Consider the following 58,145-nt stretch of genomic DNA (forward strand, 5'->3'; position numbering starts at 1 on the left):
CACTAGGAAGAATGTATGCAATGTGTTAATTATTGAAACTGTCCTACCAATTTGGTTTGAAACTGTCTCATTGCTATTTGTTTCTCAATAAAATTATGGGGAAAAAAAGAATATTGTTCTCTTAAGAATATTGTTCTAGCTCTCTACGACAGTGTCAGGCATAGTCATGTGGGTTAAATGAATGACTCTGACCTGCAGTGAGCACTCATCTCAGGAAATGGGTCCGCATGTACCTCCTGCCATGTGGACTTAGCGGTGTCTGGTTGTGTGCGGGCATGTCCTGGATTGCATGTGTGTGTATGCTGGGAAGACAGGCATGCTGACGAGGCCAGCAGTATCAGAGAGTACCAGAATGCATGGTGGTTATTGATTTCCAGACTACTGCTTCTCCATCCTGCAAGACACAGTGGTGGACTAGACAGGAGCAGATGAAAATAGAAGCAGTAGAAGAGTACATCCCTGGACAAGAAGGCGGAGAGGAGGTTTAGTAACATAGAAGTGTGAAATAGCTGGGAGCACAAACTTTCAGAATGATCAAAGGGAGGATTGTAAGAACCACTTGGAGACAGGTGGGAGACTACAGGAATAAAGAGAGTGACACTATGGGTAGAAACTAACTGGGACTATTCAGAATGACAGGCCTGGCAAATCACCCCCCAACAGAAGTCTTAGAGTCCACTGGAAATAATTTGTATATACTTGTCATAAGATTATAAAAGGCAGTTCTTCAGTCTCCCTGATATGGATGAGTGACTGATTCACTGACTCTGTCCCTAAGATTGGCCTGAAGTTGAGGGTGGATAGCTGCTCTGGCTGGGCCTGGAAGCAATCAGCAATAGAGCACCTCAGGGCAGTCTGTAAGGCTCCATCGGACCAGGTTGTCCTAGTGATGCCGCTGGACTCTTCTGCCAGCAGAGACACTGTTCTCACCTCAGCACCAGCACCCCCAGTAAACACAGGATGTCATAAAAGAGATAAGGGGGAGCAAAGCATTTTCCGAAGCACTCAGACATTTGAAGACAGACACCCAAACATTCAAACAGGATGCCTCAAGGACTTGGCTCACTGAGGCACAGACATCCAGAGAATGTTCACCACTGAGATTTACTAAGATCTCCCCACCTAATATCCCTCACTTTCTTTCAAGCCCTATTTATTTCATTTTTTTTATTTTTTATTTTTTGTGATACAGGGTTTCGCTACACAGCTCAGACTCGTAGTGGTCCTCCTGACTCAGCCTCCCCAGTGCTGGCATTATAGGCATGTACCACAATGCCTGGTTTCGGTGACCAGCACGGCATGCAGTACCGGGAAAGTACCACAGCTACCACTCTCAAAGCAGAAGACAGATTTCCCCAGTACCCCTGGTGAATCCCCCCTGGCACCAGTGAGCAATGGAGTGCTAACCAAAAGGACAGCTGGATTCCTTTCTGAAGACAGAGCTCTGATTGCGAAGAACTAGTGAAAACTCAAATGCTGGGTCATGGACGGGGCAGCTCTCCAGTTCTAAGGGACTGCAAGATCCCTCAGCAGACACTAGCTCCTGCCAACCGCGAATCAGCAGACGATCTCAAGCCCTATTTTGAAGAGCCCACTCGTCTTTGTTCCTTGTAGATGGCCCTTGTGCCTTCTGTCTGCCTGTACCCACATGTTGCCTTTATACAAGCCTAGTGATCTCTGCTGGTCTCTGCCTCTTGCTGTCTCTCCCAAGACCTGGGAGGTAGATGAGCTCTCTCTGGGGCTTTTAATGCTCTTGAACCTCCAGGCCAGCTGAGACCACCTGGCTGGGCCCCTACAGCTCCTGCAGCTTCTGCCCTGCTAGGCCTTGCCTGGCATTTCAGATCTGGTAAGACCCAGTCTTGCTCTCTCCCTCTTTTTTCCTCCTTGCCTAGCTTTTATTCCCCCCATAAAGTCAGGGAGAGGTTCTCTGTGCTTTTCATGCTTTTTAAATTCCAGCACTGGGGACTGATGAGATGGCTCAGTGGTCTAAAGCACCTACTTAGAACAAGCTTAACAAAGCAGAGGGACCGCGGTTCAAACTCCCAGCACCACATGCCAGCCAGCCCTGCCCCCTGGTGGGCTGAGCTGGTCACACACACATACACACATAAATAGATAGATAGATAGATAAATAAATAAATAAATAAAAATAAATTCCAGCACTGGTCTTGAAAAACATTTCTGACAAGGCTGCTTCCCTTTAGTGTCTGACCAGCTGCACAGATGTTTGCTTTGCTCAGTTACTCACATTTACGGCCTTGGGTCACGATCAGAGATGTCCACCAGAGCTCTGGCCATTCGCCCACCCCTCTTTCTGTACTCCAAGGGGAACCCTCCATCCCACCCATCTTCCACCCCTCTGCCCTCATCTCTGCTAGCCCATAGCCTGCAGAATCTCAGACCTCACTATCTCTCTCCTCATCAAACCAAATAGTTGATCTTTTTCTGTAACACAACATGGCTACATCTCCCAATAGACAATGGATCTCAGTGACCAGAGGGCGATATTTTTGATTTTTTTCATTTTGCAAAATAACAAATAATTAAAAGGAGATAAGAATTTGCATTTCTTTCTTGATTGCTGAATTATATTTTTTTCAAAAAATTTTAAATGTATTTAGTACAGAGTCTACAGGGTCTCACTACACAGATTGGACTCACAGTGATCCTCCTGTTTACACCTCTCAAGAGCTGGGATTATAGCAGCACACTACCATGCCAAATCTCAAATCTCAATCGCTGTCTCAGTGCACCCTGCAGGCAGGGCCGGCACAGCACACCAGGAATCAAACCTGGTCACCGCTCCTGCCTAAGTAGGAGTTTTAGTCCACTGAGATTACTAAATTATATTAATCATAATTATCACTTTTATGTGCCACTGTTTGCTCCTTTTGTAAATTACTTTATAGGGGGCCAGGGAGATGGCTCAGTAGAATAAGCGCTTGCCTGGCAAGTGCAAGGTCCTGAGTTCAAACCCTGATACCGAAAAAAACCCAAAAAGCTTGGGCCAGCCAAACAGTTCAGCAGATTAAAGCGCCTGTTTAGGCAGAAGCAGGGGTCAGAGTTCGACGGCCCCCCCCCCCCAGGGTGTGTTGAGAGGGTAATTAAGACTGGGAGTGGTGGCAAGAGCCTGTAATCCCAGCACTTGGGAGGCTGTAAACAGGAGGATCACTACGAGTCCGATCTATGCAGTGAGACCCTGTACATCCTGTACATTCTGTCCTAAACACACAAAAAAATATAGTATGAAGAAAATTAATGTTAAAGCGCCATCTAGTGGACTTTGATACAATTCTGTAAAACGGGCCTTTTCATAAAACTTCCTCAATAATTCAGCTCGAGCTTTCATCTGTCCGTTATAGAATGCTCAAACCTAACAGTGGTCACTGTGCAGGCTAGTAATTACCTTTAGTGCAGCTGCCAGAGGACAGATTTCCCCAGCACCCCTGGTGAGTCTCCCCTGACATAGTGGACAATGGAACGCTGACCGGAAGGACAACTGGATTCCTTTCTCTGATTACGGGGAACTAGTGAAAAACGAAAGTACAAATGCTGGGTCATGGATGGGGCAGCTCTCCAGCCCCAAAGATCTCTCAGTAGACAACGCTCTCCTGCCAACCGCCAATCTCCACTTGTCTTCTGTGCTCCCCAAGAAAGGTGAAAGACTGTCTCAGAGTGACCTGGAATGATATGTCAGAGCCCTTTCTTAGGTCTTCTTCAAGGGACAAGCTACAGGTCTGGACTTTTCTCTACTAATAAGTTAGAAATCCTATTTTTCCCCCCTCATTTCTCTTCCTATTTTGCTATAAACAGAATACATTTAAAATCATTCTAAAATTCTCTCCACAGTCTCCACACAGATTGCAATTCCTTTTCCACAAAGCCTTCTGCTTGCTCAACCTAGTGTAAAAGCTTTCTGGTTTCGCAATGCCTCGAGTCTTCACTTCCTCTGGATTATATATGATAGCTGATTTTGGTTTTCGTGACAGAGTTCAGGAAATACCACCCCAAAATGTGTCATTTAGGCATGCTGACTACTTCATGCTGAACACTTTTTGGGAGCAGCAGACACGGGGGGCGGGGGGGGGAGGGACAAATCCCCCATGAGACGATGAAGAAGGAAAGGAGAGCCAGCCCAGGACAGATAGCACAGGCAGCTGGCTTGTGATGCCAAGGAGCCTTGTGCTGCTTGCCCTTTCCACCCCATCAGGGCAGAGGGGAAACCACAAACTAGAAGGATCTAAAAATACACGGTCAGGAGGCTTGTGAACCCCAGCAGGGTTGAGGACAAAACAGAAAGGTCTCTCCCCAGAGCGGTGAGCTGGCCCTCCCGGGCCTCCTGCTCTCCCACGGCCTGTGCTTGGCCACTGGGAGTTTCCTGGTTATTAATCTGTCCCTGTTGTTGCTGCTTTGAAAGAGGATGTTATTTCTGGGCTCTTCCTCACTTTACCCACAGAAGCATCCTCATTGGTCCTGATTCATTGGCCCCACCCACCTCATGAGTTTCGCTTTTGAATGTGCTGCAGGTTTACTTTTAGATTCCAGGAAGTGCAAACTGCCAGGACCCTCAACGAGCCACGGACCTCGCCCATCCAGGCCGGGGGCGGGGCGGGGGTCTGCGTCTGTGTGCGTGCGCGTGTGCGTGCGTGCGTGGAGAGCGCTGTTTCCTGGCAGCAGGACCCTCCCCCGCGGGAAAGGCGCGAGGATCTCTCCGGTCAAGGCGCTCGTCCTTTGTCTCCCTTCGTGTTCACCAGAACCCACACTGCATCCCAGAAGATCCAGAATATAAGGTGAGTGAGGTGCAGGGTGGAGGCCTGCGGCCTTCAAGGAGGACCCCAAGTGCCCAGTGGCCCCCAGAGAGGGGACCTAGTGTACCCCTGGGGAAAGTGGAGGGTTCAAGAAAGGGAGGCTGCAGGAGAAACCCCGTGTGGCCCCAAGACCCTGGTCCTGATTATAAGAGGAAAATGGCCAGTCTGGTAACTTTATTTACTGTTTTTTTTTTTTAAGTACAGTCATATCAAAAGAAAATTCACGGCACGGCCTACCGCGCCGGCCCGCCCCCCTGGTGCACCGAGCCTGAGACCGAGTCCCAGCGTGGTGGCTCACTGCTGTAATCCTAGTGCGGGGGAGGCTGAAAACAGGAGGATCACTACCAATCCGAGCTACGTAGTGAGACCGTGTAGCAAATACATTAAAAAAAAAAAAAAAAACACGAAAAAATTTCGCTGTATGAACTCTGCCCCTCCCCACCGCTCCCCTCCCCACCGCTCCCCTCCCATACAGCCTCCTATGGGTGGGTTTTAGTTGCTAGGAGGGCAAGGATGAGTTGGCAGAAGCCCCCGCTGTAGGTGACAAGGGGACAGAGGTGGGCATTTGTCTGCTGCCTCAGTTGTCAGGTTCTGAGCGCTAGACACAAGAGTTTCGAGCTACCGGTTGCACGGAGGCCTAATTCTCCACATCTTCTGCACTTTCCCTGTGTGCCCACAACCTGTATAGCTGCTGGATCCAGTTTCTGGCCAGGAAGGAAAGAGGAAGTTCACTGATTCGGAACTCAGCTACCTTCCCAGCCTCTCACTGGTTTCTTTTCCTCAGTTCAGAGAAGGGCCACAAAAGGAGGAAAACAGATATTAGCAGTGCCTTGGTTCCTTGTGTCCCCACCTGATTTGTGTTTCTGCTGTTGCTTTTGTAATGTCCTCTGGCCTGTGGTGGAGACCAGTTTGATCATCTGAATAGAGAATCCTCTTTTGACTTACTTTTCTCTCATTGCTGAGACAACAGAATGCCCAACATTTGCAAGGAAGAGGTTTACTTGGCTCACAGTATGTGGAAGTTTCAGAGGAAAAACAGTTCTTGGTAGGCAAAAGACAGCAAAAGCAACCAGGTAACAAGGGAGCCTCTTTTTGTTCTTTATTAATGTCTTACCTTTAATCCTAGCACCTTTAGCATTACACCATGAGTACTCAAGATCCAGCTTCCTGTGAAAAGCCTCACTTATAACTGACCCATGAGGCTTTGCAAAGGTCATCACAAGCCATACCATCCATTGACAAAGTGGCTGAGTGTTAGCACCAGGCAGAAAGAGTTAACTCTGGTACCAGTGGGTTCTGATGCTCATTAGAAGGGGAAGAAGTTTCACGCTGTCTCACTGACTGAAGAGTCTGGGAGGAGGCCTGGTCTCTGTCAGCACCGACCCTGGAGAACTTCACACCACAGTGGAATGCTGTGTGACTGGGCTGATCAGCCATGGGAGACAGTGGAACGTATGAAGTATCAGAAGCTAGCCAAGAAGGAAGCTAGACAGAGAAATGAAATTTTAAATTTTATTAAATACTCATTCACTTAAACTCAGATGTTCTCATTTGTCACGGCAGCCATATTAGAAAACACAGCTACTTGTTTGTTCATATTCTCAACACTGACTCATTTTTTCTTTCCAAAGAGAAGTCGGTAAGATCTGTGGAGGGCAGCAGCGACCACTTCCTGGTACACAGGCTTGTAAGAACTCTACTTCCATTCCTGTGGAATTGTTGGCTGCTTCATTGCCATCTGTAGATCTAACGTTGGAGCGTCTCAGCAAAAGTCATGGCCTCAGGCACTAAAACCAAGAGAATGAAAGAGATGGCAGCCTGCTCCATCTGTCTGAACCTGATGACAGAGCCAGTGAGCATCAGCTGTGGCCACAGCTACTGCCAGATATGCATGAAGATGTACCTTTCCCAGATACACAGAACTCAGGGGCAGATGACATCTTTCTGTCCTCTGTGTCGGGCCCCATTTCATATAGCCAGCTTGCGGTCCAACAAGCAGCTAGGAAATCTCATAGATCTCATCAAGGAGATGGAGGACTCGGAGAGTGGGCTGGTGTGTGAGGAACATGGAGAACAGTTCCAGCTCTTCTGTGAGGATGATGGCCAGCTCATCTGCTGGCGCTGTGAGCGGGCACCGCAGCACCAGGGGCACAGCACAGCACTGGTAGAGGATGTGTGCCAGGGCTACAAGGTATGTTCTCAGTGGGGCCTCAGCAGGGCGCACGCAGGGTCCAGCCATGCACTGTAGGAAAGAGCCAAGAGTACTGACCTTAAATCCTAAGAGGATGACCTATGCATGGTATTCTTTTGAAATGTACTATGGGATGGACCTTTGCTGAATTCACTCCATTCTGTCCATCAGATATTCAGCAGGATGGGCAGACTCCTGTTGCCATCCTGTCACCATGGCCTTCCTTCTGCTCTTGGACATGCTCAACCAAACACCTGCTTGTATTCCCAGTGCTTGGGAGACTGAAAAACAGGAGGATTAGTACAAGTTCAGTCTGTGTAGTGATACCTTGTAGACCCTGTACTAATACATTAAAAAAAAAAAAAAGAATCCCAGTCCCCCCTGCCTCCCATCTGTAAGCACTTGGGCAAATTACTCAAACCCTTCCAAGTCTCCTTTGCCACAGTGGAAAAAAGGAAACTGAAAATCCTACCATCTGCTGAGGGTTGCTGATTGGATCAGTGTTACTGATATACGGCCCCCAGCAGGCTCTCTAGCAAAGTGCAAAAATGCAATAAACATGCACCGTGATCTTTACACATCTTGAACTGCTGAGTCCTTTTAGAGTCTAATGAATAATCAAATTGAATAGACTTTCTTTGTCCAATTTCTCCCTCAGGAAAAGCTCCAGCATGCTTTGACAAAACTGAGTCAATTTGAAGCAGAATACATGAATCAGAAAACATTCATGGAAATAGAAATAACTAAATGGAAGGTGAGACTCTTGAGTTCATTGACCTCTAGTTATTTTTGATTTTAGGCAGAGGAGATGACAAAGCAGAATCCCAGTTTATTCTCAGTGTACCAGATTAGAAAGGTAAAGTGCAGTGTGCATGGTCTGGCTCTTGGCCTAATGGTGCAGAAGCCATCTTTGAGGACTTTCAGAAAACAGTCTCTCCAGGTTGGGTTCCTCAAGGCAGTAATGGAGAACTTGATTTCTAAAGCACATCAGAGTTGTTGCAAGAACTCAAACCCTTATCGCTGCCGGCTGAAGGCTTCCACACAATTTCCATGGTCCACCAGTCCCCACATTATTAGAGACATGTTCCTTTTGTGCAAGTACCCTTGGATTCCATGAGGTAGGAGTCCAAGTAAGCAGAGTAAGCCGCTCTACCTCTTCCAGGTTTTCTTGAACTTAGGCTTCTGGATAATGCTTTCATATCTCTTGTTTCTGGGATCTTGAGCAGGAAGGGGGAAAGCCTGAGTGTAGCTTATACATATGGAAAGCCCTTCAATGGTAGGAGTAAATCTATACCAGTTTTATTCACAGAACTTCTTTTTTTATTTGTTTTTATTTTATTTTTTTATTGAGAAACAGCAATGAGATAGTTTCAAAACCGATTAATAGGACAGTTTCATAAATTAATGCATTGCATATTATCTTAGTGGTTATCCATAGTACAAGATGCAGACATGATATCCTGTCCAAATACTATTAGTACAAATCTTATTGAATTAAGACAAAGTAGCTGTATATCTATCCTATTTTGTACATACAGATACAAAATGGTCTTTCCTTTGTATCCCCCTTTTTTGTTTAGTTTTGTTAGAGATGGGTATTCCATTGCCATTTAAATATTGTAGGTATATGAATTAAGCAAAATAATCCAATATAGTCCAGTAGTCCGTAATAGCAGTGGGTTATCCGTAGGACTGGGAATGTCAGAAGTTGTTGACTTGAGCCTTTCACAGCTCGGCATATTAATATAGCTTTACTTTTTATACCTCGTTTTTATACTTTTCTGCTGGATTGTTAAGACCAAGATAAAGCAGGACCTATATAACAAGAAATGTATCTTTTGTATCTGATAAGGTCAGTCAGGTCCCCTCAGGATTTATCCTGTTACCCTGTACCGCAGTTTACAGATCCTTTGTCAGTGTCAGCCATTGTGCACAGAACTTCTGCTTCATCCTAAATCCTCCTTCATCCTAAATCGGTGACCTTCTATCATGATGTCATGGTCACAGGCACATAGCAGAAATTTGGAAAGCACTCTTGGAAATTGTGAGTCTGTAGTTCCTCAAGTGAAATTGACATTCACTCCCATATGTCAGTAATTTCTAGTAACTTGCATATAGGGATGATTGAAATGACCCGGGTAGTAGGTAAGATTTTCTTAGTTAAACCTAACACAATTTGTCTCAGTGAGTCTTCCATCTGCCAAGAAGAATCAGGGACTCTCTTCCACCCTTTGTGCTTCTTCTTTTTGCCGAACCAGGGATTGAACTCAGACCCTTGGGCTTGCCAGGGAAGCGCTTATTCTCCTAAGCCTTCTTCCTGGCCTGCCTTCATGCTTCTAAGAATAAATTGGGTGACTGTAGGGCAGACATGGCCAACATTTCCAACATCTCATTACCAGCAGGAGCTGTTAGGACATTCTTTTAGTTTGAATGATATGTTAAAAATTACATCACAAGTAGTAGCTGATCATACTTTCTTTTTTTGTGAAAGTGTAGAATGTGCATTACACAAAGCTTGCCATTTTTACCATTTGAATTGTACAGCTCAGAGGCATTAAATGTAGCCATCACCCAGCCCATTTTGAGAAGTAATTTTATCTTCCAAAGTAACATTCTGACCCCATCAGGCAACAATTCCTCATTCTTTCTCCTACCGCCTAGCAGCCACTATTCTGTTTTCTGTCTTTATAAATTGAACTATCATAGTTTCATCCTTGTGGCATAGGTAAGACTTTTTTTTTTTTAATTTTTATTTATTTATTTATGTGTGTGTGTGTGTGTGTGTGTGTGTGTGTGTGTGGCCAGCTCAGCCCACCAGGGGGCGGGGCTGGCTGGCATGTGGTGCTGGGGGATTGAACCGCGGTCCCTGTGCTTTGCTAAGCTTGTTCTAAGTAGGTGCTTTAGACCACTGAGCCATCTCACCAGCCCCTAGGTAAGACTTTCATTCTTTTTAAAGATTAGGAAAAACGCCTCTGCATCTATGTCTCACATTTTGTTTATCTTTTGTCCATGCATAAACACCTGGTTTGTTCATATATTCGATCACTCTTGCTTGACTCTAGGTTGCGATAGAAACTCGGAGACAAAACATCAAGTCTGATTTTAAGAATCTCCACGAGTTTCTACATGCAGAGGAGAAATCATACCTCTGGAGGCTGGAAAAAGAAGAAGAGCAGAGGCTGAGGAGACTGCGGGAGAGTGAGGCCAATGTGCAGCAGAAGTGTGATGAGCTCAAGAGCCAGATCCTGGAACTGAAGGAAAAGTGTCAGAGCTCCGGCCAGAAAGTACTACAGGTGAGGCTGTGGACTATAGAAGGGAAGGAGGACCCTCGCAAGAAAGTATAGGAAGATGGCTAAGCCTCTTTCTCTTGAACGCAGCTATTAATGTAAGGATTATAATGCTTCTCTCACCTTATAGCCCATATCATCAGGGTGGCTCTACCAATCTTTACGTTTGCCTTACGACAATTACGAAACCTTCTTCCTCTGGATGGATGTAGAGTGGCCAGAGGGAATCATGAGATCATGTTTCCCAAAGAAAGGCAGTCATCCTTTCTTTGTTTCTGTGGCACAGTTTCATGCCTGTTCGGCTTCTCTTGAAATACTCTTCCAGGTGGCATATGGTGACACTGCCAGGATAACTTTTTCCCTGATTTGCTGGTAAAATCCTTGTTCCATAGAATCTGGGGGTTCTTTCTGCAGCTGCACAAATGGATGTACCCAGTTAAGATAAGCTGCTCTTAATTCTAGTGCCTGCTATTTCAGCTATTAATTGTGGTAGTCATACTCTAGGTAAAACCTAGCACATCTGCTGCACCACCCCGGGATGCCAGCTGCCATCATTTCTGAGGCTCCGAGCCTCAGGCCCGGTGTATGCAGTCACCATGGAGGACCCAGGTGACAAGTGGTCTTTAACATGGGCTCACTCTGAGGGACATCAGGTCCTTAGAGCCAGTCTTGCCAGAGGGGGGCTGAGTGGATCTTCTGCCTACATTAGCCACTGCTCTTCGCCACAGGCATCCCCAGGGAGATCACAGCCCCTGCTGAGTGGGCAGAGGCCAGGAGGGATCTTTCCTCTTCATTCTGCAGCGGTGTCTCAGGCTGGGCCCCGCTTTCCTTCCTGGGGGACGTGTGTGTACAGACAGTGTGTTCCATGCCACAGCGCAGGGAATCTTGATGCTAACACATTCACCTTTTGTTTTTGTTTATTTGTAGAATGTGAAAGAAACCTTGAGCAGGTGAGTCCCACGTGCAGTGGGAAAGGGAAGGGCTGGGCCCACAGAGCTGAAGGGAAATGTCAGCTGAAGGGGTCTCTGCCTCTGCTTCTTCCAGGGCATACGCTGTGCAGCTGGAGGCTCCCGAGCCCTTTTCCATGCAGGTTCAGACTGCGTGTGATGTTGCTGAGCTTTACTTGGATGTGAAGGAGATGTTAAGATGCCATCAAGGTATGAGAGCAAGCTCAGGGAACCCTCTGTGCCGTGATGGGGGGACCATGCAGTAGCACAGTACCACTGTCCGAGGCAGCCTTGAACAAATGCTGTAGTTATGTTCATCAGAGCTCTCTCACTTTCCCTGTTTTGTGTTCTGTGCTGGGTTTGTACTGCCACAAACAATCCCCTGGGGAAGGTCCCCTCCCACACTCCCTTAGCCTGCTGGTAGGATTTGTTTCCTTGGGATTGCAGGATTTAGGGCCCTGGCTTCATGCTGCGTATGGCTGCAGACAGGCCTTAGCTTCCAGAAACATCTTCCATCTGTTCTTTGCAGGTAGGTCTCACAAGGCAAATTTTCCCAGCAATGTGAATTCAGGAGATGGAATCTCCATTGCAAGTCTGCCAACAAGTTGGTGTGCAAATAGTGAAACTTAATCACAGGAGTTATTTCTTACCATCTTTGTCATGTTTTGTTGTCCGGAGGACATTATCATGCCCTGTCCACACTTAAAGGAATTTCACAAAGGTCTGCACATGTAAAACCATGCTCTGTATTTAGCACTTGTGGGTGTTTCATTCTTGATTTTCTATGGCTTAAGAATTTGTATTGGGTTCTTTCCCTTTTGATTCCTGGGAGCTTCTTCTGGTATGTGAGTGGTGGTGTCTGCTTTCATTCTCTTTTTGATAAAGGCCCAAGTTTAGGGTAGAAATATTTTCCTCTGCAATTTGTGACTTGTTTCTGAAGAGCTCAGTCATCAGTGAACAACTAAGTTTCTTGTATTCATCAACAGCGTCCTGTGGTTCTTTTCCTGTGATCCCAAAGTGGTGTACTGAAAACTTCCCATGGTGTTCTCAGGAAAAAAGACATTTATAAATATACATAAAGTATGCATTATATGTGCATTCTATTTTATGTAACATAATACAGATTTCATACCCCAGCTTGAAGCTAATACATACATCCTGATTGAGCTCTAGTCACATTGCCAAATAAGAGGTGGTTGTCTGAAGTAGTGAACATAAATGTAACGCTCTGGACAAGAGGAATCCTGGGGCCAGGGAGATGGCTCAGTAGAATAAGCACTTGCCTGGCAAACCCAAGGGCCTGAGTTCAATCCCTGGTTCCTCAAAAAAAAGAGGAATCGTGACATTATAAAAGTAGTTAAAGAAAAGTTAGCTGCCAAGTATAGTCTGAGAACACATGATCATACGGTGATGATGGTGAAGACTGTTGCTAGGCAGGTTGAGAGGGTCTTACACTGCGGACCTGCTCATGGAGAAAGTAGGGCCATCTTCTTTTTCTTTCTTTCTTTTTTTTTTGGCAGAATCTGGGATTGAATTCAGGCCCTTGCACTTGCCAAGCAAGTGCTTATTCTACTGAGCTGTCTCCCTGGCCCAGGGCCATCTTAATAAAGTTCCATAAATACATTCCTGTACTTTTACTTAGCCAATATTCCACTTTCTCTCCTGTGACATTCTATTTGCAGCAGAGCTTGATCTTGTCTTGTTGATAGTAAAGCCATCCCAGTCTTTTTATTAATACATAATGACAGAGAGATCTATTTTTTTGATGTTATGTAACATATTGAACCAAACTTTTATATATCTGAAATACAGAAAGATTATATGTCTTTGATGTAGTGTATTATTGTGCACTATACATTCAAATAACATGTATGAGGGCTGGCCAGATAGCTCAGCGGACTAAGGTGCCTACATAGGCAGAGTGCAGTGGTTGGGGTTCAAGCCCCAGTATTGAACTGGCCATGCCCCCAGGGCACACTGAGAGGTGATTGAGAGTGGGCACGGTGACACACACCTGTAATCCCAGTGCCTGCAAGGCTGAAGACGAGGATCAATACGAGTCTGATCCATGTAATGAGACCCTGTAGACCTGGTACCAAACAGCAAAAAAAACAAAAAACATAATATATATTAAAAAGACTGGTTTTTTATATTAGTTTCGGTGGCACACACGTTGTGATTCCCAGAATTAAGGAGACTCATCACAACATTGTGGTCAACCTAGGCTACACAACTAGATCCTGTATCTATATAAATATAAATTCTGTATAAAATTGTTTTATGTAGACATAGAAAATGTTTAACATGTATTTTGTACTATAAACATGTTAAATATACGCATGATGTTATACATACATCATATGGATACATGAATGTACATGTTTTTTGAAAACTTGGTTTTATAGTCGAACTGTTCTGTATACTCTTGTCTTCTTGCATGTCTCTGGTTGTGAAGTGGAGATGGGGAAGGGCTCCTTTCAGCTCCTTGAGTCCTTGGTTCCTGAAGGTTTATAGGGCAAAGGGATAGCTTTGGACAGGACAGGAACCACATTCATCTGGGCCTTTGTGTCTCTGACATATGAAATGACGATTAGCACGAAGGCATGGAGGAAGTATTGTGATGGCACTATAGTTTACTGTGTCCAAAGAGTTTTGGTAAACACTGGGGAAATATTAGCTTACTGGAGTCTCCTCACCATGCTCTACAACATTTGTAATTTTCACTTTATATTTAGCTCATATGTCTACTAAGAAATGATAGCATTTAGGCATGGGCTGGTTTGAATTAAATTGTATTCTCAATGAACAAAACCGCATGATTTTCATTGCTTGTGTCTGTCTTCATCTTGGTTGGCTTTCACAGTTGGAGTGACTCTGGATCCAGATACAGCTCATCCCAACCTACTTCTGTCCAAGGATCGGCGACAGGTGTCTCGTGGATGGAACCAACAGAATCTTGCAGTTTCTCCTAGGAGATTTACGACTTTCCCCTGTGTCCTGGGCTGTGAGGGCTTCACCTCAGGAAAACACTACTTCGAAGTGGATGTTGGAGAAGGAACAGCTTGGGATGTGGGAGTCTGTATGGAAATTGTGGAGCGGGGCCATGGAATGCAGCAGAAGCCTGAGTTTGGCTTCTGGGCCATCAGGCTGTGCACAGAGAAAGGCTATATGGCCCTGACCTCTCCCCCAACTATCCTTGAGCTACCTGAGCGACCCCTGGTGGTTGGTGTTGCTCTCGACTATGAGGCTGGAGTTGTGTCCTTTTACAGCATGACCTCTGGCTCCCACATCTTCACCTTCCCCATGGCTTCCTTCTCTGGTATGCTGCGGCCTTTTTTCCAGGTTTATCAATATTCACCTTTGTTCCTGCCTTCCTGCAGTGAGTAAACAAGGAAAACATTCTTGTTTTAAACTAACAGAAAATGTATAGAGCCCATAATGGCAGAACTTTGATCAGTTTTCTTCATTACTATTAGTTCAGTACCTTGAACAGGGCTGGACCATTAGAAGATATTTAAGAAATCTTTACTGAAGTAATGGTGATAAAGACTATGAGAACACTGTAGATGGCCAGCCTGATTGAGTGGAAAACAACATAATGTGATGATACATACGTCTCTCTGTGTCTCTAGTTCTCTGATTTCTGGTCATCCTTGCTTAGTGATTTGGGTAACTTTGAGGCAGTGAGACTCGTATGTTTTCACCTTCATTTTTATATGTTTGGACTAGTGTGTGGAAATGAAAGAAAGCCATTCCAGGAAGAGATAGGAAAAATCAAACCAGCAGTGGCTTCCCTACACAGACATACTGATTAATAATGTCCACTACAATCCAGGCCTGACCTATAATTCTGCCAGACTTAGAAAATCACCGAAGAATGTTAGAAGAGAAAAACTTGTTTACTGACAGATGCTTTAGTGGAAAGTAGAATGTGACTAAATGATTGATTTTCATGGGGGACTTAATTCTGAAAAGCACAAAGAAGTTGGCATTTTCTCAATTGTGCTACAGCTACATATTTTGAAATATATTTACATTCCAGTAAGTAGTATTTGGTAGAACAATTGTCAGTAGTCTTTGTTATGTCAGAGTAGCACTTATCCCAGTAGTAGGTTTGTCATGAAAACTGAAGTTAATCAGCTTTATATGGTTGCCTATGAGTGGACTAATGACAGGATAGTAGGAAAGTCGGCAAAAGGACAAATGACAGTATTGATGACTAAAGTCCAAAGCTGCTAAACATTTGTAGTTGATATAAAATTGAGGTTTGCTGATATTGCTGACATCCTCTGACAGCATCTCAGTCAGAAGACAGAAATAAAGGCAGAGCTGTTCTGTAGACGTCAGAGGCCTGCTCTGGCCTCCATGTCTGTCCAAAGAGACCTAAAAGAGGTCACATCCTGGTGTGAGAAGTACTCCTGATGAGGATGGTGGAGACAGGGCTTTGAAGGGTCCTAGGAGAAGGGTCCCATAACCTGTTTTGCTACTTCAGCAGTGGATTATTTTGAAAACAATTGATGAAAAGAGAACTAATAAAAGTCCTCTCTTCTCTACTCCCCTCCATTCCACTCCTCTTCCCTTTTCCTCTTCTTCCTCTCTTTCTCCCTCTCCCCTTGCCCCACTCCCTCTTTTCCTCTTCTTCACCTCCCCATCCTCTTCCACCCCATCCTCTCCCCCAAATATGGGAAATTTGTAAAGATTTCTTACCTTTTGAAAAGTACAGATGTGAATCACCAGAGACTCCAGCTTGGCTTAAGGATCAGGAAACTGAATTACAAACTTTAAAAAACAAAAACGAACAGCTATTAGTCTTTACCATTAGCCTTCCTATATATTTGCCTTCCAACAATTTATCACCGTAGAAACACAGAGTCGTGTTTTGGTCTCATTACTTCTCCAGTAATGTATTTTCTTTTGGTACAATGCTCTGTAGCCCAACTTCTAACACTCCTTTGCATTACTTACCTCTGCATATGTCTGGTACACATGGTAATAAATTTCTGTTTGCTGTTTGCTTGTTAGCTGTCATTTGTTAGTCTAGTTTATAACAGACCCATGTGGAGAAGTCAAGATGACTGGAAAAAAAGAGTTCCTTTTCACCACAGCCTTACTTGTTCTCTGTCCCCATGATTCTAGAACATCGGCTCCACATGTAACTGAAGCACTGCCTTTGTGCAGGGTCCTGGGCACAGATACATTTTCGACTTCTTGGTCCTGTGAAAATGAGAAAGTGTGATTGCATCAGAGCTTTTCAGGAAGCCCTGCTCCTTCAGAATTCCTCCTGGTGCCTGGGTATTACTTAAATTCCCTGCTTGCAGTCACCTGAAAAAAATTGTGTCACACTGCTGAACCCCCAAACTACAGCGGTCCCTCACTTATCCTGGAGGTTACATTCTACGCCCTCCGCAGTAAGTGAAAATCAGCAAAATAGTGACATTATATTTTAGTATTTATATGTGTTTTAAGGCATAAGCCGCACACTCTTATAAATCTTTCCCACACTTCTAATGTTCTTACCAGTTTTCTGAATTTGTAAGCCGTAATTTTAACTACATGTGTACTGTACTGCAAGATTTTATGAGTGCTTACCAATGAAGATACTATAATTTCAATGGTGAAGGTTATGAATTCGATGATAAAGATGAGTTGAATACTGCACAAAACATTACTGTAAATCCCATAATATAGAGAAAAATCTGTGATAGATTAATATTTTTTGAAAACATGCCAAACAGTCTGTGCAAGTTGAGCCATGAAACAGCGAGGGATTACTGCATACTCTCACTCTGCCAGCCAGATGGCTCTTGGTTTTAAAAGGTAAAGCCTAGTTGTTGGTAAACAGATGTTCCGACTGCCTGCCTCTGAGCATGGGTGCAGCCTGCACTCCTAAGGGAGAAGCCAGGATAAGCTTGATAGTTTGTGTGCTAACACTCCCAACCATTTTGAGGCTGTAAAAAAATAAAAGTGAGCTAATATATAGAATAGGGTTAAAATAATGACAAAACACACCCTTGTATTCTACATATCTCCTTGCCTAAGTAAAGGAAGAACGAAGGGCACATGCTGGTTTCCGACCATCTTTCCCTTCTGCTAAATCCTCCCTCACATCTAATTCCTAGTGAAAATCTAAACCTTAGAAAGGCTGGACAGTGTGAATATTAGACATTAAACTCCCGTTTGCTTTCAGAACTGATTATTCATTTCCTAGTGATTGGAGTAGAAGAATCTAATTCAGTAACAATAGAGCAGTTCATCTGTGTCGTGTGTCTAGCACATGAAGACGGGAGAGGATTCTTACACACATTGCCTCGCTGACTCCGTAATACCTGAACTCAGGAATTCTGAGTTACAGCTGGTGCTTCATGTAGATTCTCTTTCCTATCTAATGTCCTTTCATGTAAACTGTAATAACTTTTGCAAAAATTTTATGAAGCAAAAGTAATTATGGATTAGTTTTTGTCCGAGAACATCTCTTATTTTTGAAAACTAGTTCACCTGGATGCGAAAGCATTGGTGAAATATTTTTTCTTTTCACCATTTTAACGCAGCACTAATTTTTCCTAACATCCATCGTTTCTGATAAGAGGACATCTTAATGTTACCTAAGATTTGTTTCTACCTTTAAGATTCTTTGCCTCTGTCTTCTGGTCATCCCATTATGGTGAGTTTATGACTTTATCCTACCTGAAATTTGCCCAGTTCCTTTGGTGTGATCTATTTTCCAGTGTACTGAGCCTTTCTGTTTTCTGATGAAATGGCAGTTGAGGCCTGTGCTTCACTTTCCCCCACCCCTTAAACTTCATCCCCCACCCGTGTTTATGTGAGAGCAGCACTTGAACCATTAAAAACGTTGGCTCAGATGCAGCATGAAGTTATTGTTTCAAAAACAGTAAATGTCTTCAGGTGCATTGTGGCTCCATACTTCTGGGTTTCCCTAGAGAAATTCTACGGTAAACTTCAATTCTCTTCCCGCAAACACTTCAGGGAAGCCCTTGTGCATATCTCAAGGGCTTTGTAAAGTGACCTTTCATGCTAGCATGACAAACATGAGCAGTCTCTTTGTAAGGAATGCTAAAACTTCCTTGAAGAATGTGGTTTACAAAGACAGTATTTTGAATAATTAACTGGGTGTCTTAGCAGAATCTCTCTCCTATATCTTTATGGCCTTCCTACCTCTCTGGATGGAGCTCACTATCTTACCTATGCTCACCTGGAAAATTCATCCTCACAATAGCTTTGAGTCTTTGATATTACCAAATCTCTTGGCTTTCTCTCCCAGGGGCCCAATTACTCTCTTGCTGTCCATTTCAGCCTTGCCCAGTGCAGTCCATCACTTTCTCCCGTGTGACAGAGGGAGCCAGCTCTCTGGAAAACTGATAAGCACCATGCCTGTATTTACTGATAGCACTCGCCTTCTACCCCAGCACACACGTACATACAATGGAGGTACAACCCGGAACACAGCAGTGCACGGCCACAGACCTCTGACACCATTTCACACACATTAAACACAGGCGTGAATGTACTTCCTAAAATGTGCATCCACTTTCAATCAGATATTTTTCAATTTAATACAAACCACTAGCCCAAAACTAGGTACCTAAGGTTGTCAGAGAATAATACTCATGAGAATCTCTGCCTTGATGGAGCTTGAATTCTGACAGGTGAAGCTGTGAATCATCCACAAAAATGAGTGAACTATTTAGTGACAACTATCTTGAAAGAAAGTAGTGTGATTTAAAGGAAGTTGGCATGTGCCAGGGCATGGGTGTGAGAGGAAGATCAGGGAGAGCTGCTTGAGGAAGAAACTTGAAGTCCAGATAAGATGCTCCAGGGTTTGTGGGACTGACTCTCCAAAGAGAGAACTCAAGCATGGAAATTTTCTTTTTTCTTTTTTTGTATTTTAGGACAGGGAGTACAGGGTCTCACTGCATAGATTGGACTCGTAGTGATCCTCCTGTTTACAGCCTCCCAAGTGCTGGGATTACGGGTGTGTGCCACTATGCTCAATCTTAATCACCATCTCAGTGCGCCCTGGGAACAGGGACAGCCCAGCAGGCCCTGGGGTTGAACTCCTGGCCCCTGTGTCTGCCTAAGCAGGTGCTTTAATCCACTGAGCTGTTTGCCAGCCAAGAAATTTTCAAGAGAATGTAATGACCCAGTCCACATTTAGGGGCTTTCTCCCTGGTACCCCAGACTCCCAGCATTAAGTGCATTCTAACAGGAGTCACCTATACTTTTGTCTATGAGAGAGATCTTTCACCTTTTATCTTTGGGGATTCAGGCTTGAGGCTCAGCTTGCCCCTTTTTCTCTCTGAGCCCTGGATCTTGTTGGCAAAACAAACTTGTGCTTCACTCAACAGGAAGCAGGGGTGAGGCACAACAGGTGTTTACAATACAGGTTCTGTCTTGTTTCCTTCAAGTGGTAGTTTTTTGGTACTGGATGGTTGGTGATGTTTGTTGTGAATTTGAAAGTTCTAGAAGAGACAAGGATTGGTCTCCAGACTGCTAGAGCCAGCTGCTTTGAAACATTTTAAAATTACAGATGATAGTTGTTGGAAAGCTATTTGTAGTCTATTATATTTCAGATATGATGAAATAGTTTATAACAGGGCATTTTTAGAAAAAGTATGTTTTAATCAGTTTTAAATGGTCATACTTTCACTAATTTCAGAGTGAAATTAGTAAAACACTGTAAATTTGATAAGCAAAGTAAAAAAAATTCACTGAAAGTGATGAAAATTCATAGTGCATATACAAGTGGATGTCTGCTGATACTGAGGGCCCCTGCTGTTCTGTCTCTAAGAACAGGGAAATGAAGTCAGAGACTATCTGGATGTCAGAGGTATGCTAGGCCCACCGGCTCTGCCTAAGGAGAGCTTAAAGAGGTCAGACCACTGAGCCAACCTCCCAGTGTCAGACATTCTCCAGGTTGGCCCAGAGGGCCTGAGTTGTCATGAGCCCGTGGAAGGTTCCAGAATATGGTGCTCTAAAGGGGCCACACAGCCTGAGGTTATTTGAGCTAAAAACAGTTGAGATAAGCAGATTTCCTGAAAGCTCCCTACTCTCCCCTCTTAGCCTGAATGTGGACCTAAGTTGTAAAGGTATCGCCCTCTTTCAGTCTCTAGTAATGACAGAAGCTAATTACCCAGGAGTCCTAGCTTAGTACGAGTACCAGAAGAAGAACCAGCACAGCAAATTTTGTAAGAACTGGGTTTTCTGTACCATTCAATTCCCTGTACATTTATTTGCCTTCCCACAACTTATCACCTTAAAAATCCGATATCCTAATTTTTTTTTACATTTATTGTGTGTGTGTGTGTGTGTGTGTGTGTGTGTGTGTGGCCAGCTCAGCCCACCAGGGGGCGGGGCTGGCTGGCATGTGATGCTGGGGGATCGAACCGCCGTCCCTGTGCTTTGCTAAGCTTGTTCTAAGTAGGTGCTTTAGACCACTGAGCCATCTCTCCAGCCCAAAAGGACAGCACTTTTTTTTTTTTTTTTTCAGAACCAGGGATTGAACTTAGGCCCTTACGCTTGCCAGGCAAGTGCTTATTCCACTGAGCCATCTCCCCAGCCCCCAGTATCCTAATTTTTGCATGCAAGGCAGCTGACAATGTATGGTTCTTCGGTTAAAAGGCTAAACGTCCAAGTTCTATTCACTCCTTTACAGTACTTACTTACTTTCTTATTCCCCTGTGCACACAAGATGTTTGCTCAGAGCCAACCTCTGAGTCACACCCTTGTTGACCCTCTAGAACATGTCAGAAACATGTTTGCTCTTCTCTTCTGAATGCATCTTATGTTGTTCTGGTTTATAGAACCCATTCATTTGTTCTCTAGCTGCAGAACTCCAGCCCTCGAGTGCCTGTGGAGTAAATGAAAAGTTCACCTGTGTGCAGGACCCAGGCAGACACAACATGCTCATCACTAAGTTCTCTATTGTTTTGTCTTCTGAAAAATGGAAGGAAAAGTATAACAAAAGCAGCACTGAAAGGGGTTTTTAAGAAGCAGGCTTTTCTTGAAATCCTGCTGCTGCCTGGCTGCACCCCCTATACACGTTGCCAGCAGTCAGTGACCCACATTTGGACCCTGAAGATCCTTGGTCCTTGAAAGGCTGCCAGCCAGATGGTGCTTGTTTATGAAAGTTTTGAGCTGCATGCTGGTAATCACATGCTTGTGCTCCCAAACACCCAGATAGCGCACATCTCAGCGGTGCAGGGTGGGGTGTGGCCAGTCTAGACTGGTTCCTTAGGGTTCACACCCATGTTGACCCTCTAGAGCACCTTAGGTTCATTTTAGCGAAAAACCAGCAAAAATAAAAAAGTCCCACAGCCACCTCCTCATTAGGGAGGACAAGAGATGGTATCTGATTCCCAGAAATCACTCCTTTGGTTATCAACCCAGAGCACAACTTGTAAACTGTATGCCCTCCTGAGTCCCAGTAAAAATAGCTACTGCAGACCTGCTGGGTAGAAGGTGCCTGCCGAGGGTCAGCTCCCCTTCTCTATTTGTTACTGTAAAACCATAAGAACTCGATTTCAGATATGAGAAAGAGGTACTGTCACTAGGAAGCCATGCAGCTCCTTGGGTTCTCTGGAGATTGCTTCTGTGATCTACTAAAATGCAGCTTGCTCCCCCAAAATTAACAGGGTCTTGGTTGACAGGCTGCGGTGGGATACTGATGTCTTGCAGCTCTGGAGTAATGTGAAAGGGCTACCTTAGGCTTTCACCAGGGGTCAGTACCTTGGTCCTACTCAAGATCTACCTTTCATTAGTTGAGACCCAAGGATGACATCAGTCTGTCCCTTCTCCCATGCTCCCTGTTCTCCCAGTTTGCAAGTTATCCTCAGGTTGTTAGCCTCCCCTTGGCCTGACACAGGAGTTACTACTAGGACTTTGGAGGTTCCCACATAGAGCAGAGACCCTTGGGGACCTTGAACCGTGGTCTCTCCTTGCCTACAAGTCCCTCCACCTGTAGGCAAGAAGCCAGTGGAGCACTGAGTTTGGTTTGCATGGGAGGTGACCCTCCAAAGAGAATGTGGAGATTTGACATACTCTTTTCCTGCCGCTGTCACATACAAGAGGCAACAGGTTAATATAATAAAAGTGTAATGTCACAAATAATAGTATTTTGTAAAAAGCTGTTCATCAGTTTGTCTCTTCTAAGTGCTTTTTATTTGTTTTGCTTTTCTCATTGGACCTTTGGGTGGTTTCTGGTTGTACTTAGGTCAGGAGGAGAGAGCCCAAGCAGATGATTCCTCAAGTTTCTGCAGAGAATCCCACGACACAAAGGACTGGAGGGCAGGACCCCACCTGAACCCCACTGCAGGACCCTGGGGACAGCAAAGGCTTTTCTCAGACACCGGCGCTGGACAGGATGACAGTCTGGAATCACCTAAGTGCCAAAGGACCCTGCTGCCACCCTAACCCTGCCTGTTCAGACCCCATCCAGCCCTAAAGTCTCTGGTTATTGAGGCCCCGCACCCACATTCAGTTGCAGACTGGCTAATTGACCTTGGTGACCCTGACTTTCCTGATGGGTCTCTTCAAGTGCCTGAGGCCAGGGGACAGGGCTCCTTCCTGTCTTACAGGAACAAGACCTTCCCTGTGGAAGACTGTAACAGGGGTAGCACAAAAATAATGTGATGGGCCAGATAACTCAGTGGACCTAAGCTCCTGCTTGGCAGATGCAGGGACCAGTGTTTGATCCCTGGCATGCTGTGCTGGCCCCACCCCCAGGGCACACTAAGACCGTGACTGAGACTGGGCATGGTGACGCACACCTGTAATCCTAGCACTTGGGAAGCTGAAAACAGGAGGCTCACTACGAGTCCAATCTGTGTAGTGAGACCCTATAGATTTTGTACTAAAACTTATAAAAATTAAAAATTAAAAAGAGAAGAACTCAAGAAAAGCCTCTTCAGTTTTATCCTGGAGGAACTCAGTGTTTAACTTACCAATTATGTCTATAATGCACTAGATTGTAAAAGTATTGTCATGAAAGATTCCTGGTACATAACCCATGATTTGCTCATGCAATTATGACTAAGAAAGGGCCCTACTATAGTGTCTGCCACTGAGCCACTAATGGTTCTGCTGCAAAGCTGTGATCCTGGAAAGGACCTGCTCATCCTGGAGCATCAGTGGAAGGACGATGGGCTTCTTGATTTTTATCACGTGACATTTGTCTCACCAGGAAGCAGGATAGACACTCAGTTTTCTCCAGGTGAGCACACTGGATTGATTTCTAATGAAATCATGTAGGCTGTTTTCAATAGCAGTCTAATCTGTAGATGTAAAAACCTTAACTGAGCCAGATACTAGAAAAGTATTAAAAATGCACTCAAAGACCTCTGGGTTCCAGACCCCAATCTCTTCTGAACCTGTTTTTTTTGTTTTTTTTTTTTTTTTTTAGGATAATAAAAGCAATGCTAGGCCTCAACAGGTTCATCTCAGAAGGCCTCATTTGCTTGAAGAGCCTTTAGGACAGGAGGGCTGCACTGCATCCTGGCTCAGGGTCCCTAGTTTCCCTTTCTGGTTCTATGTGGTGGGTTAGCTTCAAAAGCTCCTCAGAGTACAAAACACTTCAGTGGGAGGCTGAGAAAATGGAGGACAGGAGCCACATCAGGGGGATCAGGAATCTAGGGAGGCACCTGGCATCCAGCACAACTTGGTGCTGAAATCAACTATAGGATAGCTCATTCCTAAAGACTCGTGGCACCTCCTTCTCTCTCTTTCAGGACAAGCTGAGCTCACAGCCTCCTCTCCTCATTGGCTGTGAATCTGTGGCCCCGCCTCCCTCAGTAGTTTTCTTTTTTCCCTCTGAGGTAGCTAAGTGCCTCAGTTCCAACAAGTGGCAGCCTTGGAAAGAACTAGCATCAGATAGGTCAGTGTATTCCTGAAAGGTGCAGTTTCTGGTCCTGTGGGCAGAGGGTGGAGCATGGCTGGGCGTCTGTGGGAGTTGGTGGGAGTGCAGAGAGTGTTTGCTGACAGCAGGGCCCTGGTGTCTTCCTCAGAAAATGCCAGAAAACCTGTTGACAGCTCTCACAGTAAAGCATTCTGTTTTCTCAGTGCTTGCTCCTCAGGTATAACCAGGCTCTTATACTTTTCCAGGTCTCTTTTCAGATTTTCCTTAGGTTGAGAGAGGGTAAACAGAAGGAAAAAACTCAGTCTTCTGATTGACTTGGTTATATTCCTCATCTTCCTTGCTGGGTCTCCACTGTACTTTTTGAAGTTGGTCTCCTATAATATGTAGGTTGGGGTTTGGGATTATGGTGGAAGCCAGTTTGATTGCCTAAGCAGAATCCTCCATAGACTACACAATGACCCACAAAATTATTAGAGATAATGCTGGGGCTAATTGTTCTTTAAAACAAGAAAGTATTTCACACTGTCTTACTGATTTATGGCCCCTGCTGCCACATGCAAGTCACACTGAGATGGAATGTTCTTGGTCGGGGCGTCCTATCCACACCAGCCACAAGAGGCTGCTGGGCAACTGACACATGTCTAGAGAAACTGGATTTTGAATTTTACTCTATATACATCAAGTTGCGTTTAAATGTCTACACAGATGACTTATGCATTTTCTACATTAAAAAGCCTTTCTATTTATAGAGATAAAGCTATAGCATTTTTTAAGGGTCGTGGCATCCAGCGTCTCTTACACAGGCTCAGGTCAGCTATTTCCAAACCTGTGGAAATTTTGTCTGTTCATCTTCACCTCTAGGTCAACGCCGGAGCTCCTCTAGAAAAGCCATGGCCTCAGCCGCTCCCATGCAGAACATTCAGGAGATCAGCACCTGCATGCTGTGCTCAAAGTTATTGGCTCATTCAGTGAGCCTCGACTGTGGACACAACTACTGCGTCTTGTGTATGAGTATGTGCGTCTTTTCTACAAAGGAACCATTGCCACAGAGGTTCCTGTGTCCCCAATGTGAGTGCACAATCCACATAGACCTTCGGCATCTCAGAAGATTATTTGAAGTCTTAAAGCAGATGATGGAGATTGTGTTCAACGTAGACTGTGAGGCCCACGGGGAGCCGCTGCAGCACTTCTGTAAGGATGACAAGCAGCTCATCTGTCAGCGCTGTGAGCAGACACCGCAGCACCAGGCACACACCACAGTGCTGGTGGAGGACGCGTGCCAGGACTACAAGGTGAGTGTGGCCAAGACTTCAGCAGGGACCCGTCCTGTGCTGCTCCCAAGCTCTGAGACTTTTGATTCTGAAACTAAGATTAGACCATGAAACAGGGATTTTTGTGTGGTGTTCTTCTGAAAAATAGCTTGTGATAGATCTGTGTTGAATCCATTCCAAAGTGATCCCAATACAGTGGTCTCTCACTTGTGGAGGTTACGTTCCAGACACCCTTGCGATAAGTGAAAATCAACAAGGTAGTGATGTCATGTTTATTTTAGTATTTATATATAGTTTAAAACTTTATAAACCTTTCCCACACTTCTAAAAACACTTCTAATGTCCTTAGCCATTTTCTAACTCATATTCCTACATAATTTCAACAACATACATATACTGCGTGGTACTGAAAATTCCCACCATATAGCAAAAATCCACCATAAATAGTTTAGATTACTATTTTTTTTAATTTTTGAATTTAGTTCAATTTATAATACCACATTTTCAAGAAAATTGAAACTTTTGTGCAAGAAATTTAAATAAAATCATACCAAGATACACAAAAATGAGATTGTCCAAAACTTATTGTAAAGAAAAAAATCATTAAAGCATATACATAAAAAATATTAGTTGTGGAAGACCAAAATTAAATAGCATCTTATTCCACATTAGAAAGAAAAAAAAAAAAGGACCAAGTGTGTAAGAAACTAGACTAATTAAAGGACTGAAGGAAAAAAAAAGACCTGTCCTCTTTGAGTTTTATACTTAGCAAACATACCTTTGAAAACTAAAAGTAAAATATTTTCTAGTTATACAAACTTGAAATATTTTAATACCTCCAGATGTAGCATATAGGAAATAACCAAGAGCATAATTCAAAAGGCAAGAGAAGTTGCAGTATGCTCCTCAATGAACAATAAAGAGCTCTCAATATGATAGTTATGCAGGACTGTATAAAAAATATATTAGATGAACCCTTATTTAAAAGGTCATTGAAGATTTCTAAGAAACAGTACCACTCTTATGTCGGCTTATTCATGTATTTTTTTCATATGTGTGTGTGTATGTGTGTAAAAAAGATAGGGAAGAAGTAATATAAAGTCAACAGAAAATGGAAATATACTTTTTAAAGTTTCTAATACTAGGAAAAGATATCATACCATGTCTTTTAAATAAATTATATGCCAAAGATATAGTATAAATCTTACAATAAAAATAAGATTAAGCAATATTCAGAAAATTAAATACTGATTAGTTAAAAATTAAATGTTTCAAAACAATTGAACTAAGAAAAAGTTTTCATGATAGTAAAGAAGTACTAAGAATAAAACATAAGATAAATACTAGAATGGCAAATAAATGACCAGTATTGCACAAAGTTCTAGTGTGTTGTGGACATGGATAATGACCATGACACTTACTGGTGGCCAGGTATCACTTGTGGGACTGAGCTACAGCTATTTCCTTGAAATCCACCCTGTAGACTCAGATGGAATCATGACCCATAGGCTGCAAGAGAAATCCATTTGTAGAGTGTGCTGATGGGAATATTTTGCTGCTGTAAACAAAAGAATAACTGAATGACTACTATTGTATACCTCTTATTCTCCTGTGTTTGTTTGCCCTATTTCGTGGGTTCTTTCCATTCTCATTCATGGAATTGTGATCTTTTTGCTCCCTCTCTAGAATATCATTTAGTAGTGTGTGTAAGCTTGGCTTTGTCGTCATGAAATTCTTTAGTTGTTCTTTGTCATGGAAGTATTTCATTTCTCCATTATACTTGAAAGAGAGTTTGGCAGGGCATATCAGTCTGGGTTGTAATTTGTTTTCTTGCAAGACTTGAAGTACTTTGCTCCATGCTCTTCTTAACTTGACGGTTTGTGAAGAGAAATCTGCCATTATTCTGATGGGTTTTCCTTTAAATGTGATCTGTTTCTTTTCTTTAGTGGCCTTTAGTATACTGTTCCTGTGTTGAATTTCTGGAATCTTGATTATTATATGTCTGGGTGTGGTTTTCTATTTTTTTTTTTAATTTTTATTTGTGTGTGTGTGTGTGTGTGTGTGTGTGTGTGGCCAGCTCAGCCCACCAGGGGGCGGGGCTGGCTGGCATGTGGTGCTGGGGGATTGAACCGTGGTCCCTGTGTTTTGCTTAGCTTAGCTTGTTCTAAATAGGTGCTTTAGACCACTGAGCCATCTCACCAGCCCGAGAATCTTCATTTTTTTGTGAAGATTTCTTTTTCGGGGTTTTTTTTTTGGAGATGGGTAATCAAGCTCTTTTTTTTTTTTTTTTTGCGGAACCGGGGATTGAACTCAAGCACTTGCGCCTGCCAGGGAAGCGCTTATTCCACTGAGCCATCTCCCCAGTCCCTGGGTGTGGTTTTCATTGGGTTGATGTTATTTGGAGTTCTATATGCTTTGGTTCTATATGTCAGATTGTTTCCCCATATTTGGGAAGTTTTCTGCTATTACTTCTGCCCATATTCTTTTTATATCATTTGTATTGACTTCTTCCTTCTCATTGGTGCCTATTAGTCTCACATTGTTCATCTTTGCATCGTCTCACAGGTATTGAATTATTTTTTCCTGCATCCTAGTTGTTTTTAAGAGATCTTTTCTTACTTTTTACTAGCTGTAATGGTGTCTTTAAGGTCTGAAAGTCTATTTTCACTTTCATTCAAATGGTTTTGCCAGCTTTGATTGAGGTTTTAATTTCCTGTATATCATTTTGAATCTGTTTCATACATTCTATTTCTTTCCTATACTGCTTATTCATGGATTCCATCATTTTTATATTCTGCTCTTTTTTTATCAGTGTATTGTTTAGAAGCACCTAGTACTTCTTTGATTATATTTATCATTACTTTTTTTACTTCAGAAATTATTTCTGATCTGATTTCTTCTATACCTTCCTGCAGTTGTTTCTTTACTTCCAATGCTATTATTTCAGAGATTTCAGGTGTGTGATTTCCAATTTCCTCAATGCTAGTATCTTCTGCATTTGTACTGATTGGACTCGGGACCTGAGCCTGCATTTTGTTCCTTCTCTTTGAGATTTTGTATACCACTGTCTTCTGACCTTTGGTGTAGAGCTTAGATAGAGCTATTACCTTAGCACTGGGTCTGGATCTATGAAGTTCAGATTCCTCCATGTGGGTGTGGCTTGGATCTGGTTGGGGTCTGGCTGCTGTGTTCCACTTCTTCCTACTGCAGCTGTTGGAATTGAACCCTTTCTGTCACTCTGGCAAGATGTTCTGCTCCTGAATCAGCTTGGTGGGTCTTGCCTCTAGCCTCTTTACAGGGAGTTCTGCTGAAGGGTTCCATACGGGGCCTGTACTCTGGGTCAAATGATGATCCAGCGGACCCCGGGTAGTCTCCTAGATTACTATTTTTTGAAAATCCATGAAACTGTGGCAAATCAAATTCAATAGACTTTGTTCATTCAATTTTTTCCCTCAGGAAAAGCTCCAGGAAGCTGTGGCAAAATTAAAAGGCATCCACACTGAATGTATGAATCAGAAAACACACGTGACAACCCAGATAACTGAGTGGCAGGTAAGATTCTGAGATCCTTGGTCTGTTTATTTCCCATTCTCTTACATAGGCACAGGGAGAAACTAGGGTGAAGCACAAACCTCAAGAAGAAAAGTGGGTTTTGCACTCCTTTACATGCATGCGATTCCACCATCAAACTTCTAACTTCCTAACTCCTATTAACTAGGAATCCTGATAACTTATCCAGCCGAAGTAGAATTGAGTTGTCTGTTTGCCTAAAAATAGCTACTTGGATTTGACATGTGACCTGTATTTTCTGGTGCACAGACTTTAAACTAATCCCCCCATTTCATTTACCAAGTACACCTCTGGCTTTCAGCCTTACAGGTAGAAAAACTGCCTCTCAGAGCATTGAGACAGCAGGTTTCCCAGGGTAGGCTGATAAAGGAGCCACTGTGAGTGATAAGGAGTGTAGTAGCTGGTAAGAGAACCTACCGCCTTCCACCTGCAGGCCAAACGCTTCCAGACTTCCATGGCTTCCCAGGCTCCACAGCATCAGAGATGCATTGCTTTGTGAAAGTACTTTTGGAAGCCTTTACCTGGCCGTCCAAGTGCAGAGGATGGTGAGCCATTCTGTGTGGTCCCGGAGCCTCTCTGCCCTCTGCCTCTTTGAAGGATGGAGGTTTATTCAGAACTTCCGGGGGACAGTCTTAGCTTTCACATTGCTGGGACCTTGAATAGGTGACAACACGGAGTGTAACTAACATGTAAGAAAAGGTGTTCCGTACAAAAGTTAAACAATCACCAGTCTAACAAACAAAACTTCTTGTTCTTGCTAAATTGATTGAATTCCAGCACAATTTCATAGTCATTGCAGTGGTGCAGATATTTCAGGGTACTCCTAAAAATTGCAATTCTACAAATACTCAAATAACAGTTAAGTCTCATGAGATGCATCTTTTATTTCTGGCATTTCCTACATAGGAATGGAAAAGGGACCCCAACAGTGTGAGAACATTTCTGAGTAAGCACTGACACATCCCTAGCTCACTGATACCTCACAATGTCAGGAATCAGGGCATCTCCTACCAGCCTGGGTGCTAAGAAAGAGCCAAGGGGTCAGAGTCAGTCTCTCCAGTGTCTCAGTGCTCTCTGGAAACTTCAGTCTTCCAGTTGAGTGACTTACGGGAGCATTACAGCACAGCGACAGAACATGCTTCACTTGGTGTGTGGCCAAATAGGCATGACATACACTTTGTCACTTTTACTATTTTAAGTGTGCAGTTCAGGGACTGCACTCCTTTCCCAAAGTTGCAGAACCATCGCTCTACTCACCTCACAAGTTGTTTCTTCTATCAAAATGTAAATCTGTGCCCATCAAACCTGAACTCATTCTCCTCTCCTCATAACCACCTGGTCAGTACTATTTTGTTTTCCATATCTATGAATGTAACTCTTTAGGTGCTGCATAGAAGTGAGATCTATACTGTTGGCCCCCTTGTTTCAGGGTCATTTGCCTCAGCAGAAAGTCCTCAGGGTTTATCCCTGAAGGATGGGAAAGATTTCCATTCTTTTCTAGGTTGGGAAAGACTCCACCCTATCTGCAGCTGACATCTTGTTCATCCATTCAGTCATCATGGACTCCTCATTTGTTTGCACGTATGACTTTACTTTCTTTGTTCTAGAAAGAGATAGCTATTTGGAAACAAAAAGTGAAGTTGGACTTTGAGACTCTCCACGCTTTTCTCCATGAGGAGGAGAAGTTGTGGATCTGGAGACTGGAGAATGAAGAAGAGCAGATGCTGAGGAGACTGCGGGAATACGAGGCCGACCTGCAGTGGAAGAGCGAGGAAATCAAGAGCCACATCCAGGAGCTGGAGGCAAAGTGTCAGAGCTCAGCCCAGAAGCTGCTGCAGGTGAGGCCGTGGCCTTGGAGAAGGACAGGAGGATTCTGAGGAGTGTGGGAGGAGGCAGCGGGAGAATGGCTCAGCCTGCTTCATTCCCAAGTGGGCACTTGTGCTGGGATTTAAGTAGTATCTCCCCAAGTCTATCCCTGAGCACCATCAGGGTGGCCCCACTGGCCTATGGGGTCCCTCATGTGAACTATAAATCACATTTCTCCACAGAATGGGGCTCCAGTCCTGGAATCCCAGTTATTTGTGAGGCTCAGGCTGGGCAGCACAAATATGAGGTTGATTTAGTGTATCTCAAATTAAAGGTGAAAAGCATTCCTGGATGCAGGTCAGTAGTAAAGCACTCTCCTAGTGTGGGCAAGATCCTGAGTAGAATACATAACACTGAAGGAAAAATGGGTTTGCCAGGTAGATGAACATAGAATGAGCACTTAGACCCATGGAAGAGCTTTGGCCATTATTTCCCCATGACCCACTAGTAGGTCCTTGCTGTCAGTCTCTGGCTGAGTGCCAGTCTGGGTGAAATATTTATCCTGATGTCGTGCAGTGACAGGGAGACTGCCACAGGGAGGAGCAACCTTTTCCTTGATATGCTGGTGCATCCTTGCACCTGGAGCTACTGTGGGGCTTCCTACAGCTGCATGAAGGGGCATCTCAGTAGCTAAACAGCAGCAGCTGTTCATTCTGGCTTCCACTAGTAGGACTGAAGTCACTCTTGATTCAGAAGGAGGCACAGCTCCTCTGCCACCACCTCTGGAGCTTCACATCCAGTCACTGTTCATTACCTTGGCTGCAAGTGAATTGTAACATAGGCTTGCTCTACTGGGCATCTGGTCCTTGAGAGCCAGTTGTATCAAAGCATGGCTGGGAAAATATCAGGCTGGGTAGCAGAAGCCACAAGTGGATGCCACTTCAGCCAACACAGCCTCCTGCCCAGTAGGCAGAGGCCAGGTGGAATCCTTGCTCCTGACTGCTGCACTGTCTCAGGCTGCGCCCCTCTTTCCTTGTTGGGGAGCTGTGTTCACAGGCAGCGTCTCCATGCCACAACCCATGGAGTCCTGATGCTAACATGTTCCTCTTTTGTTCCTTACAGGATGTGGAAGGCACCTTGAGCAGGTGAGTCCTGTGTGAGTGGGGGAAGGGAGGGTCCTGGTGGGCAGAGCAGAATTGAAAGGAGCACTGAGGAGGCTCTGCCTCTGCTTCTTCCAGGGCTAGTGCTGTGAAGCTGGAAACTCCCGAGGTCCTTTCCTTGGAGGTCCAAACTGAGTGTGATGTTGCTGAACTTTACTTGGATGTGAAGGCGATGTTAAGATCCCATCAAGGTATGACAGAGACCCAGGCTCAGTGCTGTGACAGCAGGGATCACAGGCAGTCTGCACAGTCTACCACTCTGGGCACCTGGAGCAAATGGATATTTGTAGCAGAGCTGACTCACTCTGCCTGTGCTCAGAGGATGAACGTGCACCGCATCCTGCTCTCCTGTGGACCTTCCAGGTCCTGCTGTCTGCCTAGTGACTCTGTTATTCAAGGCTTCTCCCAACACTCAGATTCCATGTCTGAGAAATGAGCCTGTTCTCAGTTTCCCTTCCATGGAGTTGTGCTGCAAATGCCCTCCATTCACTCACAGGAACTTCTAGCACTTGTCTGGCAGGTGAAGAGCCCCGCATGTGGTGGTAGATGTGCCTCTGAGGCTTCTCGTGGACACTTCACATTCTGACAGAAGTGCAAAAAAGAGAGTGAGCACAGTGGGTCATTTTTAATATTAGAGACCAGACTGAGATAGTATGGGTGAATTTTAGAAACATTAGAGGTTCATTAATCCAAAGCCCACACTTACTGTCTCTTCTTGTGGTAGTTATTACTGCCTATACTTCCAATAATTCTTTTACAAAAGGACAAAATTTAAAAAATGGTGATAATGGAAACTGTTATCATGTTGAATGTGGCTGGACTATGTCGATTAACCTGAAATGATTTTGATTCTACATGAGTCATCTGTTGCCCCTTAAAAATATCCAAAATTATCTGAAGCTATATAGATCTATTATCTAGCAGTCTCTGTGAGTCAGGAATCGGAGCACACCTCTGTGAGCAGTAGCGGCGAGCTCAGCTTAGTATCTCTGGGGGAGCAGTCAGGTGCGGCCAGGCTGTGTCCTCACCCAGACATTCATTGGGAAGGCCCCTCCCTCACTCTCTCACTGGCAGGATTCATTCCCCTGGGGTTGCACTATGTGGGGCCCTGACTTCCTGCTGGCTGTGGCTCCAGCCTGGCCTGGCTCCAGGGTCTCTAATCGCTCCTTTCCACTGGGTGTGCACATGACTAAGTATTTCTTCAGCATGAGCTCAGGAGAAGGAGTCTCTATAACAAATGCGCTGGCAATATTTAGTGTGTATAAACAATGAATGGTGTGTAAATAAGGATTTGTCATCACAGGAATTACATCCCACTGTCTTGATCCTATTCTGCTGGTCAGAAGCCATGCTCTGGCCCTGCCCACTCTGGAAGGGAAGGAATTTTACAAGGATATGAACACCAATGAACTGAAACCAAGGAGAAGTCTGTCTGTTCCAGGCGATTTCTCCAAGCTGCATATTAATGAGGGCATTTCAAGTCCTACTTATACCATGCTTGTTGCTGTTGTTGTACTTGTTCTTCTTCATCTTTGTCTTTGTCTTCTTCGTCTTCTTTTTCCTCTTCTTTTGAGACAGGGTCTCACTATGCAGTTCAAGCTGGCCTTGAACTCAAAGAAATCCTCCTTCCTTAGCCTCCTGAGTGCTGGAATTACACACAGGCATCCCCATATGCGGGCAACCCTATGTACTTTATTTACATATACATTACTACAAAATATTGATGCTTTTGGCCACAGGATTCCCTGGTAGTCCTTGCAGAGACAGCATGGAATTTAGTGAACAGCACTTTAAATGGAAATTGCTAAAGTTTGGGGTCCACATTGTAATGTGCCTAGCACCCAGGGAAAGTGAACTTGTACCTCTCCACCCTCTTGCGGTGTTTAGTTTATAATGGTTTTACGTGAGTTGGATTTGAAGCGGTGCCTCACAGTGTACTTATTTCCAGTTTCACTAGTGAGTATGAAGATTTCTTTGTTTCATTTGCTTTTTATGTGTTTGCTTCACACTTTTTGTATGTTTTCTAGCTCTTCAGCCTTCTGTTACTTAACTCTGATGACTGTAGGTTACTGATTTGATTGCTTTTTTACTGACCCCTGGGAGATTAATTTAGCCAGTATCTTCTCCTGGCTTGTCAGTGACATTTTTCTTTCTCTTTTTATACAGTGCTTTCAAATTTAGGATAGACATAGTGTGCTTTGAAGTTGGTGACTTTTGTTTTCTAAGAGCCCACTCATCTCTGAGCACTGACTTTTACGCTGGGAAAGAAAAGAGAAAAAGTATTCATATCCAAAGTTAAAGGAAGGAAATTTTATTATCAGAACACAAGTAGAATGGCCAGCCAAGTAGTTCAGCAGATTAAAGCACCTGCAAGCAGGCGCAGGGGCCAGGGATTTGATCCCCGGGCCTGCCATGCTGGCCCCCTCCTCAAGGGCGTGCTGAGATGGCAATTAATACTGGGTGTAGTGGCACACACCTGTAATCCCACCTCTTGGGAGGCTGTAAACAGGTGGATCACTGTGAGTCCCATCTAGTAGCGAGCCCCTGAACACCCTGTAGATCCTTCCCTAAAATAAAAAATAAAAATAAAATAAAATAAAATAAAATAAAATAAAATAAAATAAAATAAAGACAAAAATTTAATGGGCTTGTCAGATTGCTTAGTAGAATAAGTGCTTGCCTGGCAAGCACAAGGTCCTGAGTTCAACCCCAGATACAGCAAAAAATAGAGAAATAAAATAAAAAGAACACAAATAAAATTGAAGCTGAAAAACAAAACATTTATTATTGTCAAAACTTTAAGGTATGTTAGGTTATTTATTGGGGTTCATTGTATTTTTCTTTTGTGGGCAATCAGAGCTGTAAACCTCTCTGTTACAGCTGTGTTCATTGTGTCCAGTTGGTCCTGTTATGCCATACTGGCATTAGTGTTTGCTTGTAGGAACTGTCTAACTTCTTCACTGATTTGTTCTGTGAGTACTGATCATTCAAGAGTGCATTCTTTACACACTTGCAGAGTGTCTGTGGCTTCATCTGTCATGGATTTCTAGTTTCATTGCACTCTGACCTGATAGTACACATGCAGTCATTAGAAATATTTAAGTCTGGGTTACAGGCCAGAATTTGATCTCTTTTAGACAGTCCATGTGCCACAGGGAGAATGTGCACTCTGCTGCTGAATCCAAGTGTAACATTTTACAGATATCCATTAAGTCCATTTCTTCAAAGGTGTGGTGCAACTCTGATATTTCTCTGTACAATTTTTTCTGGCCAATTGATCAGTCTGTGACACTGAAGCATGGCCATCCCCCACAATAACTGTGTTGATGTTTATCTGGTCTTTTATGTTCATAGCATTTGCTTTGTTTTTTAGGTGCACCAGTGTTCAGTGCCTCTATAGCTCTAATGGTTTTCTCATCTTGTTTCTGGTTTCTTCTTGTATGCATATATTGTTATGAAATAGAGATGGGGAAAAGCCCGCTTCAGCTCCACTATTTTCTGATCCCTGGGGACCTACAGGAAAGCAGTCAGCTTTTGGACAAGCAGGGACCATATTCAGATTGGTTACTTCTAGCCTTTGGCATCCCTGGAAAGTGCAGATTGGCTTTTGGTCATGTTATTACAATTCCCTATTAGCTTCCTACTATAGAAGGAATTTTACTAGGTGATAGGCAAACATAACTTGCTAGATTCTTGCATGAATCACTATACCAGATGTGATGATTTTTACTTTACTGTAGGCTTAAATAGCTAGTTAGGCACAAGAATTGGATTTTGAAAACAGGCTGGTATAATTTAAAAATCATGGTCTTATTACCACCCTGAAAATGTTCATTTTTCTTTATATTATAGTCAGTGTGACTCTGGACCCAGGTACAGCTCATCCTGCCCTAACTCTATCTGAGGATGCGAGACACGTGTCCCATGGATCCAGCCAGCAGAACCTTACAGTTTCATCCAGGAGATTTACGACTTTCCCCTGTGTCCTGGGCTGTGAGGGCTTCAGCTCAGGAAGACACTACTTCGAAGTGGATGTTGGAGAAGGAACAGCTTGGGATGTGGGAGTCTGTATGGAGAATGTGCAGCGAGACCTTGGCATGAAGCAGGAGCCCGAGAGTGGGTTCTGGGCCATCAGGCTGTGCACAGGAAATGGCTATGTAGCCCTGACCTCTCCTCCTACTGCCCTTGAGCTGTGTGAACGACCCCTGGTGGTGGGGGTTGCTCTGGACTATGAGGCTGGAGCTGTGTCCTTTTACAGCATGACCTCTGGCTCCCACATCTTCACCTTCCCCAAGGCTTCCTTCTCTGGTACTCTGCGGCCTTTTTTCCAAGTTTATCAAAATTCACCTTTGTTCCTGCCTTCATGCAATGAGTAAGCAAAGAAGGAAAAAAACCTCCCCGTTTTAAACTGACAGAAAATGTATAGAGCCCATAAAGGCAGGATTTTGATCAGTTTTCTTTATTATTAATACGTCAGTACCTAGAACAGGGCTGGACTTTTAGAAGGTATTTAAGAAATTGTTCTTGAATTAATGCCTATGAGAACTGTAAGAATACCATAGATGGCCAGCCTGAGTTGAGAGGGATACACGATTACATGATGATCTGACATCATCCTCTGAATCTCTCTTTAGTGGGTTCAGTTCTCTGAATATTGTTCATGCTGGGTTGATGATTTGTGTGACCTTAAAGCAAAGATATTTGTATGCTTTCACCTTCCTTTTGAGCTGTTTGGACTAGTGTGTGGGAATGAAAGAAAGCCTCTCCAGGAAAGACCAGTGGCTTCCCGAGCATAGACATGTTGATTAATAATGTCCAGTGCAGAGGCTGGCCAGATAGCTTAGCAGACTAAAATGCCTGCTTGGCAGGCACAAGGACCAAGGTTTGATTCCCTGCCTGTCATGCCAGCCCTGCCCCCAGGGCACACTGGGATTGAGACTGGATGTGGTGTCACAGGCTTGTAATCCCAGCACTTGGGAGGCTGAAAGCAGGAGAATCACTACAAGTCCGATCTGTGTAGTGAGACCCTATAGACTCTGTACTAAATACAACAACAACAACAACAACGACAACAACAATATCCAGTACAATCTGTGTCAGACCTACAATTCTGCCAGACCTAGGGAGCTTCCCTGGGAAAACACCAAGGAATCCTAGAGAGAAGAAAAAAAACTTTTTACTGAGACATGCTTCAAATGGAAAACAGAATATGACAAAATGCTATGGTTTGTGTCTGACTGTCCCCCGAAAGCCTCATGCATTCATTGCAGCAGGCTTCTAGAGTTTGTAATTAATTAATGATCCAATACTTGGATTATGGATATGAATGCTATACCCTCCATTAACCTGAATACAATATAAGGAGGTAGAGAAGCTTGCTAGCAGCCAGAGCCAGTGCTCCTCCCTTTGCTCTTTGCTGTTTTCTACTGTCATGAACTGCTGCCCTCTGCTGTCCACCACTATGCTTTTGAGCCAGCCAAGTATGGACTGAAACCTCAACTAACTATGAGCTAAATAAAGCTTTCTTTCCTTAATTTTCATTGTTGGTTATTTTGTCTCAGCAACAAGAGAAAACTAAACAAGACAGAATTTGGTACCAACAAGGAGATCATTGCTGTGACTATACCTGACCATGTCATTCAAGAGCCTTTGGCAATGGCTTAGTGGAAGAGATAGAAAAGATTTGGAGATGTTTTCTGAAAGAGAAGCACTGGAACACCTTTGACTGTTCTAGTGGAGATTCTGTTTAGAGATCAGATGCCAGAATGCTGATAGAAATCTGCCCATAAAGAACAGGCTGGGTAGGTTTCTGCTGGTAAGTACTGCACTGGTTTTTGGGCTCCAGATGATGTGCATTATGCCCTGGAAGAAAGTTTGCCTGAATGTTGCTCATGTCCAGAGATTTGGCCTGAAACTCAGATTAAGCATAATGGACTGATTGGTCTTGCAGAAGAAATTTTAAGGCAGTAGAATGTTGAAGCAGTGCCATGACTATTGGGGGCTTTTAGTCAGATTTATGTTGAGAATCAAGAACAAAGAACCCAGTGAGGTAATGTATTATATTTTATTTTACTTTTTATGTATTTGGTACAGATTCTCATTATGCAGCTCAGACTCATAGTGATCCTCCTATTTTCAGCCTCCCCAACACTGGAATTACAGGCATGCATCACCGTGCCTGGGCTCAGTTGCCAGCTCAGAGCACCCAGGGGTGGGGCCAGTGTGGCATGTGGTGCTGGGGATGGAACCCTAATCCATTCACTTGCCTAGACAGGTGCTTAGTCCACTGAGCTATTTTACCTCTCACTGGCCCTCCAGTGGTATGTTTTAATATGCTGTGAGTTTGGCCAGAAAGGAAGTGCCAATAATGTGGAGGGTTGCAAAGGTAGAGCTGAGAGGAACTACACTTTTGAGGAGGAACAGGAGAATAGTGAAGGTGGCCTGAGTGCATGCAAGTCTCCACCCTTTGCAGCCTTAAAACTGCAGACCTGGAGCACTTGTCTTGGAGGAGAAAGCTGCAGAGCACCAGGTTCCACAATGGCAGTAGCATAGAGAATTTGCACTTTGGAATCAGGGTGAGAATGCTCATCAACCCTGGCTCTCAACCCCTACAGTCAGAAAAGAAGAAAGCCTGGCTGCTGCTCTAGGAATATGAGCAGTAGACCTTGGCATCATCCATGTGGCATCACTTTTAGACCCATGCAGAATGTAAGAGTTCTGAAGTTAAGAAGGCTTACACTTAGAATTTAGAAGATGACATGGGGGGCCAGGTAGTGTGCCCTTGAGAGGGCAGTGTGTAAAGCTGTGAGTGAGAAGCCTACATGCAATGGAGGCCCCAGAAGTTTGGAGATGCCAGGAATGTGTATCATCTAGGGAAAGTTGCAAGGAGAGAGCAAAGCAGGCCTAAGAGAGAAGCCATGGGAGCTACCACTAAAAGTGTCACAGAAGTAGAGCTACATGGAGCTCACAATTTTCCGCAGATTGCTTCCATAAGGACCTACAGGACTTAATGTGCGCTGTTCTGGATTTTGAACTTGCTTTTGTACCAATACTTTATATCCTGCTGTTTGTACCTTTTGGAGTGATAACGTTTTTCTTGTGCCATTGAGTATTGGAAGTGTTTAACTTTTTCTTTGTACAGGGGCTCACAGCTCAGAGTTTGCCTTTGATCTTGGAGGAAACTTGTGACTTGGACTTTTCAGCAATGCTGAAACTGTTAGGATGTTGGCAACTCTTAAAACTTAACTTGGGCTGGTCAAATAGCTCAGCGGATTAAAGTGCTTGCAAGTAGGAGTAGGGGCAAGGGGTTTGATCCTCAGGCCAGCTGTGCCAGCCCTGCCCCTGGGGCACACTAAGACCAAAACTGAGCCTGGATATGGTGCCACGTGCCTGCAATCTGAGCACTTGGGAGGCTATAAATGGGAGGATCACTATGAGTCTAATGGAGTAGTGAGACTGAACACTCTTTAGACCCTTCCCTAAAAATACAGAAGAAAAAAGAACTAAAATGCCATTTGCATAAAGATATATGCATGAGTTTTTGAGGGTCCAGGGGCAGAATGTTATGGTTTGTATCTATCCCCCTCCTACCCTGAAGGCCTCATGCAGTCCCTGGGGCAGCTTCTAGAGTTTGTGATTAATTCATGATTCAGTGCTGGCATTATGGGCGTGAGTGCTACACCCTACATTGGGCAGACAGCCTGAATACAATATGGGGAGTGGAGAGAGGCTTGCTGTTTTTTGTCTTCCACTGCCATGAACAGCTGCCCTATGCTATGCATCATTCTGCCTTGGAGCCAGCTGAGTACAGACTAAAATCACCACTAACTGTGAGCTAAAGAAATGTTTCCTTTCCTAATTTTGGGTGTTGTGTATTTTGTCCCAACAATGAGAGAAAAGTAACTGAGATATTAAGTAATTGACCTTCATAGGACACTTAATTATGGAAAAGATAAAGAAGCATTTTACAGATCGTACTACAGCTAGCTCTTTTGAAATACATTTGCAGAGCTTTTCAGGAAGCTGTGTCCCAGTACTGAACCCCCAAGCTATTTATGTTCCATTATTCTGCCAGCCTGATTCCTCTTGGTTTTAAAAAGTAAAGTCTGCTCATTGCTAAGCACATGTTCCAGCTGCCTACCATGGAGCATGGATGCAGCCTGTACTCCTAAGGGCCAGGAGAAGCGCCAGCAAGCTTGGTTGTTTGGGGTGGGAGTGCTAACATTCCCAACCATTTTGAGATTATAAAAAGTAAAAATGAGGTCATATATAGGACACAATTACAATAATGACAAAACACACTGTATTATTCTAGATCTGTCCATGTCCAAGTAAGGAGAGAATAAGAGGGTGTGCAGGTTTCTGACTATCTCCTGCCCTTCCACTAAAGGCTCCCTAAGATCTAACTTCTAGTGAATATCTAAACCCTAGAACTTCTGGGGAATGTGAGTATTGGCTGTTGAATTAACTGTCCTGCCCACTTTCAGAACTGATTATTTATTTCTTATTGATTGGAGTAGAAGAAAAGTCTGAGTGACAACAGAACAGTTACATTTGTGCCATGTATCTAGTAGATGGGGAGGGCAGAGGATTCCTATCTCATAGGGTCTGCACTCTGTTCACATATTCTTTTCTTTTCTTAGACACATAGACTATATTTTTGTGGATTCAATGATATGTAAACATATGTCTTCATAATTACAATTGCTAAGACCCCACATAAAGTCCTTTTACTTTTGTAGCTTAGGAGGTTGGACTGATAGACAGTCTCCCATCATCCTATCTGTTTCCAAATACAGTTTTCCAAGAAAGAGGAAGGATTTCTAACATTGACACAGCCTGGAGAATTCTGCTCAGAAGATACAGTACTTATCTTTATACCCTTATATTGGTATCTAAAATAAACACTTTTATAGAAAATAAAAGTGTTCCCTTCCTTTCAGAAAACAAAGAGGATAACTCCATGGGGACAAAATGAAGGATGCAATAGGGATAAAATGAGATGCTGAGTTGCAGTAAGTTAAAGGAAGAATAATAATGCTTGTTTGTCTAAAATCATTTACTATAGGAAGGATCTTAGCTAAGCCCATCCCTTTTCTGGTCCTGAGCACTCCAGAAATGTAGGGATTCCCTTTCAGATATGAGAATAAACAGTTGACACCAGTGTGTGTGACTCATCCTACACCAGCAGATCTGGACCACCACACCACCTTGGACCCTCTTGGATACTCAGTGACCTACTCGCAACCAACCTGTCAAATTAAGAGACACAGGTGACAGGTTTCAGTGGAGTACTGACAACCCACAGCTCTGGAGTGACACTGGAGAGATCATTCCAGCTTGTTACAAAAGACCTGTTTCTTGGCCTTGCCTGGAATCTCTCCCACCCAAATGAACCCTAAGTTTAACATTGGCCTGTTGCTCCTCCATGCTCCCTTCCTGAGAGCCCTGCATGTGTGAGCCTGGGCCAGGCCTCAGGCTGCAGGACATGAAGCAGGGAGGTACCAAGACTGGGGATGTCCCCAGCTGGAGCAGGGCAGGATGTGGGACCTGTAGGACAGAAGAACCAGGCAGGAGATTAGAGATTATAATGGCCCATGCTGAGAAGCTGTGTGCTGAGGAGGCCAAGCACAGGATGGAAGGAGCTGTGGCTGAGTCACCTCCCATCTCTGGAGGACATTCTCCCTCCATTAGAGAGGTCTGCAGTAATGGCCACCTCTAGTTAGTTTAACTCAGAATCCACTTATGTTTTTATACACCAGCATACATGTTGGTGGTAGGGGCTGGGATTCTGGAATTTCACACTCAGGTCCTAGGCAAGAAATGAAAAGTTTTACACACCTATCAGGTTAGGATGGCAGAGCCAGCTTTGAGGGAGCAATAGGGAGAGGAGAGGCGTGCAGGGCCAGCCACTCAGGAGAGGACAGCAGCTGATGGGAGACACAGTATCCTGTAGGACTTGCAGAGCAATAGAGACAAACTGATGAACAGCTCTGCCAATCAGTCATAAAGGACAGGTTCAGAATGATTAAGGTCATCTATTTATTGATAAAATCATAAAGGTGTATAGCTATTAGAAAAATTTCCTGTGTGCCTAGCAAACTATGTAGCTCACTATAGATGATTAATATGTATTTGTTTAACAAATTGATAGTTTGTTAGGTAAGAGCTTTCGTGTGCCAGATTTACCTTTGCTACAGGGGTTGGAAGCTTGCCTACTTGGTAATGAGTAAGGGGTGTGGTGCTGATACCCAGAAAAGACACCTGTGGTCATGTGGAGGATTTTATTTTTTTACTTGGTATCAGTGCACTCTCTTGCACGCCACAGGAATTCTCCCCATGCCTTTTAACTGACCCAGTTCAAGTTTTTGTTTTTCACCTGTCTCCTGTGAGCTTTGCTTATAAGTTACCTTTTATTTTGCTGTCCACAAGTCCCCTTTCTCACAGCACTTGGCCAACCCCTGCAGGATGTCACTCTGTCTCCTTTCTTTCTGAGCATCACCATCTGCTCATGTTCTACCTTCCATAGTCTGATTGCATATATTTGAGTTTGTAATATTATAATCATAAATCCTTAGGCACACAATGAAGTGGAAATCTAAACAAGCAGGAATAGAATTGTACTGACACATTCTTCAAGTGTTAGACTTGCTTAGAGGTATGTAAATGTTATACTATAGTCTCTTAAGCAATCTTAATAAGTAGTGCTCATGGGTCATATTTAACATAACCTTTATAAGTGCCGCATTTTAGAGTCAATTAGATTTTGATTAGCTGGCATTAAATACCTGGGCTTCCTCATGAGTCATTTTGCTGCAATGGTTTTCTATGAGCTGAGTAAGGGGCCTGAGTCATGGTCTTATGAAACTTTGTGATTAGATGGTCCGAACTCTGTACTTTTTGATTAGTATACTTTGGGCAGATAAATCCCCAGACAAGTGAAGCAGGGGGAGATAATATAGCCCAGAATAGACGTTTTCTGTATACTAATTTGGAAGTTATCTCAGAAATAATCTCCTGGGAAAAACACAAGAAATATTACATCAACAAATGTTTGGGACCAGTGTCTCTACCATCCTGACATCAGATTTTTGGGTAAACTTTCCATTCTGTTCTTTCCTCACCACCTTCCTCCTCTTGTCTGCCGCCTCCTCTGTGGCCTCAGGTGCTAAAGATCAAGCCCTCGATGTCTCAGCCTAAGGACAAAGCTAATTATTAAGTATGCAACACATTAGCTAGCACAGCTGACTTAAAGTCAAATAGAAAGCTTACATTTTCTAAAGAAAATGGAACATGAAACTTGCACACATGACTGCGTGGGTGCCATCTCTCCTCGTGTGTCTCATCCTTTACTTCTCCATTTTGAAAGGGGGGTTTTCTTTGACAGAGTTCATGATCTCATTGCTTCATTAAGGTGGCATTTCACTGTTTTCTTGTTTTTATCATGTGCATGAAAAATGTGGCTTTTATGCTTGTTCTTTTGTGAAACATTTGATGGCATTGAAGAATTTTCTTTACATTCTACTGTTTTGGGGCTTAGTTTAAAATTCTTTATTCTAATTTATTTAGTGGAAAGTAACTTTCTTTTTTTTTTATTTTTTATTTTTAATCATCGGGGAGTCAAGGGCTCTAAGTCCAAGAGCAACCCAAGGCCTCACCCGGTTTTATTCAGTGGGGGAGTGGCTTGAGGAGAATTGACTGAGAATTGTGGGAAGTAGGTGACTACTGTGAGCTGAGCTAGGTGGGTGGCCTGCATTTACCTCTGTGATACGCAGAGAGGATATGCAGAGAGAGTAATCTGCATTATATAGTATCTCATGTTTTGGTAAGTCTAGTGCTTCAGCTTTGGTGTAGCCTTTTAAGCCCCAGGAAGTCATAGCCTCTGTCTCAAGGCTGGATCCCAGCTGGCAGCGCAGAGCCAATTGGAGCCTTAGCTCTTCCTCCTGTCTTGACCCTGCTCACCTTAAAAAGCAGCTGGTATAAGTTACCTGGGAAACACGCACACCACCTTCAAAGACTATCACAGCTCCCCAGCTAGACCAATACACATTGTTTAAGGCCAACTGAAGGATAAACAGAAGTCCTAGCCAGCTCTGTACATAACAATATGAGGAAATAGGATCAGGTTCAGTCAAAATGGAGACTGTCACTCTTCTTTCAAGAAGAACTGCTCAGGTGGTCCTCCACAGTCCCCCTTCTTTGCTTTGAAGAAGCTGGAGCAGTGTCAGTTCAGGCTGTATAGCCCGTAGCAGTTTCTGGGCTGAGAATCCTCTGTGACACACTCTAAATTGGTCACACAAGGTCCAGTGGATTGCCCCCATGTGATTCTGATAAGTGGTTGTTGTGTTGAGAAGATCGTGTGTTCTGGCCACGTTGGGCACCAATTCTAGGAGACACTTTCAGATCCTCGTCTTGGTCCAAGAAGCCAATATTTGTAATCCCGAAGTTATGTTATTGGAATCCCATCAAGTTGATTCCAATCTACCACTCTCAATGCAACCTGTGGTGAAAATAAAGACACCAAATTATATTTTCCATCATTGGGAGTCGAGGGGCTCTAAGTCCAGCCATAAAGATGGCTTTCCAGAACAAAGAGCATAACTTTCTTATTTGAGAGTACTTTTCTGTGTTGATGCAGAAGCATTAAGATATGAATTTCTGGGGCCGGGGAGATGGCTCAGTAGGATAAGCGCTTGACTGGCAAACGCAAGGATCTGAGTTCAATCCCCAGTTCCAATAACAACAACAACAAAATAATAAATAAAATAAAAATAAAAAAACAAAACAAAACAAAAAAGATATGAATTTCCTTCTTAGCACAGATGTCACTGTGACCCATCAAAGTTTGCTTCTTGCGCTCTCATTTTCATTCATCTCAAACTATTTTCTAATGCTGGTTGTAGATATTTTCTTTGGAGTCTTTGATTATTCAGTTGTGTTATTTACTTTGTACATATTTGTGAATTTTCCAGGTTTTTTTTCCTGTCACTGTTTTCTGTCCTCACTATGGTATGATTGGAGAACACACAGTGTGTGGTATCCTTTAACAATACTGTGACTTTCACAGCCTCATAAATGACCCATGGAATATTCTATAGAATATTCCATGTGCATTTGAGAATAATGTGATTTCTGTTGTTTTTGAATAAAGTATTTGACAGCTACCTATTAAATTTATGACTTTTAGTACTGATAATTGTCCTATTTTACTATTGGTCTTCCTTCTACTTGTTTGATGCATTTGAGGTTTTTGAAGCCTGAAAGTGTATTTTCTATTTCTTGTATTCTGTCAGTTTTGCTTCATGAATGTTAGGGCTGTGGTCTTGGTTACACATGTGTTTACTGATGGGTCTGGCCCATGTAGGAACTGACTGAATCACCATGGTGTCTCCACAAGGTGACGATGCGTCCAGAACAACTATCTACCTCTTCTTCCCAGCATTCCCTTCATCCTGCGCACCAAGATGATCTACCTCACCTCCCAGGAGGATGTCCAATCAGCCCTCACAATGTCATCATCTCACCTCCCAAGGTCCCACCCCCCTTTAAGAACCTATAAATATAGCTGCACTCCACTGTTTTGGCCCGAGGGTTTCTGCTTGTCTTTCCTTGCGGTCGTCCCGTGTCCGCAATAAAAGCCTCTTTTATCTTTTCTGTCTCTTTGCTGCGCTGCCGCCATCGCTGCCACCATCGCTGCTGGGTGAACTCTGTCATTTACAATGTTAATTTTTCTTCATGGATTAACAGGTTTATCATTGCAGTTTTTCTTTGTCTAGAGTTGCAGTATTTCCTTACTGACTTACTCCAGTTTTGCTTTTTTTTTTGTACCGGGGATTGAACTCAGGACCTTGCTCTTGCCAGGCAAGCACTTATTGTACTGAGCTATCTCCCTGGCCCTCCAGTTTTGCTTTGACTATGACACCTACTCACTTTTTATTTCATCCTATTGGTGTTTTTAAATCAATGTCTCTTATAGACATACATAGTTACATGATTTTATTTTACTTGTTCTATTAATATCTTGTTTCTAATCCATTTTCATTCAATATGTTGATGATAAAGGTCAATTTACTGCTGCCACTTTGATAAATAAAGTATTTCTCTTCCTAGCTTTCTCCATTACTTTCTTTTGCGGTAAATACATATTTTCTTGCTTACCAATTTAATTCATGTCTCACTCCTTTGTATTTATTTATTCTTTTAATTTAGGGCAGGGTCTACAGGGTCTCACTACATAGATCATACTCATAGTGATTCTCCTGCTTACAGCCTCCCAAGCACTGGGATTACAGGCACCCACCACCACACCCAGGATCAGTTGCTGTCTCAGTGTGCCCTGGGGGGCGGTGGTTGGCACAACACACCAGGGATCAAACCTTGGCTGCTGAGCTCTGACTGACAGGCACTTTGAGATATCTGGCCATCCCTCTTTTTATCTATTTTTGAGCTAATATTTTAGTGGTTGCTTTGTGAATTATAACAAAGTCCATGGCTCATGTGGTTTGGATTGATACCTATTTTGTTACAGCAAATTTCCACTCAGTGTCTCCTCTGTGTAGCTTTTGTTATGTAAATTATCTTTATACACTCATCTATCATCACTTTACTTCATTGGTCGTAAAAAGAAGATAGCTGGAAAAATAATTTTTAAAAATATGTTTGTGTTGTCATTGACCTTTCCCTGTGCTGTGCCCTTCCCTGGTACTATGTGTAGATTCTGTTTTCTGTCTAGTGTTCTTTCATGTAAGCTGGAATAGTTTTTGCAATAATTGTATGAAGCAGCATTGTAAGTATGGAATCATTTGTATCTGGGAATGTCTCCTTTATCCTTTATTTTTGAAAACTAGTTCATCTGGCTGCAAAAGCATTGGTAAAATGTTTTTCTTTTGACCACTTTAACACAGCACTAATGTTTTCCTGACATCCATGGTTTCTGAGAAGAAGACATCTACTCATGTTAGCAAAGATTTGCTTCTTTCTGCCTTTAAGATTCTTTGCCTCTGTCTTTTGATCATACTATTATGGTGAGTTTATGAACTTATCCTACTTGAAATTCACTCATTTCCTTTGATGTGTAGATCTGTGTTGTTCATCAGACTTGGAGAGTCTCTTTCAGCCTCTTTTTCTTCCAATATTCTTCTCCTCTGCTTCGTCTTAATCTGGGAGTCCCAGTGTGCATATGCTTATGTATGCTGATCATATTCCACAGATTCCAGAGCCTCTTTACCTTCATTCTATTTCTGGTTCCTCTCACTGGAGAATCTCTCCTGATCTATTTTCCAGTGTATTGAGCCTTTCTGTTTTTGGTTCAAATGGTAGTTGAAGCTTGTGGTTCACTTTCCTCCCACTCCTTCAACTTTATCTCAGTGTTTATGTGAGAGCAGAACTTGAACCATTAGCAATGTTGGCCTAGGAGTGATATGAAGTTACTGTGCAGTAACTGTCAGATGTCTTCAGATGCATTATTGCTGCCTACTTGTGGGTTTCCCCAGAGAAAGTTCTCTACTGTAAACCTCATTTCTTCCCCTGTGAACACTGCAGTGAAGCCCTTCTCCACATCACCGGGCTTTGCAAAGTGATCTTTCATGCTAGCATGACAAACGTGAGCAGTCTCTTTGCAAGGAATGCTAAAACTTCCTTGAAGAGTGTGGTTTACAAAGGCAGTATTTTGAATCATTAAGTGAGTGTCTTAACACACTCTCCCTCCTGTATCTTTCCAATGTTAGTATATGCACTCCTGAAGTGAGCACTCCCTCCTGTACCTTTATGGCCTTCCTCCTCCTCTGGATGGAGCTCACTATCTTACCTATGCTCACCTAGAGAGTTTGTCCTCCCAGAGGCTTTGAGAGTTTGATGCTTTTTAAGGAAATTCTCCAATGGAAGAAATAGAGAACACAAAGAAGAAAGATTTAAAAAGTCTCAGAGATCTACGAGATGCAATCATCATACACTATTGTGTGCACACTTGGCACTCGCAGATTAAGAAGAAGCATAGAAGAAGAATATTGGAAGAAATAGAAGCTGAACCCCTCCAAGTTCAAATCTCTTGTTCCCCTCCCCACCCCCACCCCTGGGGCCCAATCCTTCTCTTGCTTTTAGTTTTGCTCTTGTGAGTGGAGTCCCTCACTGTCTCCTATATGGCAGTGGGAACTAGTGCTCTCAAAAACTGGTAAGTACCATGCTTATATTTTCTGATACCACTGGCCAAGGTCATGTGCCTTATACCCCAGCATACATGTGCATACAATGGAGGTACAACCTGGAACACAGCAGTGCACAACCACACACCTTTCACACCATTTCACACACAATAGACACAGGCGTGAATGTACTTCCTAAAATGTGCATTTAGTTGCAATCAAATACTATTCAATCTAATACAAACCACTAAGCCCAAAACAGTGTAGATAACTAGTATTGTCAGGGAATAACATTAATGAGAATTTCTGCCTTGATGGAGCTCCAATTCTAATAGAGGAAGGTGAGAATAAATCACATAAATAAGTACAATATTTATGGAAAACTGCCCTGCAAGAAAGGAGTAGTTGATGTGAACCAGGCACAGGTGAGAGCGGAGGACCAAGAAGGCTGGCTAAGGAGGAAGCATGAAGTCCAGGGAAGATGGGAAGGGTGAGTTGGGACTGAATCATCCCAAAGAGAGAACTCAGGTGTGGACATTTTCAAGAAAATGTAATGATGCAGTCTACACTCAGTCTCTGTCCCCTGCACTGCAGACATTAAGGATTAAATGCTTTCTTACTGGAGTCCCTTCTGCCTGCCTCTATGAGAGAGGACTGCTGGTACCACAATAGGGGCAGCTTTGGGGATGCAAACCTGAGGCTCCTCTTGTGCTTTTCCTTTTCTGAACCCTGGATCTTCCTGCCTGAACAAACTGTCTTTCACTCAACAGAAAACAAGGACAGTTTAGGCTTTTACAGTGCAAGCTCTGCCTTGTTTCCTTAAACTGGTATTATTTGCTGGTACTGGTAGTTTAGTATTTGTTTGTGTGTTTGTTTGTTTTGAATGTGCAGGCTTCCTTTTCACAGTGCCGTGGTAAGACAATTGTGGGGGAACTATATCTGAATTTCAGTCCCAAGAACAAAAATGAAAATAATGTCTATGAAGGAACTATCATGAGACTGGGAATGAATGGTTCATTCCTGAGCAAGTGTCTGTGTGCTGGTTTCCTCAGGAGTTGATCTGCAGTGTCAGCGCTGTTTCTTCAAGCCCATCCAAGACACAGAGAATTAGTTGTGGCAAAATGACAGAGGGCTCTGTGACTCCCAGGAAGGCAGAGGGCTGAGAAGAGTCTCTTGTGTAAAGTGGGGGAGGGGACTTGTTGAACACTCTTGTCTCTCCCCTGAGGTGTTTGACAGGAAGGCCTGTGGCCCCTGAACTCCAAGTCCCTCAGCGGTCTATTGCCCCATCACTGGCTGTGGTCATCTCTCAGGTCAGCAGCTGCTCAACCAGGCGAGGGACACAGAGAGGGCATTAGAGAGCTCCTGGGGTCCAGTTTTGTCCTCTTCCTCCCATGTCTCTAGTGTCTTCTGCAGCTTTCTTTTCTTTTTTTTTTTTTTTTTTTTTTGAACAAGGTCTATAGGGTCTCACTATGTAGATTGGACTCATAGTGATTCTCCTGTTTTCAGCCTCCCAAGTGCTGGGATTATAGGCCAGAGCCACCATGCCCAGTCTCAATTGCCACCTCACCACACCCCCGAGGGCAGCGGGGGATTGAACCCCAGCAGCTGTGCTCTGCCTAAGCAGGTGCTTTAGTAACCTGAGCTATCTGGCTGACCCCAGTGCTAATTCAAGGTGATGATCTGCCGATTTCCCTTCACAAAAAATTCTATCCTGATGATCACTTTCTTTTTATTTGTGAGGGAGAACCTGGAGCTGAAGCTCTCTGGACTTTAACCCTGAACCCAGAGGCTCTTCTCCATAGTGTACAGGGTGGAGGCATGGGACCCTCAGGCCCCCAGGGTCCTAGAACTAGAGCAGGTGCCTAGTAACTCCCATTTCTTGTCCTAAGAGTGGTAGACCTGGTGTTGAAAATTGCTTAGTACTTTAGAGGAGAATGGAGGAGACAAGGTAGACCCAGCACAGGACACTGGGGCCTGGGAGTCTACCTAGGAGCAGGTTGTGATGCCCAGGAGCCCAGGTGCTGTTTCCCCTTTCCACCCCATCAGAGCAGAGAGAAACGCAAAAGTCACCTAGAAGGAATTAAACATACAACAGGTCAGAAGGCTTGTGGACTCCTGGAAGGCTGAGGACAGAAGGGAAAGATCTCTCATCAGAGCCATGAGCGCACCCTCCCAGGCCTCCTGCTCCTCCACTGCCTGGGCTGTCACAGGGAGTTTTCTAAGTTATTATTGTGCCCCTTGTGTTTGCTGTTTATTTTCTCCTTTTTAAAAAGGTTTATTTTTATTAATAAATGTTTGCAATACATAATGATTAACTTCTTCATGAGGAGCTAGTACTCATATTCATATGCGCTGCTTTTATAAACAACTACCATAACTTTTACTTTGTTTAGTTTTATTAAAAATAAGCATACCTAAAGCTCTCATTTTCTTTAGGGAGAAAGAATAGAACAAGCCTCATGAAAGCCAAATACTCAGTGGGAAAGTGTCTTAACAGATAGCTTGGGATCAAGTTAAAGCTGAATGAAAGAACAACTGCCACAGTTGCCTGTCTCTTGCCTGTGGCACTGAGCAACATGATCAACTGGAGGGAAAAAAATAACTGCATAAAAGCCCTGTCGGGTGCCCAAAGTGACAGATCAATTAAGGCACCAGTACTACAGCGTCTTGCTTTGACCAACACAGAAGTTCCTGGAACATTAGGGTAAATGAAATAACCACAAACACACTAAGCGCCTTGGTATCTGAACAATATCGTGGTAAGGTATTTTGTGAATCGTCACTTGCACTTCAGTGACCCCACAGTTTTACTGATGTCTTCATGTAGGATAACAAAATATGGGTAACTCTGGTCATCCTGAAAAAGGACAAAACCCAGAGGGTCAGAGGAATTATCAAGACTTCTACTGATCTCTATTCCCAGTGCTACAACTGACTGGAGGGGCCTTCCCAAGTGAAGACTGAACACCACAGCTGCCAGTCAGCTCTTATGCCAAAAACTCCATCTAGCGCATCCTGGGTTGTTCCATGAAATAAATGTGTCTTGTTTATTATACTGTCACAGAACATTTCCAATTCATTGGGCCTTTCCCCTATTTTATTTCTCCCAAAGAGACTGGTTATGAAATCTCAGTATTAGTAGAATTTTGTATGTAATCTCAAGCACAGTTTTTATGAAAAACAAACAAACAAACAAAAAACAACTGAAAAGGATATGGTAACTTTTATCCTCTCAAATAGGTACTTGAATACATCCGGATGGATGCATACAAAGCCAAAAGTCAGCATAAAGCTCGACTGAGCTGACACCATCTGGGCAGGTGAGTTGTGATGCTAGAGTGGCTTGAAGAGGTTGAGGAGTCAGAATGGGGACCCTACCAAATGTCTGCAGATATGGAAGTAACAAAAAACAGGAAGTTTCAGTCTCTCGCACTGCATTCCATGCCTGCCCCGCCCTCAGGACGCTGAGCCAGAGATGGAGTGCAGGCATGGTGGTGCATGCCTGTAATCTCAGCACTAGGGAGTCAGAAAACAGGAGGGTCACTATGAATCTGAACTGGGTAGTAAGGCACTGCACAGACACACACACACACACACACACACACATACAAACAGAGGAAGAGAAGTCATTTTTATTTCTCTCCTTAAAAATGAGTGTGGCCAGCCAGATAGTTCAATGGATTAAAGCGCCTACTTAGGCAGACACAGTGGCCGGGGTTTCCATCCTTGTCCTGCCGTGTGTCCCCCCCCCCCCCCGGGGGTATGTTGAGAGGGTGATTGAGACTGGACATGGTGGTGCACACCTATAATCCCAGTGCTTGGGAGGCTGAAAAAGAGGGAGGATCATTACAAGTCCAATCTGTGTAGTGAGACCCTGTACTAAATACATTTAAAAAAAATAAAAAAGACTTATGAGTGATACAGCACTCATTCCAATCCTGAAGTGGACGTCTTTTAGATCCCAAGAGCTGGTTTCCTCAGTCAGTCAAGGGACAGTCTCAGGCCTGCCCCATCCAACGTGTCTCCGCAAGAGGATGCCCAAACTGTATGGTATGCAGAGCTGACATTGCTGGAGGGCCGTGTGGATAAGGCTTACCAGTGGACTTCATTTGATTGCTTTATGCACATTCATGGCATTCAAATCTGCCCCAAATTCTTGTCCTCCATACTTCATTCTCCTCCTATCATTTTCTGGATGGCAATAAAATCTCTCCATGTGTCCCCGAGCACCACTGGATGCACTCTGCCACCTTGGAGTACTTGTCCTCTTGTTTTGCCAATGGTGTGGCAAGACATTGTCATTACTTTCAACAATCCCTGCCACAGACCCAAGTGCCTCAGTACCTCAGAGAAAGTGCATACACATGTCAATGTCATTGTCTTGCTGAATGTATTTCTGCCGCTAATTTACCAGCTCAAACAAGAACTCAAGTGAAGCTTCCTTACTTTTATTCTGGAAGAACTCAGTGCTTAACCTACCACAGGTGTCCATAATGTACTGCAATATAAAGCTATTGTCTTGAAAAGGCCTGATACATACCCAGGATTTGGTCATGCACTTAGTACCAGCAAGGAAGATAAGAGCACTTTGGAAGGCCCAGCTATATTGTCTGCCTCCAATGGTTCTGGCATGAAGAGCCATCAGGACAGGAGGGCTGCCCTACACAACCTGACTCAGGGCCTATGGTTTCCTGTTCCCTATTTCCCTGTGGACGGTTAGCTTCAGAAGCTCCTCAGGGTCTAAAGCTCATCAGTTGGAGGATGAGAGACTTAAGGACAGAAGCCACATCACAGGGATCACGCATCTAGTGAGGAACCCACTGGAAAGCACAGCAGAATGCAGAAATTCACTACAGGCTAGCTCACTCCTAAAATGTTCTCCTTTAAGAGACTTTTTGCCCCTTGTGCTCCTCCTTTCAGGACAAGCACAGCTCACAGCCTCCTCTCCTCATTGGCTTTGCATGAGTCTGTGGCCCCGCCTCCCTCTGTGGTTTCATTTTTCTTCCCCTGAGGCAACTGACTGCCTCAGTTCCACAAGTGGCAGCCTTGGAAAGAACTAGCATCAGATAGGTGAGTGTATTCCTGAAAGGTGCAGGTTTCAGGCCTGTGGGCAGAGGGTGGAGCACGGCTGGGCGTCTGTGGGAGTTGGTGGGAGTGTAAAGAGTGTTTGCTGGCAGAAGTTCCCTGGTGTCTTCCTCAGAAAATGCTAGAGAACCTGTTGACAGCTCTCACAGTAAGGCTTCCTGGTTCCCCAGTGCTCTGTCCCCAGGAATAACCAGGTCTCTGTGCTTTCCAATGCTCTTTTCAGTTTTTTTTCCTTAAATTGAGAGAGAGGGCACAGAAAGAATAAACTAATTCTTTTGATTGTCTCACTTACATTTGTCATTTTCCTCGTTGGAGTCTCCATTGCACTTTATGAAGCTCCTCTTCCATAATATATAGATTGGGAGTTGGGATTAAGGTATAGTGCAGCCCAATTGTCTAAAAAGAATCTTCCACAGACTTTCCAAATGCCCACAAAGTAAAAAGAGATAATGCTGGTGCTAATTGTTCTTTAGAACAAGAAGGCATTTCCCACTGCCTTACTGATTTATGGTTCGTGTTACAAAATGCAAATCACACCCAGATTGATTGTTCTTGGTCAGGGTGTCCTATCAACACCAGCTAGAAGGGGCTATGGGGCCACGGACATGTGTCTAGCAAGTCAGAGAAACTGGGTTTTGAATTTTACTGTATGTATGAAGTTGCATTTAAATGTCCATACAGGTGACTCATGCATTTTCCACATTAAGAAGCCTTTCTGCTTATGCAGATAAGACTGCAGCATTTACTGAGGACAGTGGCACCCAGCTTCTGTTACACAGGCTCAGGGTCCCTGCATATCCAAACCTGTGGAAATTCTGTCTGGTTCATCTTCACCTCTAGGTCCACATTGGAGCCTCTCTAGAGGAGCCATGGCCTCAGCCGCTCCCCTGAAGAAGATTCAGGAGATCAGCACCTGCATGCTGTGCTCAAATTTGCTGGCTCATCCTGTGAGCCTTGACTGTGGGCACAGCTACTGCAACTTGTGTATGTGGGTCTTCTGTACCAAGGATCCATTGCTGAAGGAGTTCCTGTGTCCTCAGTGTAAATTCCCATTCAATAGAAACAGCTGGAAGCACAATAAGCATCTGGAAAGAATCATTGAGGTCTTTGAGCAGATGGAAAAGATGCAGTACAAGGCACAATGTAAGGCCCATGGGGAGAAGCTCCAGCTCCTGTGTGAACACGATGGCCAGCTCATCTGCTGGCGCTGTGAGCGGGAACCACTGCACCTAGGGCACAGCACAGTGCTGGTGGAGGACGTGTGCCAGGTCTACAAGGTGAGTGTGTGGCCAAGACCTCAGTAAGGACCCATCCTGCGCTGCTCCCAAGATCTGAGAGTTTTGATTCTGAAAGTAAGATTAGGACCCTGAAACAAGGCTTTCATGTGGTGTTCTACTAAATAATGGCTTGTGATGTATCTTTGCTGAATCCACTCCAAACTTATCCCAGTAGTTAGTAGACACCATTCTGTCCTCATCCTGAGTTTCACATGGACTTATTCCTGTTGTGGACCATGTTCAAGCAAACACCAGCACTGTGTCTAGTTCTCTTTATATAATTTGAGAAACCACAATGTGTAAGACTCTGCAGAAGTATCAGGATAAGAAGTGGAAGAGGACACATCAGCTGTGGGGATCTTAGTGTTCAGTAGAGACATAGAGCAGCAAGGTTACTGCTTGGAGTCCTGGGCTTGGGTGGCGATAGAGGCAGGAGAGTTTGGGACATCCCAGCAGTGACATCTGAAGGGCACATAAACTGAACCCTTGAATTATTTCTAGGTAGAAGGGCCTGACACATGGCAAGACACAGCCATAGGGGCTTCTGCCTGTCTGTGAGCAAACGATGGCACACTTGCAGACATAAGACAAGCAGGGAAGAAGCAAAGATCCAGGGCCCAAGACCTGAGAGCTAGCTCTGAGTGTAAATCCTAGAGAACAGTGTGCCATGAATGGGGAAAATTTCATTTGTGGATTGAAGGTCACTGGCGTTTAAACCATCATCCTGGTGTGAGAAAACACAGAAAATCTCAAGCAGTAAAAAGCAGATTATCGCTTATCAGAAAGGGAGCGAGACAACTGATGCAAATAAAAGTCCAGAATAGAAACAGATTTGGAAATAATAGTTGTGGAGGGTAAGTGGGACTTGGCTTCTCGGTGACTCCTGTGTCCCCTGAGAATTTAGAAAGTTTGGTCGTAGCTGGAGGTAAAGCAAGGGGCCAGCTGAGTTCTGCTGCCCAGTTTGGCCCTGCTACAGCTCAGAACTAGTGAGCATCCTAGTCGAGGCTCCTATGGAGGCTCTGTGACCTTCCTAAGGGCATGTCAGCCCTGACCACAGTTCAGTCACGCAGCCCTCCCTTCGACTCCATGGAGCTGCTAAGTGTAATAGGGACGGTCCCGTTTGAGTTTCTCTCCCATCAAGCAATAGCTCAAGAGCGGGTCAGGGTCATGGTTGTCAGCCTCTGAGGCAGGCAGCTGAGGTTGAAATCTTCATTTCTGACCCTTGCTAAGTGCACATTGTTGACTAAGTTATTTAATGTCTTCATGCCTTGGTTTCTGCATGTTCAAGTGTACACAGTAGACACTCCTCACTTCCTAACACATGTAAGTAAACTGACACATGTACAGCCTAGAACTGCATATGGCAAGCAGTGAGAGAGTGCAGTCTTGCTAAGGCAGGTCCAAGAAGCACCTTTCTGAGAGTGCTAGGGATTCATAAGTGTGCCTACTGGATTTACAGAAGATAGGAGCCAGTAGTTTATTTTTAAAAGTGAAGTGCCAAGTCATTGTATTTTAACACTTTTTGGAGTGCTGGTATTTCTCTTAGGTGTCCATTGATTTACTAATTTTAATAGACTTTCTTCACTCAATTTTCCCCTCAGGATAAACTTCAGAAAGCTGTGGCAAAACTGAGTGATATCCATACAGAATGTATGAATCAGAAAATATTCATGACAACCCAAATAACTGAGTGGCAGGTAAGAATCTGAAATCCTTGATCTCAAATTATTTTGCATTCTCTTACATAAAGCAGGGAATAATTAGGGTAAAGCACAAACCAAAAGGAGAAAATTTGTTTTTGTGCTGCTTTCCAAATAGGAGGTTTGATCATGAAATTTTGAACCTCCCAACTCATATTAACTAGGATTCCTGATAACTTATTCAGGAGAAGTAGACTTGTAGTGTCTACCTAAAAATAGCTTTTTGGCTTTGGCCTGGCACCTATATATTCTCATTCACAGACGTTAAACTGATTCCCTTGTTTCACTTACCAAGTACAAAGTGTAACTTTTCAGCCTTACAGGTGAAGAAACTGCCTCTCAGAGCACTGAGACAGGAGGTTTCCCAGGGCAGAACCATAAGTGGCCACCTTGAGTGATAAGGAGTTTAATAGCTATTAAGAGAACCTGGGCCTTCCACCTGCAGGCCAAAGGTTTCTAGACTTCCATGGCTTCTTCCCAGGCTTCACAACATCAGACACATATTGCTTTGTGGAATTATTTTTGTAATCTTTTAACAGGCAGTCCAAGAGCAGATGATGGCAAGCCATTCTGCCTGGTCCAGGAGCCTTTCTGCCCTCTGCCTCTTTTATGTAAGGAGGTTTAATCAGAGCTTCCAGGGGACATTCTAAAATTTCCCATTGCTGGAACCTTGAGCATTGTGCAACACTGAGTGTAACTACCACTTAAAGAAAGCCTTCCCATGCAACAGTTAAACAGTCACCACTTTCATAGGCAAAACTTCCAGTTTTTTCTAAATTGTATGGGTTCAATCAAAACATCATAGTCATTGAAGTGCTACAGGTCTTTCCAGAACACTCCTAAAATTTGCAATTATACGTCACCCCAAATGCAACTTAATGCTAATGAGATATATAATTTATTTTTGGTATCTTATACATAGGATTAATAAGGTGATTCCCAGGAGATACGTGAATATTTCTCAATAGGCAATGATAACACAAGACTATCTAGCTGGGGCCTCACACCTTCAAAAATCAGGGACTCTCCTACCATCCCAGGTGCTTAGAGAGACTTAAGAAATCCAAGTCAATCCTCGAGGGTCTGAGTGTCAGCAGGAAGTTTAGGACATTCTTCCAGGGTGAATGATTTATGTAAGAATTATAACACAGCAAGACAACATACTTTATTTGGTGTGTGTGGCAAAATAGACATAATGTACACTGTGGGAGAGTCCTCCAGGCTCTTGTCTTGGTCCAAGAAGTCAATTTATAATCCCAGAGATACGTTACTGGAATCTCACCAAGTTAATTCCAATCTACCACTCCCAGTACAACCCACAGCGAAAGTAAGACAGTAAAACATATTTATAATTATTAGGGAGCCAGGGGGCCCTAAGTCCAGCCACAAAGATGACTTTTCAGGACAAAGACACTGACCCAGGGTCTGCACCTGGGTTTTATTCAGCTGAGAAGGGGAAGTGATTTGAGGAAAAGAATTGGGGGAAATAGGTGAGTACCATGAGGTGGGCTAGGCAGGTGCCCTGCATTTACCACTGCCATATGCAGAGAGGATATGCAGAGAATGTAATTTGCATTATGCTGTTGAGATATTATCTAATGTTTCGGGGGTCTGGTGCTTTGGCTCTGATGTATAATCTTTCAAGCCCCAGGAAGTCATACCCTTTATCTCGAGGCTCGATCCCAGACAACATCATGGAACACTGGCTCTTTGTCGTGTCTCGACCCAGCTCATATTGGAGAGGAGCAGGTGTGGGTTATCAGGGAAACATGCATGCCATCTTCAAAAATTACCACCAGCACCTCAGCTAGACCAATATACATTGCTTAAGGCCAATTGAAAGGATAAAGAGAAGTCCTTAGCCAGCTCTGTATATATCAATACAAGGAAATAGGGTCAGGCTCAGCCAAAATGGAGACAGTCACTCTTCTTTCAAGGAGAGCTCCTCCACATACACTTTGGTCCTCCACATACACTTTACCACTGTTATTATTTTTTTTTTTATTTTTTTTTTTTTATTTATTTGAGAGAGAGAG

General features: G+C 43.7%; 3 protein-coding genes across 4 annotated transcripts in view; all 3 read left to right on the forward strand.

Annotated features, from left to right (window-relative positions):
• Nucleotides 1-4,512: 4,512 nt before the first annotated feature.
• Nucleotides 4,513-16,254, forward strand: LOC105743350 (E3 ubiquitin-protein ligase TRIM38-like). 2 transcript variants are annotated; one of them, XM_023700018.1, is made up of 7 exons: nucleotides 4,513-4,790; nucleotides 6,440-6,999; nucleotides 7,658-7,753; nucleotides 10,062-10,292; nucleotides 11,214-11,236; nucleotides 11,331-11,443; nucleotides 14,097-16,254. In XM_023700018.1, exons 2-7 carry the CDS (start codon nucleotides 6,583-6,585, stop codon nucleotides 14,618-14,620), a joined length of 1,404 nt encoding a protein of 467 aa, XP_023555786.1. In that variant the 5' UTR covers nucleotides 4,513-4,790; nucleotides 6,440-6,582; the 3' UTR covers nucleotides 14,621-16,254. The 2 variants fall into 2 exon arrangements, with proteins under 2 accessions (XP_023555786.1, XP_012372118.1); XM_012516664.2 differs by having other exon boundaries at nucleotides 6,445-6,999.
• Nucleotides 16,255-24,991: 8,737 nt separating this feature from the next.
• LOC105743351 (E3 ubiquitin-protein ligase TRIM38-like) lies at nucleotides 24,992-36,759 on the forward strand. The gene is made up of 6 exons (XM_012516665.2): nucleotides 24,992-25,393; nucleotides 28,829-28,924; nucleotides 30,550-30,780; nucleotides 31,871-31,893; nucleotides 31,987-32,099; nucleotides 35,761-36,759. Exons 1-6 carry the CDS (start codon nucleotides 24,992-24,994, stop codon nucleotides 36,282-36,284), a joined length of 1,389 nt encoding a protein of 462 aa, XP_012372119.1. The 3' UTR covers nucleotides 36,285-36,759.
• Nucleotides 36,760-54,001: 17,242 nt separating this feature from the next.
• Nucleotides 54,002-58,145, forward strand: part of LOC101585776 (E3 ubiquitin-protein ligase TRIM38-like) — a 35,625-nt gene continuing 31,481 nt past the window's right edge. Inside the window, exons 1-2 of the mRNA XM_004640131.1 lie at nucleotides 54,002-54,409; nucleotides 56,011-56,106. Coding sequence (XP_004640188.1) covers nucleotides 54,002-54,409; nucleotides 56,011-56,106 — 504 coding nt within the window. The remainder of the gene's footprint in view (nucleotides 54,410-56,010; nucleotides 56,107-58,145) is intronic.

Source organism: Octodon degus, unplaced genomic scaffold (genome assembly GCF_000260255.1).
Source record: "Octodon degus isolate 3935 unplaced genomic scaffold, OctDeg1.0 scaffold00119, whole genome shotgun sequence".
NCBI classification, from domain to species: Eukaryota; Metazoa; Chordata; class Mammalia; order Rodentia; family Octodontidae; genus Octodon; species Octodon degus.

Coding starts and splice junctions, on each gene's coding strand:
- LOC105743350 (XM_023700018.1), top strand. CDS start 6,583: ATGGCCTCAGGCACTAAAACCAAGAGAATGAAAGAGATGGCAGCCTGC. Junction 7,754..10,061: donor TAGAAATAACTAAATGGAAG/GTGAGACTCTTG, acceptor GCTTGACTCTAG/GTTGCGATAGAAACTCGGAG. Junction 11,444..14,096: donor GATGTTAAGATGCCATCAAG/GTATGAGAGCAA, acceptor TGGCTTTCACAG/TTGGAGTGACTCTGGATCCA.
- LOC105743351 (XM_012516665.2), top strand. CDS start 24,992: ATGGCCTCAGCCGCTCCCATGCAGAACATTCAGGAGATCAGCACCTGC. Junction 25,394..28,828: donor ACGCGTGCCAGGACTACAAG/GTGAGTGTGGCC, acceptor TTTTTCCCTCAG/GAAAAGCTCCAGGAAGCTGT. Junction 31,894..31,986: donor GTGGAAGGCACCTTGAGCAG/GTGAGTCCTGTG, acceptor TGCTTCTTCCAG/GGCTAGTGCTGTGAAGCTGG.